Source organism: Nannobrachium achirus (assembly GCF_963921795.1).
Source record: "Nannobrachium achirus genome assembly, chromosome: 6".
Lineage (NCBI taxonomy): Eukaryota > Metazoa > Chordata > Actinopteri > Myctophiformes > Myctophidae > Nannobrachium > Nannobrachium achirus.
Genome location: NC_137815.1, coordinates 59,882,271 through 59,954,359, shown reverse-complemented (window position 1 = coordinate 59,954,359; position 72,089 = coordinate 59,882,271). Strand labels below are relative to the sequence as shown.

Genomic DNA, 72,089 nt, shown 5'->3' with positions numbered 1-72,089 from the left:
GCTGAGAGGGTTGGAGATACTCGGCTTCGCCTCGTGTCTTACCGCGCCTCTCAGCCGTTATAAAATACCAGGTAACCTCTTGTGGCTTATTGCTTCAATTACAAACTGTGTGAATGTCTAATCTATATGGAGAGCAATTACACAAAGCTGGTTTAAGCATGCAGTGGTCTTTTTTCCCCTTCGTCTTCTGGGATTGTAACCGACACTAATAGCTATTCCCGAAATTTAAGCATGGAGAATTTCCTTGTGATAATATGTTGCTTCATTGCTCAAGATTCCACAGCTGGTGGTGATTTAAAATGTTCAACAACATGAGGATCTACTATGAGGATGCATGAGGTCCACTGGAGTTCTTATATGATGGGTTTGCTGTGTTGGGTGTGTTGTCCTGCTATGCGGATTATATGGATTTCATAGATGTGGATATATGTTGTTCGACTGATGTTATTTTTTTTGTTCTTGTTTTTTGTTTGTTTGTTTTTTGGGTTGTCTTGCCTCTTTGTACTCTTGTCTGTAAACATATTCTCTTGATCTCATGTATATATTTTTTTTTACTGTTATTTTGGGTGAAAAATTGCAACCCTTATACCACTGTTGTATATTTGATGTCTGTACAAAAAGAAGCAGCTACTCTTATTGTTGTACCACTTTCTTGCCTTAAATGCTTCATTTGAAAATCAAATAAACAAAGTTTAAAAAAAAAAAAAAAAAAATGTTCAACAACAGAGAAATATATTATTATTATTATTATTACACCCTATACCTTCTCCGAAAGTGTTAATATTAAGTCCATAATAGATATATGTACTGTATATGGATATATATTAATAAAGGATAAAATGTCCATATACAGTATGGGCATTCCCAGATGATGCCCTGTTAGGGTACCCCCTTATGCCCATATATGGAGATCCCCAGGCATCAAACACAGGCCCCAACTTGCCAAGGCCCTGCTTGGCTTTATTACTAATTAACATACGTTTTATGCCCATATATGGAGATCCCTGTCCCGTCATCAATATTAAGGACATATCTGGGAATGCCCATATTTGATAATGCCCACACATCATGCAGGGGTCTCCATGGGTAACTGGTCTGATATACATCACTGGCCAGATGGCGCGACCTCGCCCTTTAGGGGAGGTCGCATGTTGCCCTGAGGCGTCTTACTAGTTAATATTAATCATATGTTTTTATTTAATATAGAGAAAATATCAGGTCCACAAGCCTGGCGATGCGACACGTGAGCTTGTACATAATCGATTTTATCTCTATTTATCATACGACAAATTATATATGTAGGGCTTAAATGTATAGGTCTACACAGTAATTTTGACAGCCTTTATTTACTAAGATTGATTGACATTTTAAAAATTGTTGACAACATGAGAACTGAGCCTTCATCAGAGATTTGCCTACAGTATGGATGAATTTTTCATGTGGCGTTCTACTATTTTCGTTGTGTCCCTTTTTGTCTTTCTTCTTTTCTCTCTACATCCCCCTTTTGATGCTCTTCACATGAGCTGGCCACCCCACCGATGCTCATGGTACAGTAGCCTCCCCCTGGGTGTCGAGGGGAATAATCGAAGTGGTATTGACCCGTCTTGCTGGATTTTGATGCTCAGTCAAAGCCTTGTCAGGAAGAGCAGTCACAGTTTATACCTAACCTTTTACCAGCATTAGTCACTTGCACTGTGACCTACCGAAGTAAGAGATGATAAACTCTTTCTCCCTACACTGAAATACCACCGCTGTCTCTGACATTATTCAGGTGAGTGACAGCTACAATTGCCCAGCCCGCGAGAAACCAGGCTGTGTCAACAGCACCTCTGAGTAGCTCCGTTATTATTGTACACTGTGACGACGATGTGTTATGTTTCAGTATCAGAGATTTTCGATTTGGCATTTTCTTTTACTCAGCACATTCATTGAGTGGTGCTCCTGGAAGGAGCTAAGCTCCAACATCTGGCTTTGTCCAGTTAAAAAAAAAACAGGCCCTAAAGTGTGGCCTACTTCTGGCCTAGATATGGCCTACATCTTGGCACAAACGGCTCAAAGTTTGTTGTACGCCTAGGCAGGCCCGGATTTATATGACATGAGGCCCCTGGGCAAGGGGAAATAAAGAGGCCCTCGTGCGTGCGCAAAAATTCCACCTCCGGTCCACCTGACCACACCGTGACCTCACCTCCGGACCGGCCCATGCATAATGTGACTGTGTGCAGAGGCGTAATTTTACCAATATCTAGGGTGTTGCAAGGAATTAAGTGTATCCACCCGCCCATAGGGCGGGTGCGAATATTTTGGGGTTTTACCCGTTTTTGGGTGCTTTTTATATCAATTTCAGGTGTTTATTCCCCATACAACAGCCTAACAAGGAGCTGCAGATAGCTGTTACTATTTATTTAGCATTCAGCGAAACACACACACACATACACACACACGGATACAGAATTGGATTTTGCGTGCATGTGTGTAGCCTATGTGTGTGGAAAGTACCGGATACATAGAGTGGGCGGGCTTTAGACTGCACTAAGTTTTCAGAGCAGCTACATGCAGTGCGGCCAGCAGAGCAGAAGCTCTCAATAATAAAACAAAATGTACTGTAACTAAACACAAATATCACTTTATTTGGATTGCAATACTTTAAAATTTCATCATTAAATTAACTCATTCAGGGTCTTTTTAAAATGGCTTCCAAGTTCCACACCGCCTCCCTCTCCATAGACTTCCATGTAATTCATAGTGCACGGATCATGCACGCCCATGCCTAGATCATGCACCACGTGTGTGCACACTGTTCACAGCTTTCAAACAAAAAAATCCGAATGCAAATCCGTTCAGGCATTCATGAGCTAGCAGCCATTATGTTTTCTTGAAATGTAAACAAACATGGCTGCCATGTTTGAAAGATGGGGTTGGTATGGGGGTTAAACATGGAATTTCGCGTTTGCGATCATGCCTACTAACTTTTTTGGGGTCCAAAACATTTTTTTTTTTTTTTTTTTTTTTTTGGAGGCCCCCCTCCCCTGAGGCCCCCGGGCGCGTGCCCACCCTAGCCCAATGGTAAGTCCGGCCCTGCGCCTAGGGTCCCATTGGCTAAGCTTTGCAGGATGCGCTGTGATTGGCTAACGGAACTCATAAACAGCACTGCTCACTTCACATTAAGTGTGATAGATACACCATGAAAATTCCTTAAATGGAAAATAATTGAATAATTGTATTTTTGGTTGAATGGGTGAATGTACTGTATTGTTGCAGACAAGACAGTCTATAGTGTAAAATAGTGAAAATATAATTTACAAGTAACTCTAAGCCTGGTACGATGCAATACCTCCAGGATATCCTGAGGCTACACTACATGCAGAACATTCAATGTGAAATGTTATTTTACATTTTGACTGACAGTTACATACAATATGCACCCGCGCGTGCATGCACACACACACACACACACACACACACACACACACACACACACACACACACACACACACACACACACGGTATCTGCTCATCCAATATGAAGTACTGGAGAGATGCACAAACCTCCATTAAAAGCTTTCAATAAAAATAAAATCAAAATCTCAGACACATCTGGAGTTCTAATTATTATTAATAATAATAGCTGGAATTTATATAGCGCTTTTCTGAGTACTCAAAGTCGCTTTACAACACTAAGTGTGTGTGTGTGTGTGTGTGTGTGTGTGTGTGTGTGTGTGTGTGTGTGTGTGTGTAAGTGGCAGGTAAAAACAACAACTTTATTAGGAAAAAAAAACTAGGATAAAAAGATACAAAAGAGATCTAAGAACAATAAAATAATAAAAACAAGAGTAGGTACAAGGTCAGCTGGGAAAGGCGATGGTAAATAGGTAGGTAGGTAGGTATTATAACCAGAAGAAGGCTCAATCTGTGTATGTCATATGTCACATACGTGGATGGATCTGGGCATGAATTTATGGATCTATTTGGTTCCAATTGTACTCTCTTCTGAATTAAATTAACTCTTATAATCCTTAAATTCGGTTCAGGTCATTTTGACCCGTTTAACATTTTCATTTGAAAAAAAAGAAAAAGAAGTTAGCATTTTTTCCACCTGAAACTCACTGGCCTTAAAGATTCTTCTGTGACGAACATTTAAAAAAAATGTTTTGCACTTCACCCATCCTTCACCACCCCATATTGTTTGATCCTCTAATGCGGTTTGAGGGTCATTTTGACCGTGGGACATTTGGTTTCAAAAACAATACTAATATAAAATGTAACTTGACAAATCATCATCATAAATTGAAAATCTATTCCAAACAATCCATATGATATATATGGTCAAAGTTAAAATGTATATTAATATTGTTTCTCCAAACAATCCATATGATATATGGTCAAAGTTAAAATGTATTTTAGTATTGTTTCTAAGGTGAATCCAGACAGAACCTAACTGCACCTTTTTTGGGCATTTCAAAAAATTTAAAAGTTGCAATAGCCGATCTACAAGCTCAAAACACATTGCATTGTGATGTGTTGTGAGTTTGTAGATCAGTATTTTTGCCACTAGAGAAAATGAAACAGAGCTCGAGTGGGTAACACTGGGATGTTACTATGTAGTAACTGTGCTTACAATTAAGCAGATCATTGATAATAGATGATTTGTTAGCATGATGTAACAGCAAAAAAAAAATCTTTCCTTTTTAATGACCTTTTTTCCTTTTAATTTTCTCCCAATTTAGTCACTGCCAATTTCCCATGTGTAGTCTTGTCACTGCCAATTCCCCCTGTGTAGAGTTGTCCCTGTCACAGCGAGGAAGGTGGCAGACAACCACATGCCTCCTCTAATACACTGGAGTCCATGGTCACTTCTTTTCTCTTGGCTCCCTCCCCTGCTGAACAGGTGTTCTGGACCGGGCACGTGCACACATAGACATCAAAGGGGGCTTGAGCCCCTGCCCTTTTACCCATCTGTAAAAAGTGCCCTTTCCAGACCATGAATGCAGTTTTTACTATATGGTGAAAGAAATGCAAATGCCCTCTTTCCATGCACTACCAGAAGGCAGCATACAAGAGAATTCTACTGAACTTGAATGCAGCATCTTATGTTGGAAGAATTGCCCTCTCTGTGTAGAAATCCATGACACATCTCCAGTATTGACTTGATTATGCTTAGTTCATTGTGGTGTCACGCACCGAAAATAGCCGACAGCACGACGCGTTGTGAGCTTGGAGGTCTGCTATTTTCGATATTTCCAATTCTCGGCACGTTCCTGTTCTGAACAGCCAGTAGGAGTAGCTAGTGCAGCGACAAGAAGCCAATCCCCTGCTGGCTTTGCACCCGATGGGGGACCCGGCCAAGCCGGAGGCATATCGCTGCTGTGAATTGAACTCTCCGGCGGTGGGCTAGTATTTTACCTCTTCGCCACCCCCGCGAGGCCTCTAGTTTGAGGGTGCACGTTGTGATACAAAGCACTGAAATTGGTTCAGCTGGTGCTGAAGGACTAAAAAGGTGGGTCTAATGAAAAGGGACAACCCACCACAAGAGCACTGACATTTATTGCATTTTATTTCACCAGTTGACTATTGTCTGCGTGCCTTATCCAAATGGCGAATGTCAGGGGGATGACAATGGGCGCACTTTAATGAATGTGAAAGAAGAGATTTCATTCATAATCTCCAGGGATGCAGTAACGCGAGTCATTGTGTTATGGGCACTTAGCAGGGCTTCCAATAGGCTGTGTGATAAGTGTTCCCACTTGCACTGTATGCCGTGAGGAAAAGTAGAAATTGTAGCATGCAGCATTTTAAAGTATCTTATACTTGGAACAATAACTTTAAAGGTATAATCTACATTACCTAAACTCTGTCAATACTACTGTATATCTGATTTCTTTGAGATGATATTCAACATTCATGACATGAAAACATAATACATGCCATTGACTGTGCGTAATCTTGAGGAATTCTGTAAAACAATGGAATAGCCTTCACTCTACATTAGACAATACAAAACATTTGAGAATGTGTGCATGCAGTTATCTTCATCTTTGTCATTCATTTCAGTAGACTTCAGGTGAAGATATTTATGTTAAAATAAATATAATAATAATAATACATACTATTTACTGTATATAACGCTTTTCTAAGTACTCAAAGCTGCTTAACAGGACAAAACTAAAAACAAATTTACCAGTAAGACGCCCTAAGGGCGAGAAGCGACCGTCAGGGCTGGCGGAAACAACAGACTTGTAAGAGGGGGCGGGGCTTCAACAATTACAGCTCATCCATATTGGCCGTCTAAGTCCAGACACCAAGTTTGGAGACGGTACCATGCTGCGAACTGGAGTTATGGATGTTTAAAGCCCAGCCAATAGGAAGACAGGGGGGCGGGGCTTCAACAATTACAGCTCGTCCCTATTGGCGGAAAAAAGGCCCAAGTCTTGTGAGCGTTTTAAAGTTGAAATCACGTTGCTAGGCAAAGGTATGGCAGAGTTACGTGTGAGAGCAAAGTGTCACACAGTGTGATGCACTTTTCATAGTAACCTATACGGTCGCAATTAGGAAAACTAGTTAAAAAGGTTTAAAAACTCTAATCCCAAACTCTAAATCCCAACAAAAAGGGGTTTTGATTTACAGTATGGAGGGAATGTGAGTCTGAATAAGTGGATTTTGAGTGTGGTTTTAAATGTGGTGAGGGTGGGGGCAGCTCTGATGTGAGTTGGGAGTGAGTTCCACACAGTAAGGCAGGCCCTGTCACCCTAGGTTCGCTTGTTTGACTTGGGGATGTCCAGGAGGTTGGCCTTGTCCGACCTGAGGGAGCGGGAGGTAGCGATGATGAGTTCACAAAGGTAGAAATCTGTTCCCACCCAGGAGGTTTTTATAAATGAGGTTAGATTGTAGTTTTAATATGTAATCATTATTATTGTCTCTGGAAAAGTCCTTAGATGAAACGGAGGGAGCGGGAGGTAGCGATGAGTTCAGAAAGGTAGAAATTCCCACCCAGGGGATTTTTATAAATGAGGTTAGATTGTAGTTTTAATATATAATCATTATTATTGTCTCTGGAAAGAGACAATAATAAGACAAAGATAAAACATGGTATTGTTTTGTACGTTTGCCTGTATGTTTGCCTCTACCCGCAAATCCTCCTTGCTTGCCTGCTTTTCTCTAAATTTTCTTTGTTTCTCTGATGTTGCACTGTAAACTATGCAGAGTCCTTGTTATTAAGGCCAATGCAAGCAGGACTCTATCCACATGCAGAAACAATCAATCTTTTTGCGATAGCTCTGCTGGAGACTTGCCTTGCTGGAAACAAAATTACACTGCGAGTAAATGGCCTCTTCGGTGCAAATGCCGACATTCAGGTCATAATGATTGGTTTTGTGCATCTATGACTACATAACAGCTTATGTAACAGCGTCTGGTTTCTACCTTCTAAAATGTGATGTTGGTAAAATTGTATAAATGGAAGATGTGTCTGATTTATTGAGTGCTCTGTACTCACTCCAATACCATGAATCCACTCCTCAAGCCGCCCATGTTTAGATGAGGGACTTGACATTTTCTTCATCAGTGAGGAGGACCCAAGCTTGTCAACATCACTTCATGCTGTACCATAATTAAACACAGTGTTGAAGGAGCATACCGGTATCCCCTCCTGCTATAGACCCACCCCCTACACACCACACAAATGTAAACGTGTTGCCTTTGGCTCACATCATACTTCAGAACTTACACAGCCTCTTCCCATTCTATCTCACTCTCTCAGGGCGGACCAAAGAACCAATTGTGTCCCAGCCGCTGAGGAAGAAGTGAGCTGACTCCACTTAATCTGTGAGTACTCAATCAGTCGGAAACATGCTTGTCTGCCGAGCATCATGATTTATTACATGCTGTAAGTGTAAATGAGTGTGACCACGACTGTTTCTTCAGGTGGAGGAGCAGTGGTAGCTTAATAATAACCATATTCTTTGAGCCTCATTTACAAGCAGTATAAAAGTAATTACTGTAGGTTCACCCAGTGGTCCTGAGACCTACTGTAAGCTGAAGATAGAACTCACAAGATATCCTGACTTTACACTTTTGAATATTAAAATGTCCAGGATTCTGATCTATTTAGGGTTACTGGAACAATAAACTTCTCTTGTTTCATTTGACTTTACCTCCGGTAAGTTTGGAACACAAAACAATTGAGGATTATCTTACCTTTTTACCTTAAACTTTTTTTTATGACTGCTGGGAATATCACGCTAAACTTGCTCTATGTGCATGATTATTATGATGCCATGGAGCCAGTCAATTATTATTATAGATTTTATGCTGTATTTCCTATAGATACAGCGAGAGAGAGAGAGACAGAAACGACAGGAGAGATGGGGGGATTACATCCAGTAAGGCACCTCATGTTGGATTCAAACTGGGGTCAGCAGGGAAAATGACTATAGCCTTATTTATGGTGTAGTATGCACTCTTACTCAGTAATCCAACTGTGCGACACTGAGCCAGTCAAACTTAAATGTATACAGGAAATACCACAATTTATCTACAATGCTGTACAAACTATTATTCAAAAGATTGTAAAAATTAAATTACTTACTCAAAATGCAGTAACTGAAATTATATTTACCTGACTGCCGGAAGTTAGCTTAACAAACTGTGGCTCTCTCACGCTTAATTTGCAAATATTGAGATTGACCTTTTTCATTACAGATCATGTGGAAACAACTTCTTCAAATAGCAATGCCACTGAATCACACTCAAATTCACCCGGTCAGACCCATGCCTCCCTTACACTTCAGGCGATTAGTATTTGTATGCCAATAATGTGATGTCTTTTTTACCCTGCCCTGTATTCTGTATCTTAACTCCAGTGCTGCCTTTGACTTGAGTAAGTCACCGAAAACCCCAAACTGCTCCAGTGGACCTGCCCAGTGGCCAACAGTATACTGCGGCTGTTCACAAACACTCTCACATGGCTGTCACTTCCTCAATGACCGAATAATGTGATCAATTTGTTTTGCTCCTGGCAAAATACAGGGTGGAGAGTGGATTACAGAAATTGAATGACTGGGCACTATGCTTATATCGGGTGCATTTGGAAATGCACATGGAGAACTCTGGTCATCCGTAAATTCTGTGCATTCGGTGCGTTGCTGTTTAAAAATCCATTCCACTGCGCCCTATAGGAGCACTGTGTGCCTAAGCTGACCGACCCTACTTAGGAGAATGGATGTCCAGTGCGTTTGACTCCAAACACTAATGAAAACAACAATGGCGCAAGAAGTAGCCTAATTGCTGAACAAAGCGAGACGAGTGCTACTGCCAGTCACTGCTGTCAGTCAGCTGTTATTATATGACACCTGGTGCATTAGGCAGGTATAGGAAGCGCTGAAGGACAATACAGATGGCAGGCACGGAGGTGTGAAGCAACAATAACAATACATTACACCCTGCACAGGCAAGGTGTGTTGTTTTTACGGACTGTTCATAAATCAGTTGAAACCAGTGCGCGCTATGACATCCCAGCCAGAGCACTCTCTGAGAACTGAGTATTCTTAGGGCATATTTCTGAATGCTCCCGTTGTAATTGGATCTACTTGTGAAACTACACAGGAAACAAGTGCCCTGGGTTAATAAACCATGTCATTCTCAGTTCAAATAACTACAGTATGCAACTTAGTTTTCATTCATTTACTCATTCCAGCTTTGATATAGTGTGTATGTGTGCATCTGATTGAGTCCCGTGCGTGCGTGCATGATCACAGCTGGGTTATATATATATATATTTTTATATATATATTTTTTTTTTAATTGGATATTTGATTACGTCTCTAGATTTTATTTCTTTTTTTTACTATAATATTATTTTTTAAACATTTTGTAAAACCACCTATGAGGGTTTACAGAAAGACACACTTAAGAAAGTGCTCCTCGTCAGAGTGCAGTCTTGTTTTGTGCCTGTTTTCTTAGACCTTTCATAGAGCTTGTTCCTCTCCTAAAATCTGGAAACACTGTTTCTAATCCTTCTCGCCCTAGGGATGTTGGAAGGTATTTAGAGTTGGGGCTTCTTTGTCAGAGGCATATGCTGAATGAAGGCATGTGAAATGATGTGCAAAGTTTGTTTTTAACATTTACCCAGAATGTGCAATGAAAATGATGCATTTGAAGGATAGAATAATCTGTATGTTGCATTATCAATGAATTGCATTAATGATAATGCAACATACACATGCTTCAGTTCAAGCTGAAGGCTTACAAGTGCTGAATTGGCAAAGATGTTTGCAATTTAATCCTACAAACATTTCAAAGTAGGCACATCAATTTAAGAAACAGGATCAGACTAGAGAAACAGAATAAAGGTGTCAGAGAGAAGTGACAAATAGGTTATTCCTAGCCTGGCGGGGCCCGACGTCATCTGCGTTCACTCACTCATTCCTTCCACAGTATAACGTCTGGCCTTCGGCCTATTGGCATCTTGAAAAGTGGGCGGGAGTACTTGCCTTGACAGACAGACTCCTCTGACCAATCAGCGTAGCAAAACATCTCTCAGCCAGTCGGAAGAACGACAAACAAACACGTTTTTTCGGCCGATGAACTCCGCTACCGCATCCCCTGTGTTACTTTTTAATTGTTGTAATTGATTCCAACTCTGAAATAACTGCACTTATTGCTTGTTTTATTGTTACACTTGTTGCATTGCGAGGGCAGCCATTGTTGTTTTGAAAATGCTGCAGCATGCATCTACGTCACCGTCTACACATGGACCAATCAGGGAAAGCTTTTCACTTGTTGTCAGGAAAGACTACATTTGTTGTGCGGAAGCAGTCACTGATTGGCCCCGATCAGAGAATAATCAGTATACTCGCTGCCAATCCCCGGAAATCCAGACGTTATACTGTGGAAGGAATGAGTGAGTGAACGCAGATGACGTCGGGCCCCGCCAGGCTAGGTTATTCCCACATCCCTGCCTTGTTCGCAACCCTCCCAGACTTTCCTGCATGACCCTTTCCTCCAAACCCTCACTCCCAAACACACTACACCTATCTCTCACATCTTGTTCATACTTGGGGGTGGGGTTTAATGAGCACTTGAGAATGGCCCATGGGGGTTTGATTTAAAGGTATGGCAGCAGCAGCCAAACGCTTCCTTGAAATCTAGAGACAACTCTGCATGTTGATGTATTGAAACTTTATTTGTTGAAACATTAGCTTGGCTTAATGCAGTCATGTTTGATCAGGGCAACCAGGGTATATTAAACAATTTACAATTCTATGACTGATTTCATTTATATACAATGAGATCATTATGAGCATCATAACAGTTGAACATTTTCTAAATTAATTTGTGCATTTTCTAAATGCACATTGAGGACATGAGCGGCACTTTCTGGAAGCAAAATACGTTTATTTTAATAGATGTTGGCCCATTGGCAAATGGGTCCATTGGCATTCAGCCTGACCTTATCACAGCAATTGTTCAGTATTATAATCTCATGTCACATACATCAATGGAAGTCTGTTATGTATCAATTATAATTTGTTTGGTGGAAAGCAAACTGTCACATATTGTAAATGCTTGTTTAACACATTCCTGATCCCTTGTGCTCATATCAGCAATACCCAATTTAAATTCTAAATTCCAAATTTATCCTGGAATACCTGTATTGCATTTCTGTGAACATTAGTCTGTTCCATTTCTCATGCGGTCTCTCCCACTGTAGTGATGCCCTTCCATTGTGCATAATATGTTGAGTTTGAATAGAAATACCGGAGGTAGATGTTGGCTTTTAACATTCTAGCCCTCTCTCCAGTGATGTGCTATGGGCTCTTACACAATGATTGACATTCTTCCAGCGTACTGTAGTTGCAACACAGCTCATGTTCTCTAGTGAGTGAATAGGTTTACAGTATGGGCAGTAATGTGAGATCTGGAGGCTTACAGGAATGTTTAGAGAGCATGCTCAAGCTTTGATATGATTACTGTTACAGTAAATTATGTACTGTAGAGCATTTACCAAAATGTTGGTTGGATTCTGTACCGCCAATGTATGATTAAAAGTGTAAAGTCTATTTAAAAGTCAGAAGCTGTGTGATGGTTTTGATGACTGGGTCGTCACAATGCCTGATGACAAAATGAACACGTTGTGGTGTTTGAAAAGCCCTGTGCGGTGCTGATTGCTCGTCTTATTTACCATGGTATAATTTTTTTTAAACATTCCCTTAATTACCTCTCACACGGCTGCTGATGTTAATTTATGTAGTCACGTGTTTAGCCAATTACTCAGGAACTAATGAAGTGGAACACGGCTCACCAGAGTTCATAGAAGCCCTCCTTCTTTTCCCTGTTTGGCTATTCCACAGTGGTAAGCTAATCATTGCCAAACTTTAAACCAGGCCAATACGTGAGTCTAGATGTATACGTTTTACCATTTCAATATCCATAGCTCATTTAATCACTTCGCTGCAGCTATCTCAATATCGCGCGCCAGTGAGAGAGAGAGAGGGGGAAGCGCATTATCTATGCCACAGTGTTATTAGGGATTATCCTTGACAGATAGTTTCCCTTGCAGGCACCATTAGCTTGGCTTCATCCCATTTGGTATTTCCAACACCTGCGACCACCACCATCCGCTGGGCACAAGAATTATTACCATTGTATTTTTTCTAGGGTATATAAATTAATCATGGGGATCACAAGCAACTACTTTAAATTTCTGGACTGTGACCAAGAAACACATCCTCCCCAAGGATGCCCGGGATCTGTGCATCATTAAAACAGAGTTGTGGTATCTGACAGAGGAGCGGTGCCAGCCCTCTCACCTATACTTAACAAGATTCGGCTCTGCGTTTTCATACCCATACAGTAGCTACTATCCATGGGCAAACGCAATCAAAACCCTTGGGTTTGACTTTGAATGTCATGGGGGAAAGGACATTTCTCTGTGCCCAATGTGAGCGGACAACAGAAAGTTGATCAGCTTGAAAGTGAACCTGGACAGCTGACTACAGCGAACATAAATTAGCATCGATCATTTGGGCAGAGCGAGGACACTAATGACATAAGGCTTCGGGGGCTTGTTAGACAACCTCTGCAGTGGACTGCAATGCTTCCCCTGTCGTCCTCACTGCTGAATATCCATGACTTTGGTTGCTCGATGTACATCCTTGCCACATGTGGTTACTCTTGAATTATTATTAAGTTGTGTCAATGTAAAATGTGTTTTACTCCTACTAACCTCAAGGACAGTGTCATCTAGCGGTTTGTGTTACACAGTGCAGCATACAGTCGCCAACAAAGTCAGCTTGATCTATGCAGTTGATATATGCAAAAGGTTATGCAACATTTTTTAATCAGATATTGTAATAAACCAACCCTCAACCAATAGGTGATTTTCACCATGAAAACAAAAAACTAAAAGATACAGATATCTCCATTTATGGGCATAAAAGAGACACTGGCAGACAGACAGACAGAGATCTCCATACATGGGCTTAACAGGGACACAGACAGAAAGACGGGAATAATGGGTACTCTGACTCCCCCCTGGCCTGCATCAACACTGCATTGCCACTGCTTAAACCTAACCCAATGCCTAACCTAACCATTAGTATAAATAAAATAAAATTATGTCAAATGTGTAAACAAAAGCTAGAAGGTTGAGTCGCAGTTGTACACACAGTCCTCATTTGGTTCATATGAAACCGTTTTGTAACTGACAATGCTTTTCATACCTTATACTACAAAGCTCCATCACATTTCCTTATTAGCCTAGTAGTAGGCAGATCATTGAATTTGTAAGTCAGTTACCACATAGGATGGTCAATATGCGGCCAAGTAAACATGTCCTTACTCCTTATATTGGCCTACACTGTATTACAGCATACTGAAGGATTTAGTGATAGCCTTGACTTTCATGAAACCATCTGCTAGATGAAACCCATAATAAGTACAGATGAGTCTAGCGCAGACTTCGTCTGAGTTCCTTTACATGTGGATTTTGCTTGGTAAGCTTGTCTGAATGTAAACCATATCAATTGATTTGGAATTACTTACAGGTGCTGGCCTGCGCCATTATTGATTGTGGGTAGGCATGTTGACCAAGTGACCAACAACGTTTAACATTGATTCAAAGTTTACTACAGTACCACCCAAATATGCGTATAGGTTTAATTGTACATGTTTTACTCCACAATATGCTTAATTGTTTCATCCAATTTAAACTGGATATTTGAGGGGACCACAGTTATTCAACAGAAAGCTTTCAAATTGTATAGCATCCAAAAGATAGCTGCTTCGCTTGTAGATAGATCTAATTTCTGCATTGGTTTTTCCCTACAAAGCATATCTCTCAAGTATGTGAGTCTCATAAGGAAAGACATCAACCACATCTCCCGATATTGACCCATCCTTCCATATTTGATTGAGTCTCATGACAAGACTGTGGGCAGAATGACAAACAAAAGGCAGAAGGTTAAAAAATGGAAACCAAATCAATACTGATGATTGAAAAGATGAAGTGTGGAAGGTCATGATTCTCAGTCCCTCCGACTAGATAATCGAGAATAGAATAAATCTACTTCACTCTCTTTCATCCAGGGGAATAATCTCCTTATCCTCTCCTCACAAACAGTGATTCACAATGTATTCTTTCTAACATCAGTATCTCTTGTCAAGAATGGAATTGTGGAAGCGAGCCAACAAAGAATCCAGAGCAATCATAGGGCATAAGTGAATACATATATAGGCCTTGTATAAATAGGTTTTATCTTTTCATTATTATTATTGTCTCCACCAGCCGAAGGCTGAGGGAGAGTATGTTTTCCCCTCCGTCCGTCCGTCCGTCCGTCCGTGCGTCCGTGCGTCCGTGCGTGCGTCCGTGCGTCCTCGCAGTTTGTGAACAGCTAATCTCAGTCACCGTTGGCCCGATCGCTGCCAAACTGAGCACACACACTCCCTGGATGCCAATCTAGAACCTCTGCCCCACATTTTTCAAATCAGCCTCATGGTGGCGCTATAACAGGCCGATTTGTGTGGCCTGGTTGTTACCAGCTAATCTCCGGCGCCGTTGGCCCGATCGCTGCCAAACTGAGCACACACACTCCCTGGATGCTAATTCAGAACCTCTGCCCCACATTTTTTAAATCAGCCTCATGGTGGCGCTATAACAGGCCGATTTGTGTGGCCTGGTGGAGACCTGTGCTCGGAAGAGCACTGCTTCTAGTTATTTCTATTTTCAGCTGTAACTTTGGATATTGGATAAAGTTTAATTATTGTAAATCTGCACTCTGTGATCACAGTTGTTTCTATAATTAGAGAGAGTCTGGTTACTTTGAACAATTTACAAGAGCCCCTGATCTTGTTATTGTTACAGCTTTTCTTCCTTCTATCGAGAGACTCACCATGGGATATCGCGTCCTAGCGCGCAATATCCCATGGTGAGAGTCTCTCTCACAGAAGTATACAAAAAACATGGTTACGTACGTAACCTCCAGTTACAGTTACAAAACACAACACAACACACATGGCCTTATTCACACAGTGACAATGTTGCTCATATATCATAGGGTGTAGGCGTAGGTGTAGGTGTAGGGAATATAACATAACATAAGACCATGGTGGCTGACATCATGTGCATTTATTCAATTTGTAGCATTAATAATGGAAGTATGTGTCAGTAAGAGTTTCATTACGCCTGTGTACATCAATAGGTACACACCTTCTGTTCCTTTTTAATAAAAGTTGTATCTGTTGCTGCCGTAAGAATCAAACCTGTTTTTCCCCCTCCTCTCGTCCCTTGATATGCTCCTGGGGGATACTGTAGTGTACTGTAGCAGTATGTATTCTATACAACAAATATCAGCTCATGTGGATCAGCTCTAGCTAGCCCTTAGGCATGGGATCTTGGCAATGCTTATTTAGATGAATGAATTATTAATGGCTCACTGATTCTCCTCGAGTTCCAGCCCACAGCTCCAGCAGGCTCATTGTACAGTGAGCATTTCCATGTACAGTAGCTCATCTGCCCTCTCTTTCTTCCACAGCCAAAGAACTACACTCTTTGGCAACTGGATGGGAAGAAACGGAATCTTTGACCTTGGGAAATGAAGATGTTGTTACCATGGGAACTGCTAATCCTTCTGTCACTCAACGGATGCCTGGCTGGTAAGAAGTCCCCCAAGTGGCCTTTGATGACACACCTGATCTGCATACGTATATCTCTCACAGGGAGAGTTTGACACCTTCCTCTGCGTGTCTGAGTTATCATTTCATTATCTTCTCCTCAAGAAGGGATCATGCCGGAATCATATTTTTGTGGTATGGAGTCATAGAATTATACAGTCACAGGAGATCATAAGAAAAACATTCCCCCAACTTCTGTGGGCAAAGTTCTTTTAACAGCAGATGCCTGTCAGCTCTGCAGCTTTACACATTCCCTTTAAAGACTTTTCTCAGTATCTACAGTATGTCATCACAGTGCCACATTTGCGAACCATCAATTTTGACGTGTTACTTTCCTATTTCTTTTTGCAATTATAGAAAATAAACCTAGAAACTAGTATAAAATGTCATACTTGTAAAATGTAAAGCAACACTTCCATTTGTTATTTAATGAAGAGATCACCACTTGGAACGATATACACATCATCTTCACCTAGCCACCCACACCTGCTGCAAATAACAAGTACTATATGTGAGATAATGTATTCATTATTTAAATTTGGGTGAGATATTATTCTTATTACAACACTAGAAAGACCAACAGCAAAACAAATTGCACGGTAAACATCACATAATGTGTAAAATGAATATTTATATGTAACTAGCCCTTACCCGTTCAAAGATATGAGCTCCGAAATGATGTGCAGTGTGTGGGTTATGGGATGTGCACTGTGCACACAGTATATGAGGGATGGAAAGTAACTTTAACTGGTGCTTAAATGATAATATGTAGGAGCATCAATGTAAGAAATACCCGTTTCGTTTAATGGCTACAGAGATACTGTGTTCCCGCCCGCCCGCCTGCACACACACACACACACACACACACACACACACACACACACACACACACACACACACACACACACACACACACACAGAGAGAGAGAGAGCTGGTTAAACATGTTGCGTCATGCTAGATGCAGAATAGATATGCCTCATGCTAGATGCAGAATAGATAGTAGATACACCATAAAAATGCTAAAATACAGCATATGATTTTTTGGGTTGGGTTGGTTTTGGGTTGAGATTGCCACATTTCCTGGGGCAATCTGCCCAGATCATGCATGTCACACATGTCTTCTTCTTTTTTATTTTTTTACTCTCAAAAAGCACCTGCAATGTAGTGCATTTGAAACTACATTGCAGTGCACATCATGGGGTGATCACTGCTTGCCTCCTGTGAATTGTTTTATTTTTATTTTTGTTTATTTTATTTTTATTTCGTTGCTGAGTGAGGTCAGCAGACAAAGTGACATGAGTGAGATGAAAAAAAAACCTGAGTGAAATGTGCCAATGTCAACCAGAAACATCGGTATGTATACGCCTGTCATGTTATCTCCTCAAAACAGAAGAAAACACTAAGCATCAGGTTATTTGATGAGGACATTTGACATGTTAAAATGGATCTGTAATAGGAAATTATTTTCTGTTATTTCACATGTGATATCAGTGCAAGGATTTCAAGTTTCAGTGGGAGTTTTGATAGTGCTTAGGAATGGAGAGAGAATTTGACAAGTGGTTTAGTACTGCCCTATGCCGATTAGATCTCGAGTGGCTTTTGTGTTCAAGCAGATCTATATGCAAGGATCTGCTTTGGCTTTTTTACAATTTTAAAAGAGGTGGTGCCATATTTTTGTACCTTTTCTGTTTTGTATGTGTCTATGAAGTTAACGTTACTCTAATAGACCCCCAGGTGTGGTTATAATATGCAAATATGTCTTCCCTGTGTATTTTTGGTTACTTCCTGAAAGCTGAAAGCCTCTGAGTCAAAATGCCCCACTGAAATACACTGATATAATGACATGTATGTAGGCATCCTTAATGAATAGGTGTGGCCATAAAAACATAACTTTAAAGTGATCCCTGACTATTACGACAAATATGTCTTAAAACATTATAATTGTCCTCTATAACTACAATGTAAAATTAAAAACACCTTAAATATTTTATTTCTTCTAGAAATAGCTAATCTTTCACTCAGTAGGGGAAATGCCTGTCGCAAGTTGATGATGTCATAAATGTCATGTGTCATTTTTATGGCATGCATGTGCAAAAAAACAAAACACAAACACATTTGAAATATTGATTTGATGCTCATATTAACTCATCTAGTGCCATTCGCGAGATGTCTCGCGAAATGTACTCGAGTATCTGTAGTGCCATTCACGGGATATCTCGGGAAAAGTAATAGATTACTGTAACGGCGAGTACATTACCGAGAAGAATGGCTGGCGGTCCGGAGACGAAATCCGTCGCTGATTTCGCATCATCACGGCTCCACGAGCACAAAATAGTCCCATCCATAACATTGAGGTGGACGGGGGATCTCATCTTTAATGTCCATTATCTCAAAACTACACTTTAGAAGCTAGGATGGAGGCAGATGCTCGCTTATGTTACACAGTTATAAAAGCTCCCGGTCGGCCATTACACAACTCCACGTGGACACGGATCGGTTCCGGCGCACGATCCGATGACGTCAGACCGGAAGTGATTGCGCGGTGGACTTCTGGCCTTCAAAATAAGACAACGCAAGTGAATGGGACCTGAAGGAGGCACTTTGGACATTATAATCCGTTAATGTCTGGGGCTCAGAATGAGTTAACCATAGGAAGTATTAAGTTTGTTTTTATTTTCACATGCATGCCATTAATTCCATAGGGATAGATCACACTTGACATTTATGACATCATCAACTTGCGATGGGCATTTCCCCTATTGAGTGAAAGATTAGCTATTTCTAGAAGAAATAAAATAATTGAGGTGTTTTTAATTTTACATTGTAGTTATAGAGGACGATTATAATGTATTAAGGCATATTTGTCGTATTAGTCAGGGATCACTTTAACACTTTCTGTACACTTTTTCACAGCACAATGTCTTTAACAACAGCAGAAATATACTCTCATCATTGCTAACATTGTCACAGTACTATGCTGTAACAAGCTGCTCCCTCTCAGCGCTGTCTTAACAGAAAAACACCATATACAAAGTTGCGATTGAGTAATCATTTTTTGGTAGTCACAAAGCCTGAAAATAATACTGATTAAAGATTCAAGACATAAGATCATTCATTACATGCTCATTCAAGTGCAGTATGTGTAGTGAAATAGTGTGGCATAGACTGCTAATGTCCAACATAAGAAAAACAATGTAGAACACATACAGTACTGAAGGTGTGCAACAAACAGCAGCAATTTACACTGGAATTGATGTAGAGACTGGCCATACTGTAAGGTATATCATATTATACAGTATACAATCTTCCCTGGGTTACTGAGGTAGGATACAGTATATACTGTAGCTACATAAACTATTTTGCAGCCAAACATAAAAAATACAGAATATAGACTAGGCATTTACAGAATATAAATGGGTGAATTAGTTAGCAACCGGGATATACAGAATATGGGGCAACCAAGAGGTTATGGCCGAGTTGCAAGTCCTGGTTTGATTACCGGCTGGCCAGACATTTGCGATGTTTTATTCCCTTACTCTCTACACATATGTCCCGTTTCCCTCCACTATCACTGTCAAACAAAGGCTTAAAAAAGAAAAGTAAAAATATATACATTCATCATGCAGCAGAGGGATGACCAAACTGTAGTACAGTTCAAATAGCAATATATGGTGATTGGTGAACTCTATAAATACTGAGACAGATACAGTCCAAAACGGATGTAAGATTTGTGCAAAAGATGTGCGAAAAGATGTGTCCAAAAAATAAATAAATACAGTATCTGCTCTGTTGGTGTATGAGTATTTATAGGTTAAAACCAGCTGACCTGGCAGTTGGGTCATTGTTCAGGTCCGGGCCCTGAACAATGACCTGAGGAAAAAAGCTCTTTCTGTGTCTCTTTTAGTGGCTTTGTGTCAGTGCAGGGTTAAAGGCATTTGAAGGGTTCATTGAGACAGAATACCACCACCCAATATGTGCATGTGCTGGCTGTCCATGATGTTGGACTTTTCAGCCCCCCCAAAATAATCATATTTGAACTGCGACCCATCACCCCTAACCACCCAGCACTTGAATTGTAGGAGTTGAGGCTTTACATGTTTGATTCGGTTCCATAGATAGAAAAAAAGATCTACTCATAGCGCCTCACATTGCAAGTTGTTATGAGCAAGCAGATCAGATATTGACACAATTCTTAAATGCCTTTCTTGGCTAATATTTGACTATTTGGCCAATATTTGACAATTCTTTTATATTGCAGTCTGTTGATCACTTTTGACGGAGCAAAGTTATTTTCTTTTTCTCTTTTTCTTTTTACATGTATTCCTTAAATCCATAAATTGTCACTTTAGAAATGTGTCGATACCTGTAGGCTATACACTTATACTGTATGTTGGTTTGTTTACTGTTGAGTGAGAGTGTGTGTGTTGCACATTAAAGGACCTACACCATAAATTTTCACTTTTTCTATTTTAAAACCTTTTTTTGGGGTCCCACTGGCACCTTCTATCCTCACAAAGTCCTATTTCTGACCGTTGTGTCTTTCTCTGGTTTTGGGCAGACAGAGATGAAAAGCTTTCCACGGGTTCTCAGAACAGTGCTGTTCTGAGAGTTGACGAGAGTGACGTCACTCTCGGATTCCCGTTTTTTTTTCAGAGTCAAAAAAAAAAATTTTTCAAAAAAAATGCAATGCAGAGTAAAAAAAAATGTTTTCAAAAAATTTTTTTTTTCAAAATTCTTTTTTTTTCAAAAAACTTTTTTTTTTCAAAAACTTTTTTTTTTCAAAAAACTTTTTTTTTCAAAAAACTTTTTCTTTTTCAAAAAACTTCATTTTTTTCTGGAAAAACCCCACTAGATGCGCCCCTGAGCAAACAGAGGCCGTTTTGGTATTGCAGCTGGAGAGCCTCATTATAGTAGAGCTAGAACAAACAAAAAGAATGGTCAGAGTGTTTTTTGAGGGTTAAAACCTGTCTAAGACTAAATTTTGAGCATATATTTATACAAAAAATATAGTTTTAAAAGCATGGTGTAGGCCCTTTAAGCAAGTCATCTGCCCCCTCTCTCCAAAAAAAAAGAAATAGAAAATGAATAATAATAATTAGGGGACCCCCTGGGGTCCTGCTAGATTTGTTGAAATAACTTTAAAGAGGTGGTGCTTTTTCTGTTTTTCATGTGTCCAGGAGGTTGAAAGTAAATCATTGGACCCCGTGGTGTGGTTTTTATGAGCAATTATGTATTCTCTTGGTATTTGTTTGTTTTCTCTTGGAGGCTGCCACCTTGTGGTCAAAAGTGTCTGTTAAAAAACACAGATACTTTTACATCACAGAATCAACTCCTCCCCTAATTACCATTCACCCAACACTGTGGGGTGTGGCTAACTTCAGCTGGGTCACCACCCACCATGACATCCATGCATACTTAATGAACTGGGGGTGTGGCCACATAAAAACCCAATTTTAACTCTTTCTGTATACTTTTTTGGAAAAAATCTCCCTCCTAGTATAATCCTAATACCTGATAATCATGTTTTAGAGGGGGGGGGGGGAAATCATGGCACCACCTCTTTAAGGTCTTCTGACCCCCTCACATACCCACGCTTGCCGCTACTGGGCTGGAAAAATATTTGCCAGCCTAAAATGATAGCCTACTGCAATTTGGCTGAATGGTTAAAACGATTTGCAAATGTCTGTGAAAGCAGACAAGAGTAATAACCAATGTAATTACTAGGTATATTTAACTCTTTAACTGCCAGATTTAAAACATAGTCTATAGCAAGTGTCTTCAACAGGGGGTCCGGGACCCCTAGGGGGTTCTCAAAGTTACTACAGGGGGTCCTCCAAATCTTTGTGTAATAGAAACTTTTTTTCTCCTTAACCATTTGAACCCTAGCGTCCATATTCTGAGAACTTTAGCCAAAAATAGCAGATCTACAAGCTTGTGAGCTTGTAGATCGGCTATTTTTGGCAAATGGGTTTTTTTCAAAAAAAAAATTTGAATCAAAACTTAAAAAATTTTTTTTTTTCAATTTTCAAAATTCTTTTTTTTTCAAAAAACTTTTTTTTTTCAAAAACTTTTTTTTTTCAAAAAACTTTTTTTTTCAAAAAACGTTTTCTTTTTCAAAAAACTTCATTTTTTTCTGGAAAAACCCCACTAGATGCGCCCCTGAGCAAACAGAGGCCGTTTTGGTATTGCAGCTGGAGAGCCTCATTATAGTAGAGCTAGAACAAACAAAAAGAATGGTCAGAGTGTTTTTTGAGGGTTAAAACCTGTCTAAGACTCAATTTTGAGCATATATTTATACAAAAAATATAGTTTTAAAAGCATGGTGTAGGCCCTTTAAGCAAGTCATCTGCCCCCTCTCTCCAAAAAAAAAGAAATAGAAAATGAATAATAATAATTAGGGGACCCCCTGGGGTCCTGCTAGATTTGTTGAAATAACTTTAAAGAGGTGGTGCTTTTTCTGTTTTTCATGTGTCCAGGAGGTTGAAAGTAAATCATTGGACCCCGTGGTGTGGTTTTTATGAGCAATTATGTATTCTCTTGGTATTTGTTTGTTTTCTCTTGGAGGCTGCCACCTTGTGGTCAAAAGTGTCTGTTAAAAAACACAGATACTTTTACATCACAGAATCAACTCCTCCCCTAATTACCATTCACCCAACACTGTGGGGTGTGGCTAACTTCAGCTGGGTCACCACCCACCATGACATCCATGCATACTTAATGAACTGGGGGTGTGGCCACATAAAAACCCAATTTTAACTCTTTCTGTATACTTTTTTGGAAAAAATCTCCCTCCTAGTATAATCATAATACCTGATAATCATGTTTTAGAGGGGGGGGAAATCATGGCACCACCTCTTTAAGGTCTTCTGACCCCCTCACATACCCACGCTTGCCGCTACTGGGCTGGAAAAATATTTGCCAGCCTAAAATGATAGCCTACTGCAATTTGGCTGAATGGTTAAAACGATTTGCAAATGTCTGTGAAAGCAGACAAGAGTAATAACCAATGTAATTACTAGGTATATTTAACTCTTTAACTGCCAGATTTAAAACATAGTCTATAGCAAGTGTCTTCAACAGGGGGTCCGGGACCCCTAGGGGGTTCTCAAAGTTACTACAGGGGGTCCTCCAAATCTTTGTGTAATAGAAACTTTTTTTCTCCTTAACCATTTGAACCCTAGCGTCCATATTCTGAGAACTTTAGCCAAAAATAGCAGATCTACAAGCTTGTGAGCTTGTAGATCGGCTATTTTTGGCAAATAGGTTTGGTGTAGAGGGGAAAAAGAGCAGACTAAATACAGAGTGAAAGGTCAAGTTTATTAGTATTGACCGTTCAAGTGGTTAAATATCTGAGAACAAAGAATTACATGAATCCAAAATACACTGATGATTGTGCTGGTCAAACAATGAAACTATATGGAATCGATGAAAATGTTGTGGGGGTCCCTGCTTCATCTCTCTCTCAACTAAGGGGTCCTTGGCTTGAAAACGTTGAAGACCCCTGGTCTATAGCTTCCCTTGCAATTCCAAGTGTTTTCACGTACGTTTGAAAAATCATAGAATATTATGTGTTGTGCCAATCCGCTTGCAAATGACGCACACGGGTCATTTGATACCAATGCGTTAATACTGCCAGTTGAGTTGACTGTGGCTTGATTTTGACAAAAAGCAGCACAAAGCAGAGATTTGTTTTTAAATGAGAGTAATCCATCTTGTTTTTGTTGCGATCACATGATTTTTGGCTGTACTCTTCCTCGGTGACGCTAGAATCATTCACAGACTGCGGACAAGCGCCCTCTATCATAAACCACCCAAATAACGTGGCAACAAAACTGAAACGGCCAACCGCTAGTAGCAAAGTTTGTCACGTTTTGGCTGCTGCAATTTATTACAGCAGTGAAGTTGGATGGGGAGGTATAAGTGCTACCTGACCGAGAAGAGAGAGAGTTGTTCTTTATTGTACTCTATGTTGTCAGGGGTGTCGCACCAAATTCTGGGCCCTGGGTACAAGGATTCACTGCGGGCCCCCCATGAATGGGAACGCATTATTATGCATTCTTTTTTGCTTTAACTATTAAAAAATATCAGATATACGAGCGCTGCGAGCTTGTAGATATGATATATATTTTTTTAAATAACATTACATTTGTGCAAGTCTTTGAATATTTTTGACCCGATTCTATAAATGTCTTCTAAATCCTTCAAATGTTTTTAGAAAAACCTATGTTTCTATGTCAGTGGTGCTCAAACTTTTTCATGTCAAGGACCTAGACCTAGGCAGATCTACAAGCTCACTGCGCAGCACTCGGTGCCGCGCTGTGAGCTTGTATATCTGCTATTTTTCAATAGCTAAAGTATAAAATAACGAAGGCCCCTCCACCTTGGGCCCTAGACACTCAGTCCTACTTCCCCCCCCCTTGTGACGCCCCTGTATGTTGTCCTGTTGTTTATCATGGTGGTGGTGTGTGACACAATGCAGCTTTAAGCTCTGGCTCGCTTTATATGTGTGTATTGTAACCTGTGTAGCTTTAAGAGTACGGAGAGAGATTTCAAGTTGACAGGCCCCATTGACAGATATAAATTGAAGCTAAGCCAACTGTTTACAAGTCATCAGACAAATGTATTTAAATTTATACAGTATGTGGAGTGTTAGGGGGGCGGGTGGTATTGTATTGTTATTTATGCCTCCATTTCCATTGATTTAGCATTTCATCTTAAGTCAGCAGTTTTACAGAGGTAAGCAGCCAGTAACAGTAAACACAGGAGTGGAGTGGCATAGCGTTGCTGTCGGGAACAAACCTCTTATCTCCATATTTTTCCTTTTTATGTCTTTTTTTTAAGTGTCATGCATCGTTGCATCGTGATACATTTTGAGCTTGTACATGTACTATGTTTGATATATATATATATATATATATACTGGTATATATATATATATATATATATATATATATATATATATATATATTAATCCTTAAAAGTAACAGTTTTGGATATACAGGGCCCTATCGTGCGTCCCGCGATATTCCTTATCACTATACAATATCCGTTAATTACACTAGCCCTATGATATTGTGTGGCTGCGTTTGCCGTTAAACATAATGCCGACTCCATTATTTGCGCTTGGAGGTGTGTTACTGATGGGCGTGTAGTTGCAATCCATGAAATTACTATCGTGCCTACACAAGTATGGGAAAGCGCATTGCGGCCCGCAGACAACCCACTAGGCCAAATCCGTATTTACATGAGAGCAGCTGCAATGGAAATATCGGGACTCTGGCCGGGTGCACAATGGGCTTGCATGCAAGAATGTATAGCTGAAAGACTTATCAAAGACTTCTTTCATTAATCCTCTGAAATAAAATACAGTATCAAGTTTACCGCTATCTTCTTGCCTAGAAGCGTGGTCATGGAGTTTCTTTTTTCTTTTTGTCCTCTCTCTCTCTCTATGAGGCACATCCACTCCCCCCACTCCTGCTGTCCAAAAATATGTGATCTACAAGCTCACAACATATTGCAGCGCAACATGTACATTTTGTTTATATAAGACTTTAGTCTATTCAAAGACAATGATTTGTTCTGCATAGTGGCATTCATTCCAAACCACACACTTGAGATGCATTAATCCATTCTTGCACAAGAAATAAAGAACGGGTTGTAATAATATGATTTTATTCAAAGACTAGAGCTTATGATCCAAATGTCAGGACTTTAGTGCGTGTCCGACATTACATAGTGTAGGTGCCTCAATGTGTATGCAGAGTTGAACCAGCACTTCTGAATAAAGTGATAGTGAATGTCATTACAAGTACTATAATCCAAAAAAGTGCGACTGTTAATTCCTTGTGTGAATAAGTTTTTTTATCATCAGTTGCCAGTTAAGTTTATCAAAGACAAATAAAATCTTTGAAAAAAAATGAGGAGACAAATAAAATGTTGTTTTATCTGCGTTTACTATAACCACACCAGACCATTCAGTTTCATTAATCCAGAACACAAGTGATTGTTGTAATTTTAAGTTCTCTATAAGTAATAACCAGCATTGTGTGAGTCATAATTCTGTATATAGAATATGTTTTTATTCCAAGGCAATCAATGTTGTACGATAGCACTGGGGATAACGCATTGCGCAGCCTGCTCTAAAGTCAATGGCACCTGGCACGCTGATTGGTTTTATTAATGTAACGCCCAAACCACACCTGTGCATAATGTAAGGGGTAGCACAGGTGTTTTAGGGACACGGCTGGTGGCCCAAGATGGCGACACGGCCGTGGAAACGCCCCTTGCGCAATGCAAAATCCCCAAATAGTTAGTAGCGTGGCCTGGGGGCAAGATAGGACCCACAGTATATGAGGGTTCCAACTGACAAGCAGCAACGATATGTCAAAGGCTGTGGCAGTGGCTGTGAATGTACATACTGTAGCCATTATTTAACCTCCATTGACATGCGGCTTAATTAAATGTTGTATGTGCAAGTTCTAAGTCTGTGGATGATTCTGTGCTTGTGTGGCATGTTTTTGTATGCATGTGTGATAACATTTGCATTCGTGTGCCGTGCTTTTCATGGACTCTTGCAATTGGTATGCCTACTTTTACAGTGCAGGCTGCTTCACACACACACACAAGCGTGCGTGCCCACACACACACACGGGCGCACACACTCGCACGCATGCGCACACTCACAAACTATCCAGGCATCTCCCAAGTGAAATAGCCCAGCTATAAAAGGTTCATTAATTTGTTTAATTTAAAGGACATAGCGAGCAGGGTAAAAATGAAGCACCTCCCTTGGAGGCTGGGGAGAGAAGGCTCTCACCTGAGGCAAAGATCTCTCCCACTCTCATTAGGATGATGATGATGACGATGATGCGGGAGGGAACACTTCTCTTTGTCCTCGTCAAGGTTAGAGACTTGTAAAAAAGCATCTCATCCGCAAAATGGGGAGGGGGGGATACACTCAATTTTCATAGGGCATAAGACTGTCTAGCTGTAGAGAGATACTAGTGTGTACTATAAAATCCTGAGTGTCAACTCTCAGAGCTAAAATAACACCAGGATAGTGTGTGTGTGTGTGTGTGTGTGTGTGTGTGTGTGTGTGTGTGTGTGTGTGTGTGTGTGTGTGTGTGTGTGTGTGTGTGTGTGTGTGTGTGTGTGTGTGTGTGTGTGTGTGTGTGTGCGTGCGTGCGTGCGTGCGTGCGTGCGTGCGTGCGTGCGTGCGTGCGTGCGTGCGTGCGTGCGTGCGTGCGTGTGCGTGCGCGTGCGCGTGCGCACGCTCGTGTTTGTGTGTGCGTGAGAGAGCGATTTTGCTTGGCATGTATTGAAAAAATTAAATTTCACAGGAGTAATTAGTGCAACACCATTTAATTACTCTAGTGTATTGATATTTTGGCTGGAGCTTACCAAAACAATGGGCTTGACTGAGCAGTCATGCGTTCCAAAACAACCTGGATGTTGGTGGGAGTGTAAATGACCAGAAGGGAAATAAAAGCCATGCTTATGACCAGTGAGTTTATTGTAAATAGCCTATGGCTCAGAAATGTGTGAAAAAACCACGGGGTCATGATCAGTTAATTGCTCTCTCATGTAAGTATATTATCTGTTTCACAGAAATAGCACGCTGCATTTTGAAGCAGATAATTGCAGCAAATATGCTCATATTTACTGTAACCTTTGAGCAGTTTATGAACAGACATACATTTGTTCATGTGTTGTGTTGATTTGTTTTGTCTTGGCTTGCCCTGACATTAGGGCATTCACGAATAGTGATTTTTAGTATTCGAATTATTCGACCTCAAAGTATTCAAGTCGAATATTCGACAGGACTGGCCAAAACTGTCAAATATTAAGTAAGTAAGAGGCGAACATTGTGAAAATAGCCGTAGATCTGCTATTTTCACAATATTTAGCTGTGGAACCGAGTCACATTAATACCTACAATTCCAAGTGCTTGTCAGGGTGGGGGTCCCCAGTTCAAATATGTTTATTTTGGGGGTCACAGCCTAAAAAGGTCTGAGAACCCCTGGTATAGAGCATTAACAAATTCATCCACCAGGGGCATTGACAACTCATTCTTATGACTTCCTATCTAGCCAAGTAATACAGTATCTGGCTTAAAGTCCTGTTCGCAATTTGGTGTTAGGGGAGTTTCTCACCTGAACTGAGTCAGTGGGTCCCTAGACATGAAAAATCACCGAGGTGCTCGTCCGCCATGGTGGCACGAATGGCGCAATGGCCATATCAAATATGGCTGCCATCGGCTATGATAAAAATCCAACTTTTCTGTTTCTGGGTGTATATGCACATGTAACACCTCTATTTGGACTAATTGTGGGGTGGGGAATTCATTTCTGATATTGTTTTGACCATTTTGGGTGATTTGGACCTCAAAAGGTCATGGTCAAGGTCATTTTGCTATTCCGAAGACCGTGGGCCATAACTTGGCCATTGTTAGGAGTAAAAACAGGTGCAGTAGGTCTAAATCAACTAATGCTGACATGTAAAATTCATTTCTGACATTGTTTTGACCATTAAGGATCATCTTGTCTTTGAAATATCAATGTCAATGCCATTTTTCAAAAACGATTTTGTTCATTACTTGCACTTTTATAGTATTTTTTGTAAGTTTGTTACTAATTTATAGTAAGTTTGTTTTGTTTATAACAAAAGACATACTAGTGAGAAATACAACAAGTGAACATCCACATTTAACTTTAAAGGGGGGTTTAAAATGGGTGTTTAAATGAGCAAATAAGACTATTTACGAATAAAAGTGACAAATAAAAATCACACACAAAAGCACACACAAAATTAAATAACAATTTCCCTCAAAGTGCACCATATTGTGATTGTGTGCATCCAAGTTAGTATGATGTGTTTTTACAGGATGTGTTTGCCATTGTTCCATGGCAAAATATGATGCACCGATATTGGGGCGGCATAGCTCAGGGGTAGAGAAACCGTTATTAGAGCACGAATGGTTCCCGAAGGGTTCCCAGTTCGCATCCGGGCTCCCCCTGAGTTAATGTCGAAGGGTCCTTGGGCAAGACTCTGAACCCCACATTGCTCCCGGTGAGCTGGTTGGTGCCTTGCATGGTTTCCTCCGCCACCGGTGTATGAATGTGTGGGTGAATGTAATGCACAATTTCTGTAAAGCGCTTTGGATAAAAGCGCTATATAAATGCACCATTTACCATTTACCATTTATCCATCAGCAAGGCAGCCATATCCTCGAGAGTCGAAGTGTTCCTTGCATCCATCCATGTTCCATTGGTTCTAGTCTTTCCTCAGGTTCCTTGGCTGTTGCAAGCAGGTAGCAAGACATGCACTAGAAAGGTGCCTTGTTGGTCTCAGCAGTTGTACTTCTCTGCTACCAATGCTGTGTCTTGTTCTGTCAAGGTCTTTGCCTCTCCAAAGTTTGTTAGATATTGTATTCGGTCAGAAGCCATAGCTGCATGCTTAGTCCCCACCTGGCCCATGCAGTCATCTCCAGTTTCCAAGGCATATGTCCCCTGATCACTGTCTTGGCTAGTGGTGCTCCAAGATGAGAGACTGCTTGATGCTGTAGAAGCATGTGCCGCTGCACACCTAGTGCCATACTGCTACCAGATCTACTTAATCCCCAGTGCTTGGAAGTATCACTACGACAACTCTCCACTCATAATCCTGGCGACCCATTATTCCCTTCATTAGGTTAGGGTTATGGGTAGGTTTAGTTATAATAGGGCCAGTTGACTCCACATGTACCAGCAGCTTGGTGACAGCCTCCTCAATCTAGTTCAATCTTTGGGATCTCTTCACCTCCAGCCCCTTTTGCAGGGAGCCACTCATCATCAGAGATAACAGAGTCGACAGACCCATCCCTCATCAACTTTACAAATTCTGGGTGTCTGAGGAGAACAAACAGCTCTCCAGCTGTGTGTTCTGAATATGGTGTCCATTCAAGCTTGTGGCGATGTAGGTAGAACGGCTGCCTCCTGCTTATTTGTCGAAGTGTCCTTAAAGCTATACTGTGTAAGTTGCTCAACTGGTGGTCTGTAGCAGTATAGCAAACCGCGGTCGGCCGGTCGGGTCTGCTTTTTTCGTCCGTTTTTCGCCGCGGACCGGGCCGTTAGACCACCGCGTCCGCATCGCCTCGCCGAGACGCTTTCAATGAGGTCTCCCGTGTCCTTCTACGAGCAGCGGTTGGGGAGTTACATGCTAGACTCCTCCAGTGTAAACACTGCAGTGTACTTCCTGAAGGCGTGTTTCCTAAACCCACCAGAGAGCCCGGCAGTGCGCTGTGATTGGCCGGTAGTGTATCATGTGTGTATGATCTGCAATGTGATTGGCGGATGATGCAGATGACGTCATTTTGCCGGGAAATCCCGCCCCTGTCAAGGCTAAGTAGAAAACATATAAAGAAAAGGCTTTTGGGGCTGAAATGAACGGAGTGGGGGTTCTAAAACTTTAGCGATTTAATAGTTAGGACAATTTTATAAAAAAAGTTACATAGTATAACTTTAAGCAAGACACTGAACCCCTAACTGCTCCCGATGAGCACCTTGCATGGTTTCATGGTGTGAATGTATGTGTGAATGTGTGTGTTAATGGGCGAATGTGAAATACATTGTACAGCGCTTTGGAGAAGAGTGCTATATACTGTAAATGCAGTCCATTTACCATTATCAGCTCTGTTGTCTCTGTTGATGATGTCGCTAGTGGAGAAGAGATCCCAGACATCTTGAATAGGATTGAGGAGGCTGACACCTGGTGCATGTACAGCCTCCATTATAACTAAGCCTATCCCTAACCTTCACTAACCTAATGGTCAGAATAATGGGATGTCGGAACTATGAGCGGACCCCAGTCTCCTTCACATTACTGCTATACTACACCCCATATTTCCAAGCACTGGGGATGAAGGAGATCTGGCAGCAGTATGGCACTGGTGAGACTCACTTCCACTGCATCAAGCAGTCTCATCTTGGAGCACCACTAGCCAAGACAGTGATCAAGGTACATACTGTATGCCTTGGAGACAGGAGATGACTGCATGGGCCAGGTGAGGATTAAACATGTAGTTATGGCTTCTGACCGAGTACAATATCTAACAAACTTTGGAGAGGCAAAGACCTTGACAGAACAAGACACAGTATTGGTAGCAGAGAAGAACAACTGCTGAGACCAACAAGGCACCTTTCTAGCGCATTTCTTGCCACCTGCTTGCAACAGCCAAGGAACCTGAGGAAAGACTAGAACCAATGGAACATGGAACGGGACATGCCATAAAGGCTTGTCCTGTTGTCTGGGACAAGTGCCCATACTATGGAGTGGAGGGAGCAAGGGGGGTCATTAGCCGTCCTTTTGATATTATTTCAATGTATGACATTTTTATCCGGACAAGTGACTTTTGTCCCCAGACAAGTGAATGGGAAATATACTTGTCCAAAGGACAACTGCCTCAAAAAGTCAATGTCACTCCTGCCATGTCTGAAGCAAGACACTCGACACTGATGGAGTTCTGTGCATCATATTTTGCCATGGAACAATGACAAATCCATCCTGTAAAAACACCTCATACTATACTTGCATGCACACAATCACAATATGGTGCACTTTGAGGGAAATTGTTATTTAATTTTGTGAGTGATTTTGTTGTGTAATTGTATTTGTTACTTTTATTCGTAAATAGTCTTATTTGCTCATTTAAACACCCATTTAAAACCCCCTTTAAAGTTAAATGTTGATGTTTACTTGTTGTATTTCTCACTAGTATGTCTTTTGTTATAAACAAAACAAACTTATTATAAAATAGTAACAAACTTACAAAAAATACTATAAAAGTGCAAGTAATGAACAAAATCGTTTTTTGTAAAATGGCATTGACATTGATATTTCAAAGACAAGATGATCCTTAATGGTCAAAACAATGTCAGAAATGAATTATACATGTCAGCATTAGTTGATTTAGACCTACTGCACCTGTTTTTACTCCTAACAATGGCCAAGTTATGGCCCACGGTCTTCGGAATAGCAAAATGACCTTGACCATGACCTTTTGAGGTCCAAATCACCCAAAATGGTCAAAACAATATCAGAAATGAATTCCCCACACCACAATTAGTCCAAATAGAGGTATTACATGTGCATATACACCCAGAAACAGAAAAGTTGGATTTTCATCATAGCCGATGGCAGCCATATTTGATATGGCCATTGCGCCATTCGTGCCACTATGGCGGACGAGCACCTCAGTGATTTTTCATGTCTAGGGACCCACTGACTCAGTTCAGGTGAGAAACTCCCCTAACACCAAATTGCGAGCAGGACTTTAAGCCAGGTACTGGAGTAAAGCTTTATAAACTATATATTTTGTAAAGAGAAAATAATAAAAAAATTAAAATAGGCAAATATTCGACTTCGATGAACAACTTTGAATAGTGACTTTTTATATTTGAATATTCGAATATTCAAATATTTGGTGAATGCCCTACCTGACATCCAATGTGGTCTCTCACACAGACAGGAAGACACGACATGGCCCTGTCTTCACCCAAGAGCCCAGCGACAGCGTATTTCCATTTTCCTCCGATGATAACCAGGTGTTCATCAATTGCAAAGCAAAGGGAAACCCACCACCGCATTATAAGTAAGTGGTTGACTATCGGTACACATTTTAGTTGACAGTGTTAATTTCATGTGTGCATTACGCTATTTCGATCCACAGTACATGATGATTTTTGTAGAAATAGAGACTTGTTTTATGTCCTGTAAGGCGTTATTACTGTGACAGTATGCCATTAAGTGATGTATTCTTTATGAAGTCATTTGTCAGAAATAAAATTACAGCTCCCATTCTTCAACTGTTCCCATTCTATATGTGGAGGTGATATGCAAGTAGTAATGGGGCATGTCTCTGGCCATCTCAAATCTTTATAGTCACAGGAAATAATTGGCATAAATCAAGGATAGGATGATATTTCCAATATGACAGCTGAATAGACAGGCTTAAGAAGATGTGATGACTTGTGATGTGTAACGTGACTAGTCACCATTAACAGTGGCTGGTGTGAAGAAGCAGGCTTACAACTTATACAGATATGTACTTAAAGTGGTCTAAAAATAAGTGATAAACATGTTCTTCCATCAGACAAAGCTCTTCAGAATGTTCAATGTTCCAAAACCCCTCTATTTCAGCGGATTTGCATTAACAACGTTATCCCCTCCAAACCACCTCTAGAAATGCAGAAAGTGCCAACTGACTTTCTCTATCCTATGTGCAGGTGGAAAATTAATGGAAGAGATATTAATATTGAGTTGGATCCTCACTACAGCCTTGTAGAGGGGAACCTGTTGATCAATAACCCTCATGCTATCAACCATGGAGGAGTGTATCAGTGTATATCCACTAACACATTTGGGACCGTTGTCAGCAGGGAGGCTAAAGTCCAGTTTGCATGTGAGTAGATTCTTACCTTTATTTTGAAATGGTATTCCCATATACTGTAATACATGGTCTTTGTTGCATCATCCCATTTACTGTACCACAGCCTAGTGTGCTTTGAGTGGAAAAATCTTTGTGTCGCATTATCGCATACACATTTTCTTGGCTAATATCAATGAATGTGACACAGCAGTCAGCTTTCATTAGTGTCATGTGTAGCCATCATACATTCAAGACCAAAGGCCGGCCATAGCCGAATTAGAAGGTCCCAGGTTTGATTTCGAGTCCATAAGCAAGGCACTTAAACCTAAACCCTACCTGTACCCTTTCCTACCCTGCACTCCCTGCGGAAAACAACGTTTTCCTGGTGGGATGTAATACATCCAATTATTGTTATTATTGTGATGAATAATACTGTATGTATATACCGGTATATGTGTGGAAAAAAAAAAGAAAAAGAAAAAAATATATATATAGAAGTGTATTGAAGGACCACAACAGCTTCACATGGTTTTGCAACTCAGAGTTTCATGCCATAGGACAATCATCAGGCAAAAAGCCTGCAACAACAAGAAAGGACATACATGAGATAATATGACATTTGTAAAAATACAGGCATATCCGCAAATCACAAAAATCAATACATGAGTGTACATCAGGTTGATAGCAGGTATATATATATATATATATATATATATATATATATATATATATATATATATATATATATATATATATATATACAAATAATAATTCATGAACTGATGACTTTTTGGAGAGGACTTTTAATCAAGTTGTGATTTTATCACTGCTGATATTTTCCTTACTTCTCTTGGGATCTGGTTGGTATTTCCAAGTATTCCAGGTTGTATTTCTCACTGTTTATTTTCCCTGACAATCCAGCGGCGTAGCATTTAATGAAAAATGAAGGTAATCTCTTCTTCCCTCTTTGAGAGGGTCATTTCCCGGTCACCTGCTCCCAGATCTCTCATTTACTCTGTGATATTAATAAGGGACTCAAGGGCTCGACTTCCCCTTAATGTGAACAAATGGGCAGAAAGTTTCAGCAGAAAGAAATGCCCTCACCTGAGTATTATCTTCAAGTAAAAGTGGGTTAGCTGAAAGTTAACCGAAAGCCCCTGTTGTCCTTTATATCCACACAGTTCTGCAGAACTTCAGTAGGAAGCCACGGAACACAGTGTCAGTGAGAGAAGGTCAAGCTGTGGTTCTGCTGTGTGGACCTCCACCACATAATGGAGGTACAGTATGCCACTCTGTCCCAACTCTCAACACTTAAGGTCTTTACACACCGGGGGCGAATTAGCGAATAGCGAATTCGCGAATAATTCACCTTTTCTTTAAAACCTCTTTAAGTCAATGCAAGCTTCCACACCGACAGCGAATTTCGAAAAGGCGAAAAAGGCGGCTGTTATTTATTCAATCTTGTTTCGAATTTAGCGAACGTTCGCAGGCAAACTCCTTTCTCTCTCTGTATCAAAGCAAGCTCACTCTATCCTATTTAAAGAGAGAGAGAGACCATGGTTGAGGGACCATGACAATCCCTTTGCATTGAGCCCGAGGGGTACCATGTTTCTTTTCTCCTTCTCCGTCTCGTCTTTTCTGTGTGGCTGCTTGCTATGCCGTCAGTGGTGGAAAAGGTACTTGAATTTCTTACTGGTATGGCTTATGTATGTTTTATTATAGGCTCATTTATATCTGCAAAAGGGTAAATAAATAGTTGAGTATTAAATACAATAGTAGAAGGAAAGTACCGAAAATTGGACTCATGTACAAATACCTACAAGTAGAATACTCAAGTAAATGTACTTTTAGAGTTACTTTACACCGCTGCTGCTGCGAGCAGCCTGTCTGCAGGGGAATAGTGTGCCCATGGAGTATTCCAGCGTGGTGTCCCCTACTCCTCTCTGCTGTGATGTGATGGGTTGTGTGAGCCAGACCAAAAAATACGCACGGCAGATCTCTTTATTCAATTTGGCGAATTATTCTTTGGTGTGTATGGGAAAAGGCGTAAGGCGAATTCTTCGCATTTTCAGGTCACTTTTTCGCGATGCTTCGCTAATTCGCCAGTGTGAGAAGACCTTTACTGTCCTCCGCTGATCCAGATTCCCTCTTGCCTGAGCATACTTTAGTGTGCCTCACTGTGCCACATTCAATTCCATCTCCCTAAAACATGTGTGTACAACGTCTTCCATTTTCCTCCTCTTATCCGTGAGACAAAGAACTTTATGATTGTTTGTGTCATCAGCCCCTGTTCTTGCCCCTGAAACCTATCCAAACCCAGACCGTACTTTCCTATCTATAGTTTGTTGCTTCACACTCCTTAACCTTGAGCCCATTTTTTTTTTCCTCCAATCCACATGATCTGTGACCATGCTGTCATCCATAAAGCCTTGAGTGCTCTACTACCCAAACTGTCATTCCTCTCAGTGTGGGCAGGTTATCAGTGGGTAATAAAGGCTGCTGGTGGCCCAGGCAGCATTTATCCCATGGCGCAGCTGGGAGTCGGCTGTGTGTCTGTATGCCGCTGATTAGCAGACTCTCAAAGTGGCCTGCACTCCTCCAGACATACTGTGGCCACCGGCACAATTTCACGCCGGCACACCAGCCTTTTCTCGGCTCTCTGTTTCGAACGAATCGTATATGGCCACAAGGGATTTCTGATGGCACACTTTGCAGTTTGCCCTGCAATGCACCCCAGAAAAGCCTCCATCTATTTATTCTACAATCCAAATGTTTTTTTTTTCTTTTTTTTTCTTTTTTTTTTTTGTACGGAGTGGCCCCGAAGATGCAAGCCGTAAATTTAGCCCAAATGGAGTTCCACACGGTTCCAGACTGGCCACCAAGTACTGCCGTTCCACAGAAGCAATGCCATTATTATGAGAATGTCTTGTATTGTTCTTAAATTGACATTTGTTGACAGTTCTCACGTATTTTATGCGATTTTCAAGGGGTAGAAAATATTATTATATTTAATAAGAGCAGTTAGTGTTTGTTTAAACAATGTCAGATGTCTTGGATGTTATATGTAGCAATACCGTGCATCAAAAGGGGATTCTTCTAAAGCTTCTGTGAGCAATCAATACATAAGTGGTCAAAAAAATGAGCCACATCGAGAGTTAAACACTGTCAGAGGATGTACGATTATGTGCCTGCAAGTCCTCTGCTGCTTTGAGACTGCAGCTTTTAAGCGGAACCAGTCTATGATACTCCCTAATCATGAAAGGTCTGTCATTTTGTGCCCTGACTTTTCTCTGTAACGATTTTAATTCCCTGTTTTCCCTCAAGGAAGCAAGTAGGATTTTGAAGTAGCTGCCCATTTAAAAGGGATGTCATCTGCTCATCTGTTACTGAAGTGTGTGTGCGTACGTACGTGCGTGTGCGTGTTATCAGGTCAAATAAAACTAGAAAGGTACAGGTCTCCGCCAGGCCAGGTTGCCTACCCAGGGACCGCAATCTTTGGAAGGCAGTCATAGCCACTTGGAATGGGATACATCTACAGCAGGGGTAGGCAACCTTAGGCATGGGTGCCAACATTGGCACAGGGGAGGGAGATCACTGGCACACTGGCAGAAGCGTGAGAGAGACAATTTTTGTTTTTAAAATCAAATATTTTTTAAACATGGTCAATTAAATTAAGTCACCTAATTTACAGCAAATCCTGCACATAATTCTACCTTGATTAAAACTCTGAACTCTGACTGGGGATCGAGGGAGTCGGGGAGATTGGTTGAATTTTGCTCTAAGTATAATGATGGTTATAACAATGTCCTGCCAATCAAAACATGTCAGAATTTTTGATGGCGTGTCATTAAAATTCATGTTGACATGGCACTGACTATATCTATAAAATAAAAACATGGCACGTCATTTCAAAAAGGTTGCTGACCCCTGATCTACAGTATATGGAGGGGGAGAATCCAAGGAATCCAGGGGAAAAATATTGTTATTGTGCCAGCTATTGTTCAAGAGTTATCGTCCAAAATGTTAAGTGGGCTGTTGGAGCACCACCATGAGGGGTGGAAGTTCCTCCTTGGCCTACTATGCGTGTGTGTGCAAGGTTGCACAGCAATCGGGAGCTTTATTCATGATTTGTGGCATTTTGTGCAAAAAGAGCCCCTCCTGCAATGTCTGGAAGGCAGTCATAGTCAATTGGAAATACGTCTGTCAGTTACTTGATCACATGACTACAAAGATATGTTGTACCAAATTGAGTGATATTTTGGACAAAATCTATAGAAGTAATATAAAAAATAATAATCGTGGTGGATGTGAAATATTTAGGGCAGTGGTTCTGCTGTGGCCTCCAGGGAGTGTGCTTGCAAAGTTTTACTCCTGATCGAGACAGACAGACAGACAGACAGACAGACAGACAGACAGACAGACAGACAGATTTTAATATCTATTCCTCATCTCCACATGCTGGCATATATGGGAACGTCACTGGAGAGAGTATGTTTTTTTTAAGGCCATAATACTCATAATTCTTTGTGGTCAGTCTCTCTGCTCTTCTGTTGTTTTGTTTTTTTCCAACAGAGATCAAATACTCATGGATTTTCAATGGACAGCGCAGTTTCCTGCTACAGGACACCAGGCGCTTTGTGTCCCAGAGGACGGGCAACTTGTATATTGCTAAAGTGGAGTCTTCAGATGTGGGGAACTACACGTGTGTGGTGAGAAATATGATGACCAACGCCAGCGTGTTCAGCTCTCCAACCCCTGTGGTCCTACGGAGAGACGGTGAGCCTCTCCTCCTTTGCAGTGGTGGACAAAAATACTGAAGAATTCAAAAGTACAAATCATGAAGTGAATTTTATCTTAAATATCAATGTATTGAAAGTTTGAACATATAAAAAAAAGGAAAATAGCAAGTAGAAACTTGTCGCACCGCTTCTTGATCTCTGTGTTTGTAAAAGGGCTTAAGTGGCTAATTCATAATATTTTTTTGTGCATTTGGGTCCCAAGACTCCCTTTGAATTCCTAGAAATGTGCTGTCAAAAGTACAATATTTGTATTTGAATCGTAGTGGACTAAGCGGGGTGAAAATCATGAGCTTCAAGATAAAGAAATAAATGAAAGAAAAGATGTACTTTAGAACGTACACTACTCAAGTAAATGTACATGTTACTGCCCACCACTGCTCCTTTGGCCCCCTGCCGGGTCCTGTCTAGCCTGCCACCTCCTGCTTATCTTGTCTTGTGCGCTGAACTGACTTTTACTTTGGCAAAGAGGCCAAGTTAAAGAGATACAGTCTTTGAGCGTAACGCTGTTTGTTTTTTCTTCTGCTTTACAATGAAGACTTTTTCAGTGTTAACAATCTCTGCACTATACAGTTATCTGTGCAAGAAAAAACAAACAAGAAAACACTGTCTGCATGAAAGCACACCTACTTTACAGCCAGAATTGCATTTCTTCAACAAACACTGATGCACGATCGCACAAACAAACAGCACTATGCTTGCCTCACATAAACCCCATCATGACTAGTTACAGTACATGTACCACTTAAGACTCGAGTCAAGACAGACGTGTAATCCAAACCCATCCATGCACTACGCCAAATGCTGTTGTAAACGGCGTCGACAGACATGTTCACGCTCTGCACAGCTCTGTCGCACCACAGCGTTTTGCTCCTAATATGAAATGTACAGGAAATGTGATGTATGACATATGTGTATCGTGCTTTGAGTGACGTGGTTTTCATCTATTCCTCATATAGCGGTGATGGGCGAATATGAGCCAAAGATTGAAGTTCAGTTTCCTGAAACCCTTAATGTCTCTAAAGGATCGTCAGTGAGACTGGAATGCTTTGCCTTAGGAAAGTAAGTGTCTGTCAACATCAGCACGGATAAGCTGTTCGCCTTAGTAAACTGCCCAGACATCTTCTCTTACTCTATCCATAATATTGTATGTATATGTTGAACAACAATATTTGATACGTAATACTTTATCAAATATCATTGGCAAACCATTTAAAACAACTTTCACTCTACTGTCCATATTCTGGGGTACGAAAAATTGATTGATGATGAAAATGATTTGGCATTTGGTGAGAATTTCCGATCTGCAAGCTCACAACACAGTGCTGTGAGCTTGTAGTTCGGATATTTTCAGCGAAGATATTTAGTGTAGTGTGGGCGAAGTGCGCTTAGGTTTAAGTTGTTAACAAGCATGTGGCTGACATATTTCTTCCCTGACCTCGGCAGCCCGGTGCCTTCCATCTCGTGGAGGAGAGCTGATGGAAATCCACTCCCTGGCAAGATCAAAATCAACCACTCCAACGGAGTTCTCGAAATACCATATTTCCGCCCAGAGGATGCAGGGCTGTATGAGTGTGTAGCTGAGAACTCCAGGGGAAGAAATGTTGCCAGAGGACAACTCATGTTCCAGAGTAAGATTCCCTTTATTCATTTATTATTGTATTCCATTCCTGAGTTGATGGCTGGTAATCTATTTCATGTGCCAGTGTATAGAATAGAATGCAATGCAATACAATACAATTAAAATAAAGCAGGAGTACTACTACTATTACTGTAGTAGTAGCATAGTAGTAGTAGTTGGTGGATGCACTACCAGTCAACTACAATATTTGATTACAACATTAACGATTAAAGTTAAAAAGAAGCAAGCTAAACGATTGTTTTGGCAGCAATCATTGGAAAGGTTTGCGCATCGGCTCATGGGAGAAGTATTTACTTCATTATTAAAATACACAGTCTTTCACCTTTGTCATTTTTGTGTTTTCCAAGAATCTTTATGAACAGAAAAAAATGTTATATGTCCATTATTCACCAGGAGCCTGGCTGGCTTGATTCCAGGCTTAAAACTCTTAATATATAAGGATTTTCTGAAATATCTATGGAGAAATGTATGGGATTTCTTTTGCAGCATACAGTATGTCTCGGAAAACACCTATAGCGTTTTTACCTATGCTGCAATAAAGGTTTCTTAGTTTTACGTCTCTCTCTCCTCCTGATGATTTGTCGGTTACCGAGATTTCCTTTTTGTTTCTTCAATAAATATTATTAAAGATTACCACTCAGTTGCCATTGACTGAGGTCGGATACCGAGGGTAACAACACGTGCCATTAGATAATATCTTTACTACTGTACATAACCATAGCTTATTTATTAACAAAACAACGAAGAGAAAATTCACTTTAATAAATATATTCATTTTGTGCCAGTGAGGAACTGCCCTGGCAAACAAAACCACTGTGATTTCCCTACAGTCTGTGAAGGGAGTTGAGTGAAAACACGACAGTTGTTGAAGACACATGGCCTCAGGGTTTTGCAGACATTCTGCAAACCATCGAATGTCACTGTGTTATCTGTTGTGTTTTAGTTCCTTTGCACTTCGTTAAATTCCAGCGTTTCCTCAGCTACCGTGTAGTTCTAGCAAGTTTTCCATTGGGTGGCAAAGGGCTGTCAGGATGCTTTGGCAGGGTAGCATGGCGTGGGGATAAGTGGGGGGTCTGGGAATATGAGTTTCACAGAATTAATTTCCTGCATAAATCACAAAAAAGATTGACTTTCCTGCATAAATCACAAAAGGCCTGAGGCTATTTGTTTCTGGGTAAAAGCTATTATTTAAACCCTTCTATACTTAGCAAAACAGACCAGAGTTGGCTCTGTACTTGGTTTCTTTAGCCAGAAATAGCTGACCTACTGTATAAGCTCACAACTCGTTGCAACGTGACGTGTTGTGAACTTGTCGATTTCTGAACAATCTTCCCCAGAAGAGCAGGCACTCACAGTAGGTTTAAGTGGTGAAATAGTTTTGCAAATACATTTATTTTTGCATATTTATTAACAGTGAAATTGACTTCATGATACACATCCATAGACTGTAAGAATGGACGACGCGAAGCCATTGGTTTCTATGCGGCGAATATGACGCTTTTTTGTCCCTTGTATGGGTGTCGCCATCATTGTTTGAATGGTACCCCAGGAATCATAAGGAATGCTATTGGCTGCCAACGGTCACGTGCAACCGCAGGGATACATGGGAGAATGTGGTCAGAGCCTCCCGAAATACAGCACACGAAGAAGAACGCAGCCGGCTGGTATCAGTTTAGTTGGCCACACCCCCGGAACTTTATCATCAATTTTAACATAAATGGGACCATATTTGCACAAAACGCATATCATGGTAATTGAAAGGCAGTTTTTCACTAGCGACATGAACCATAAAGTATTTATGACGATGTTTATTAAGGTTAGATAATCAAAGAGGAAAATGAATGGGGTCAAGTGGAGAAAAAATCGTTTTGGTACCTCGCGGGGGGAAAACAGTGCAACTAGCGGCCAATCATGGGATCTTTCTCTTCCGGGAAAGCTTCATGAATAATCCAGCCAACAACACCCCTGTACACATCCAATGAAAGCTACCCAAAGAGCTACCCAAAGACCCAAGCTACCCAAGACAACTTGATTTAATTATGGAAATAAATCCAAGAGTAAGTACATTCAATAAAAAAAGTGGAATTACTATGGCATATTATTCAATCCAATGGGTTTATCAACAAATGCTTGTAGAGTATTTACATCCAACCACCCAGCGTTTCCCCTTTCATGTCAACATGCGCAAACAACACACACACACGCCGGTCCTGACCTCCCTGGAGCTCCAAACTAAATTGTGCTAAGCAGGCCGTCCTACCTGACCTGTGAGCCATGTAAACCATTAACCATTGCTATTGCCACACAGTCAGGGGCGTCACAAGGGGGGGGGGGGGGGGGGGGTAGTGGGACTGAGTTACTAGGGCCCAAGGTGGAGGGGCCTTCATTATTTTATACTTTAGCTATTGAAAAATAGCAGATCTACCAGCTCACAGCGCGGCACTGATCTGCTATTTTTGAAAATGTGTGCAAATCTTTGAATATATGTATCTTTTAAGCAAACATTTGTAACTCAAAGTTTGCTTCTGGGGGGTCCCTGGAACTAAATATTTTGAGATGGGGGTCCGTGGCCAAATACATATAATTTTGGGGGTCCTTCACATGAAAAGGTTTGAGCACCACTGACATAGAAACATAGGTTTTTCAAAAAACCTTACAAGGATTTGAAATATTCAAAGACTTGCACAAATTTTCACGATTTTTCAAAAATAGCAGATCTACAAGCTTGTATATCTGCAATTTTTCAATAGTTAAAGCACAAAACAATGCGTCATAATGCGTTCCCAGTCTAAATGGGTTAAACAGTGAATCCTTGTACCCAGGGCCCAGAATTTGGTGCGACACCCCTGCACACAGTCACACCTGGCTGAGTCTGTGCTTGTACTCAATGATGATCCAGCATCTCCTCTACTGACAAACTTAAGCAAAGCACCAATACATTATAGATAATATTATTATTATTATTTTATCAGCTGCATCAGGCCCATTGAAACCCCCCAGATTTCATGTTATATAAATTACATTTTAAAATATAAAATACTATTTATTCTACACTTGAATGTTATTACTGAGAGCTGTGCATACATAATGCCCAGCTAATCATGATTTTAAATTCAATATTTAATCAATAGTCATTTAAAATCCAAATTGCTTTCCACCTTGAGTTGTAACAAAACCTTGACTGAGAGACTCATTGCCTCCTTTCGAAAAGATGTGTGCCTATGAGGAGTTCCATCCTTCTTATTATTGTCTGGACTGGTCCCCCGTCCCCACAGAGGTTGCTGCTGGAAAGTGTTAGTTTCATTTCATGCAAGCGCATTATGGATACAGCCAGCCTGGAAGTGGCTGGCAAGCAAGCAAGTCACTGATAGACCAACAGACACTGCCCAGCTCTGTTAGTAAGACCAGACAGACTAGCGATGGAATAATGTGCTGCAAGCTGGCACATCAACATAATGTTACTGTTAATTGCTGACATTAAACAACACAAGTTTACCCGATTGCTGTTCCCACAATACAGTGTACTCTCTCATGGTGTTTTTCTATTATTTTCTTTCCATTACCAGATGATAGTTCCACTTCGCCGTCTCATCAAAGATGTAAACAATGTCACCTGCTTTGAGGGGGAAGGCGTAATTTGCATACTGCGTTCTGTGTAGGACTGCCTGGCTCTAAATTGGAGCCATTTACAGAACCTTGTCTTTAGTTTATAATAATACATCTGAAATTGGGGCTGCAACTAGTGAAATTATCTTACAAACATATATATTCCAAATTCCAAATATACCATATGCATACATTTAGGCAAGGGTAGGTTGGTATGGTAACAAATCTGTTCGCCACACTCGGCCGTTCGCCCCGATTTTTTTCCGCCAGTCTCATGCTCACCGCGCTGACCGCTCGGTGGGGCTGTACTGTACTTCACTGTACTTATAAGTACAATTTTGAGTTTTTTTTTTTTTTTACTTGAGTATTTCCAATTTGCAATACTTTTACTTCTACTCCACTAAATCTCGGATCCAAATATTGTATTTTTACTCCACTACAATTATTTAAAAACGTAGGTTTTAATGTTACATTTTAACATTATGCCGGATAGATGCCCAGGACGAACGGCCGGGAGGGCGAACAGACCTGTATTCGTTGGTGTAAAGCTTTTTGAAACAAATAACAATTTTTCTGTGCCTTGGTATGAAAACCATTGGGGCAAAAAGCATGTTTAAAGGTGATATGTACAGTAGTTCTATGTCCAAGGTCTACTCGGTAAGTAATTCTACATGATAAGCAGTCCTTAAGGTGGTTGATAACCTTCTCTTGTCAAACAGCCCTCAAATCTACTGTGTTTGCCTTTTGTTTTATTTATCTCATACATTCTACAGATAAACACCTCAACGAATGCCCGGGTGATAATCTATACTTATTACCTGAATAATGTTTTATCTGTTCCATTCTACAGATGTTGAACATCTGCACTGGGTCCAGACACTGAAAGATGCACATATGGCTATTGAGGCTAATCTGCATTGGGAATGTAGAGCCCGTGGTAAGCCTAAGCCTACATACAGATGGCTAAAGAATGGCCAGCCACTCGCAACAGAGGCAAGTGAACTAACTGATATTGAGAATATCCTGTCAAGTCTAGAGTTTCTTATCCTATATAAATAGCCACTGTACCTGTCTGAAGCCATTTTCATCTCAAATCAAAAACACTACACGAAATGTGACCTGCTCCATAGAAATCAATCAAGGCTGTGCTTAAGCTTGTATGCCTTTTTTCTTTTTCCTATTATATCTAATATTAAAGGAGTAGTTCACCCCCAATATGCCTTTTTTTCTATTGATTACTCACGCGATAGAGACTTGAGTTCAATAATATTTTGGGGTTTTTGTCACATCCCTAAGACAATAATTTGATTACAATAAATGTACTTTAACCCCATTGAACCCCCATTGAATCAATGGGGGTTAATTTACTATATTGATACCCTCTATTCTTTGTAAAACACACCTGAGTTACAAGGGAATTAGACTTTTTTTCTGTACACCAAATAATCTCTCTCTACAAGCTCACAACGCATTGTGTTCCAACCAGGGGTGAGATGATGTGGAACTGTGTGGATTGCCGTTCCATTACTTTTCAAGCAGCACGCACGCACGCACGCCGCACATGCACATCCGTCAAGATGTGTTGACCAGTGGTGCTTTGGGATTTTCTTTTCTGGGCGGACGGTCATTTATTGACGTCACGTGCACGCGCCTCTAGAGGTTATTTAGATAGAGAGGATGTCAGCAGATCTAATGGTGGGAAAACAATAGTTTTCTAGTCTTAATTACATTTGCATTGTTACTTAAGATTTTATGTTCTAGGCCTACTTTCTTTTAATTCATTTAGAAAATACAGCGCTGCAGTAGGCTAGAGAAACAAAGTTTGCCTTGAACGAATCTCAAACACTATATACCACAGTAATTGAGCCATGTATGAGGACACACACACATCGACACATGCACATGCAGTCACAGCTGGAAACCTAGGTGTTAAAGTAGGCTATATCCATATGAATATGGGGGCGGGCTTGAGGACGCTCACACATTCACCTCTAGAAACCTGTTATGCGGATTCGCGGGGTGGGGGGTTGTCGCGGCTCTCGCGGGGGGGTATGCACGCGTTTACACGGTCGTGCACCGTTCGGTGCCGTCCGTGCGTCTGTGTGGGAATTTTTCGACCACACGGCGTCCGGTCGCGTCCGGCCTCCAAAGCGCTACTGGTGTTGACGGTGTTATATCAGTGACGACGGTGTGGTCAACGTTCAATCCCCCTACCTGGCTGCTTTGCATAACAGTACCCGGGCATGCCTCACCTACGTCCTCACAGTTGCACTGTATAGACGGCCAGCAGGGTGTTTGCCTAGTACTACAGTGTTTCTTTTCAGGCCTTAACCCCCAAAAGAATCACATTTTAACTGGGGACCCCCCCACCCTGACGAGCAATAAGAGTTGAGGCATTACATTTTGTATAACATGGTTCTATTGTGAAAATAGCTGATCTACATGCTCACAACATGTAGGTCAGCTATTTTCACAATTTATGTCTCAGTTTGGCCAATTTGTAATTTTAGAGATATTAAAAAGTCCTTAAATTGTCACTTTAGAAATGTGCAGATACCCTCTATACACTTAAACTTTATGTTGGCTTGGTTACAGTTGAGTGAGAAAACAATGTTGCACATTAAGTTAATCATCTGGGGACCCCCCAAAATTATTTGGGGACCCCCCCTGGGGGGAACCACTGGCCTAGTAGACCTAGGCTATTCTCTGCAGTGTTTACTGTCTGCCTGGTATCTATCTACAATGCCGACCACCGTACCACGGCCACCGAAGAAGTCCAATTAGCCAAGCGTCCAAAGCATAGGGATCCAGTTGTGTGATTATTTTAAGTTTGCTACTTATGTGTGTGGGTGAGTCTATGTGAAGGTATTTTATATAAAACTAAAAAGAAATGTAAGTTATTGAAACTAAAATAAAATCAACAAATTAACAATGAAACTAAATAATAAGAAATATAATTACATAAAAAGAAATGTTTTCCATCAGGTGTGTTGAATACAGTATTTCAACTAGCACCGAGCAGCAGGCCGCGCACACACATGGAAAATAGAGTTCCACTAGTTAAAGAATCCACATCACACCACTGGTTCCAACACGTGAGCTTGTGGATCTGATTTTTTTGTGTGGCTAATGATGACCCAGCAGTAGCAATAAACAAACATTTTCACATTTTCCCATGGCCTTCCTCAATGTGACTGCCATTATAGCATAATATTAAGGCCTATAATGCAGATTATTATAGTATAAATGTTGTTGTGACATAGAACAGTAGCAGACAATAGATTAGATCTGTGAAGATAGTAATCTTCACAGTTGACTTTGATATGTTATGGCACATTTGTTACTGGCTACTACTACAGCCTATAATATATATATAATATAATATATATAGATTGTGATATTAAAGATGGCGTACCATGATTTACACATCTGATTTATTTGCTTAAGAAGCTTTATTTAGGCTATTATCAAAACAAACTGACACATACTTTGGTAAACAATAAATAAAATAATTTGATGTACAAAATAAATGTTAATGTAAAATTATTGACATTGAATGCTAGCAAATACATTACATAATTCAAAGGCCTCATCAAACATGAATCAAAATGTTAATATTTTCAGGGAAGGGTGCATGTGGAAGATGGAAGATTGGCCATATCCAGCATCGGCCTGTCAGATTCCAGCATGTATCAATGCCTAGCAGAGAATGAACATGGATCCATCTATGCCAGCGCAGAGCTCAAGGTTGTGGGTAAGCAGTTTGTTTTCTTTGCATGGTTTACAAAGAAATGAACCACTAGACAAGGCCATCATTCTGTACACACCCATCATGCTGCCATTGAAATTAAAACCCTCGACAAAACTGTTATAATCAACACAGAATAGGTTAGAAGTCTCATCAAGCCATGGTCACAGTTTTCATTTACTTAAGGTGATGTGCTGATGATTTTCTTCTTATTTATTTATTTTTCCTAATTGCCAGTGAGTGGCATGTTGGCTTGATGCACCGTTGCCCCTCCACAACGCAAAGCATTAATGCCCTTAAAGGAGAACTTTGTTTTTTTTACAACAAGGGTTCATATTTTAGATTGTAATTAGAGAAAAGAAAAGATGAGTGTTAAAATGTTTTCATTTACTGCTTTCTATTGTTTTAGCGATTTTAGTAGTTTGATTTCAGTGGCTAAATATGTCTTTTTAGACAGAATAAGCCGGCAATTTCTTTGTTACTATTTACACCAGCCCCCATAAGTCACATCTGCCCATGAAAGATTGCGGTGCATCTTGGGAATGGGCTTATTGTGTCTAAAAATACATATTTAGAGTTTAGACCCTTGCATGCATGCCCCCAGCCTGAGGGCATGCATGCAAATCAAAAACAATAGAAAGAAGTAAATGAAAACATTTTAACATGCATCTTTTCTTTTCTCTAATGACTAAAATATGAACCCTTGTTTAAAAAAATAAATAATTGTCCTTTAAGATTATTGTATGTTTCTCAGCCTCCCAGCCGGACTTCAGCAGAAGCCCCCTGAAGAAGTCCACTCTGATCCAGCGGGGGGGTGAGGTGGTCATGGAATGCCGTCCCCACGCGTCCCCCAGGGCCACCATCTCCTGGCGGAGAGGAGGCGAACTCCTGAAGGACAGCAAGAGGTAGGGTACGCTATTGTATGCATCGCTGCTCATGCCTTTGTTAGCCTTTTGTTAAAGAGGCTTCCTTTTGTATTTATGCTTATCTCTGGAGCTCTTTGTTATTTATGGATCTCCTCAAGGGTATTTTGGATGTCATTGTTGTATAAAGTGCCCCTGTTGGCCTAAGTTTAGGTGGATTTCTAAGAAAAGCACAATGTTACATGGCTGCAGAAGATTTAATCTTGTACATTCACAGCTGGATATAACATTAACACTACATTCACATCGAACTACAAGGTGGTCTACCTGTCGTACTGTATATGGAGGATTAACTCAATATGATGAGGAAGGAAACGTTGTAGCACTGTATGTCATCTTGTAGCTCCCAGGCCAGTCAAAGAGCTGGATGCAGAACAGAGATCCAGCAGAGACATTCTGTCTGCCGAAACCTCAGCTCTCCGAGGCAGGATCTGACAGTATCCCTGAGTCAACATCGCAAGGCTACGATATATGACAGACCACTCATTAGGATTTAAGGCCTAATCTCAGGCAGCAGCTGTGCGCTTGTCTGTGAGTTTTCGTATGCTGTGTGTGGGATGTCTGCCCATGCGAGAAGTAATAGTTCAAGTTCACTACAAAAACAAGTCACTTCGTGTGTGTGTGTGTGTGTGTGTATAGTGAAAGAGGAGGGGGAGTAATTGAAGCCACGCTTCACCCTGTTCATGGTAACATTGTGTGGGTTCAGGTAGCTGCCTGGGGAGTGAAAAACAGTATAGGCAATGCTTGGCTGTGTCACTGCAGGCATCCATATCCAGGTTATCCAGGTGCCAGCTCCAAGCTGTGAGCGCAAAATGTCTGCAGACAAAAATCAACTGCAAACCTCAGACTTATCAGTTTCAAGACAACAAGGCAAAAAAAACAGAACATTTTGCCCACAATTAGAAAGGGATCGCACCTTGCAGCTCGAGGCCAGTTCTGCCCTGTTGAATGTCCCTGTACACTATGCTCCAAGACTCCTCAGGTTCCCTCCATTTAAAGAGCTAGAAGTAGGTCACTGGAAATTAGGGAGCGCAGCACCTGTGATTTTACTCCCATGTGTGGAGAAGATCAAGTGGGGTAACACCTGCTATCAATCACCCTCCCCAGTGGACTATGCTGAGAGAATAGCTATTGTCCCTGATGCTGGCATTGTGCAGTTTCCCTTATCCCAGTGGGGTAATGTTGGGGAATTGGGGTGCGTGTGTGTGTGTGTGTGTGTGTGTGCATCCATGTGTGTGTATGAAATATTGCAAATGAAAAGCAAATAAAGGTCTTAAAGTCATACTGCAACCCTGCAAACTTTTCAATTAAACAAAACAATGTAGTTTCGAGTATTATTATTTTTTACCACTTTCAACCTGGTTTATGTAATTATACTGTAGGCAATATATTTTCAAACATTGCAAATATGTAAAAAATAAAGATAATAATGCTATCTTTGCATATCAAGCAGCTAGAACATTTCTATTTACCTGGTTTGGGTTGTGTAGTTAAAAACTGATAATCCAAAATAGTCTCACCCAGTCTCCTCCTCAAGTGGAAAATTACAAAACCGGGTTCAGCATTGGTTGGAAATAAAAATGTCAACCGTGTGTTGATTTTGCAATTTTAATTAGTTAGAAGATTTGGAAGGTACTGTGTGCTATATAGCCGAATCACATTGTCTGTTGTGCGCACAAGAAATAGCTGGCATCTTTATCAAGGCAAAAAAGAAATGAAAACGATTTAATACATTGGCAAAATCCACTTTGCTTATATTCCAACTTTGAGACTTGTTTCACCATGCAATATAGGTCTAACCCATAAAGTAATTCACTAGTAAGAGTCGAGACCTCTACTTAAGTTTAATAATGTTAAAGCATAATGTGGAACGGGATGAGGAACCCAGATAGGGTGAGACACAGGGTGGGGGTGCAGTCTCAGGAGCTTACGGCCATCATTGCTCTACTCGGGGAGCGGTCGGTCGTCTCTGCTCCGTCACTGTCCAACTGGATTCCTAGAGAAATGGAGACACTGGAGCAACTATTAACCAAAGTTAAATTGTGCCAAGATGTCCTTCAAGGGAATGATGCTCTCCAACAGACCTACTGTTGCTTGTGTTTTTCTTGGTCCTTTTTAACCATTTACTGTACCATTTTGTTTGGGTGTTCTTTGATAAGAACAATTAATATGTATGTGAATAATAAATCACAAAATATTATCAATAATGTTCACTGGTAATGTTTGCGTTAGCCATAATAACTTGTCTGTGCGGCCACCTCATGTAACACAGGGAGGGTGCCCTACTGTACTTACTGTACTGTATGGCTGTCCCTTGAAGAGGATTCTGTGCATCCTCACTTGACTTGGAACTTGTCATTACAGACTTGAGACTTAACTTGTGCCGAAAGACTTCAAAGCAGCTCTGGTAAATAGAAATATTTAGTAGTCCTTTTTTCCCCAACATCCATCCATCATAGTCAAAAGAGCAGATGTTATTTTTCTCTGAGTACACCAGTGTTTCCACTGTGTGTTCAACTGCAACGCTAACCAAGTATTTCAAAGACAGCAATATTTCTTCATACCACGTTACAAATAGAGCTCAGTCAGATGCATTATGATTAGCCATTATGATTGGGCATTAGCTATAACGTTATAGGATAATAAACAATAACCTCAACGCTGAAAAGGATTGGCGTGCATAGCACTTATCGACACTGTGCAAATTGTGTGCATGCAGAAATCATTAAAGTGTCATGCACTTTAATTTTCCTTGAGCAGTGAATGTATTCAGTATTCAAGGAGCACATGACCATGTTTCCAGGCTGTTTCAAATATATGCAGTTAAATCCCCTGCCTCAGATAAGACGAATTCCAAAATCATATTGGATGAAGAATCCCATATTGCATTGAAATCCAACTTTCAGCCTTAAGCTGATTGCCTTTAAACGTAATTTTCTATATGTGTATATTTGACAAAATTGTCATACTATCTAATTGCAGAATATTTGGATGGAACATCCAAATACCCATAGCCCATATGTTCTTTTATAAATAGCATGCCAAATCATCATTGAGGTGATTCTCATAATCTAGCCTGCATGTTCACTTAAAGTGATCTTATCCCATTTTCAGCTGGAATCCCTAAAGGACCACCTCCCCTTAAAAGATCGAGTTGCAGTATATTGTTGTTGTTGGCACAAGAAAATATGAAACCATTATTCTGACAATTTAGGTGATGCTGAAATAAAGCTTCACATGGAAAACAGCAACAGGTCACTAGATACACATCAGTATGGCTTGAACTTCATACTGTGAAAATGACAATAATTATGGCAAATTGACACTGCACCCTAGCACATCACAGTTAACGTACATTGCACCCACTGTTAAGCACTGGAGGAAAACAAACTAATTTCAGACTCACAAGTTGCTGAAATGCTTCCACAGCTACAGTAAAGGGCTTTGAATAAATGGAGATCCCTTTTATTCCCATATATGGAGATACCTGCTCTGAGTATCTGACATCACTGTGATGTCACAGTGATGTGTCAGCCTTTTATGTCCATATATGGAGATCCCTGCTCTGAGGATCTGACATCACTGTGATGTCACATGTGACGTATCAGGGGAACCACAGTGTCAGGCGTTAGAGACAGACTAGTCTCGCGAGGCCGGACTGTTGCCTCCGCGATTTGGGAAATGCTCCCGGCATACAGTCTGGCAAACGGAAATAGAAACGATGAGTGCGAGATAAAGCGGATGTGACGCAACCGCTCCCTTGGTGCAGTAGCAATAACATGTCCTACTGGAAGCGTTATGTCTCCTTTCAACATTTCTGGGGGCGTTATTTCGTCTTTCTCTGGTGTTATTGGTGTTACCTCCATGATGTTTTCAAACGTTTTCTTAAACTATACACCCATAACAAGATTGGGCCGCTCGAATGACTTTGTCTGAGCTATTGTGTTTCTGTTATGTTTCCAATGGCAGCAGTGACTACTTCCGATACTCGCCGTTCGGGAGCTGCCGTTCCAGACAACATTCGGAGATTGCATTCGGAGATTGCATTCGGAGATTGTTGTCTGGCTACGCGAGACTAGAGACAAACAGACAGAGACAGGTCAAGATGTGACCGTTAACATACTAAACTGATTTATAGGCCAAAAAAGTTAATAGAAGTGTGTCACTCATAGTTCAATATCCTCATACAGTATACTGTATTTAACACCCTTGGAAAATGGGACGAACATTTTTTGAGTTAACAGCCAGCGTAGTGCTATGACGTGTCATTCTCCCCAGTCTCCCCACTCTTTTGGACTGTCTCAAATCAATATGTGCTGCCACGTCTCCATAGGCTTTCCGTAACTCACTGGACCTGCCTCAACATGTGAGCGGTGGGATTGATTAGTTATCATATTTTCCAAGGGTTGGTCATGGGGAAAAGGAGAAAGAAGTGATTACACAGGCAGTGCGTCTGGACGAGAATAGAAATGCTCGTTGTGGAACGGGATTTGTCCGCCAAGCAGATAGTTCTTTACGTTTCTATTTGTTTTGCAGCTCATTGCCCCTCAGGTCATGTTCTCAGTGTGCCTCCATCACTCAGCGTTTGATATTTTTGTCAATAAATCAGTGCAAAGCACCCAGTGTCAGACATGCTCTCTGGGTCTCTGCTCAGGCCGAGTGAATACATATTTATTCTGAGGAGCAGCTAAAAGGGAAATTGTTTGATTTCTAAGCTGGCTGCTCGTAGCTTTGCAGCATTGGTGTTTGATTTGCCGCAACAAAAGGTCACAAGTGAACGCATTATCTGCATCATTTATGCATGTGTTTACATGGTTTCTCGCTACTCACTTTCTGTCTTTGTGAAAATGACATGAAAGTCTCCATGTACTTTCTGCTGCTTCTGGAATATAGATTACAGCGCTATCCAGTGAAATGCCTGCTGGTTCTGCCTTGTTTTTCACACTTGAACAAAGCGCTATCTCATTTAGTCTCTTTACTACATTTCCACTGGATGAACCCCTTCATAACAGGAAACAGGAGTGAAGAAACGGATGCGTTGTACATTATAACAATGAGGTCAATGTGCGTTACTGTTTTTGAGTGCAGCTTTACAGTCATGCACTGTTCCATTAGATTCAACATCTCAATCCCCCAAAAGCTCCCTTCCTGGGACCAGAGAGTGTTTTCAGTGAGATGGTTCTCTCTGACTATCTCAGTTTATTACCTTTCAGGGAGGTCCTCTCTTTTACTGTGTTGATAGTGACTGTACTGTAGAATGATGAAGCCACTGGTGCATATTCCATTCACATGCTCTGTGTACACGGCACATGTAGTTCTGTCCTGCAGCCATTGTCTACCGCTGTGTATCCAATTAATAGAAGCATTCAAGCTTTAGTGCTGTCAATTCCATGCAAATATGTTGTGATCAGACAATGATAATTATGTTTTGTGTGCAAATGTGCTCCTATTGAAGATGGTGTCTCATGAAGCGGCCATTCAAATAAAACAGAGGGGAAAAAAGTTAAAACCCAATTAATAGCATCCTACCTGGTTTCCTCAATTAAAGAACAAAGCCTACAGTCAAATGTACAAATGTAACCCAATAGACCAGGGGTCTTCAACGTTTTCAGGCCAGGGACCCCCAAACTGATGGTGAGATGGAGCAGGGACCCCCTACCTTGTAGGGTGGGGGTGGGGCTACAAAATATATTGAATATGTATGTGTAAAATTGTGTTTCATGTGTATAAACATACCATGTTATTGTGAATCCAATACTATGCTATTAAAATGATAGATAAATATATTCATGCTTTTATTTTAAACATGCATGTACAAGTGGCCGTAACACTGCCATTTACAAACATACCTTATTAACTGAGAACCAATGTCAATGAATACTATCAATCTATCACTAATCTGTCAATTGCACAATAATCATGCATACTAGCTATTCAAAAGAGACAGAATCGTGTTTTTTCTTTCTTTAAAATAAAAATACAAAATATATAAAACGTTTTTAGTTTTTTCAACAATTCCGGGGACCACTTGCAGTATCCCCGCAGACCCCCTAGGGGTCGCGGACCCCCTGTTTAAGACCCCTGCAATAGACCAATAAGGGTCCATTTTGGTCAATTCATACAGTGTTAAAGGATTTTACTGTGTATCTGATTTCTAACGGCTGCGATATGCAATAATGTGACGTGGCTTCTGTTTTCTCAATGTCTCCAGACAGACTATCATGGACGACGGCACCCTGCGTATCACCAACATCAGTCAGACGGATGCGGGGAGGTACACCTGCGTGGCCAGAAACCAGTTCGGAACGTCCAGTAGCACGGGCTCGCTGGTGGTGAAAGGTACTTTTCTGCCCGCAGGTTTTACTACCATTTAAGCAGATGGTTTAAACCTTTGTTAAGGGGGGAGAAAAAAAAATACTAACCCAAGCATGAAATTGATAATAAAATATATAGTCATTTTATGTTCCTGCTGGTTTGACAGAAATATAAGTCATCCATGGTTTTGTCAGCTGTGAGTTATGGTCCAGACTGCAGAGTGGGGCCCGACCGTTGGCATCTATATTACTGAGAGAAGATCTTTCTTTCTGTCTTTTCTTTCTCTTTTTTTTTTTGGGCCACCAACATTTTAATTTGAAAAGAGCTACTTTTGCAGTTTTGGAATTGAATGTTTAAATAATGGGTGATTATACACCATGAGAGAGAGCGGTGTTTTTTTTTGTCCCGGTGAGAGTTGACATTGTGATAGCTGTGTTTAATTATTCATTGTTGGATTTTAGGCAAAACCTTCTCTTCCAGATGGAAGTTAAGTGGAGGTCATTTTATTGCGCCTTCTCCCACCTTCCATTACCAGAGTAGACAAATTAAGATTTATTATGTTCTCTACTTATCTACTTTTTACACTGACACAGGGCCACATGCAGCAATAAATAATATGTTGTAACTAACAATGGTAAGATAAAAACAGTTTATCTCCAAGGGGAATTTCAGGAACATTTGACTTAAACCCCATGTCTACTGTATAATGCTTTAATAGTTATAACTATGCACATTTATATACATTATATATGCATTATAAACTGCTTACAACACTGTATAATTATAGTTACGTATAAGCATGTTTGTAGCAAGTACTCATAATGCCTTAGATTACAATAATCATAATACATTATAAAGCATTTCATAATGATTTATAAGATCAAGTATCATAGGACTTCATAATTCCTAGTCACTTTTTTCTTTAACATTGCTTCCCGGTTGCCTCTCCTCTTCAGTTCTCCTCAGGGTCTGTCACCCCTAGCGTGCCCAAGGCTTTTGGGCCTCACTTGTAACTTGAATGGCCATAACAGGCCTGTAACTCTGAGAGTGTACTATTAAAATAGAACCACTAGTACTAGTTGGACTCATAATATGCCTAATGCCTCATTCACACTGCAGATATATAGTTGAACGTTTTGCTTGCTTGGTCAATGTTATCTCAATGGAAACCAGCTTTAAAGCTTTCAAAGCTTTGTTCTGTGTGTGTCCTGTATCTTTAAAGCTGGTTTCCATTGAGATAACATTGACCAAGCAAGCAAAACGTTCAACTATATATCTGTAGTGTGAATGCAGCATTAGGGTCGTAGTAAATAAGTGTTTTACATATTATGAAGAAAACCTGGAGACTTGACATTCATTAATTAATTGGTAATTGGTTCTTATGATCAAAATAAGAACATTATAATGGTGTGTAAAAAATACAATCAAAATGTTCCCACGGACACATTTGACCTTGTACGGACATGTTGATGATCTCTGTGTGTGTGTGTGTGTGTGTGTGTGTGTGTGTGTGTGTGTGTGTGTGTGTGTGTGTGTGTGTGTGTGTGTGTGTGTGTGTGTGTGTGTGTGTGTGTGTGTGTGTGTGTGTGTGTGTGTGCGTGCCCCAATTATGTAACAGAGCCAACCAAGATCATAGTCCCTCCTCTGAGTTTGGATGCCACAGTGGGACAAAGCATCGTGTTGCCATGTGAGGTATTCACTGATTCCACCCTGGATCCTGTCTTCAAATGGTTCTTCAATGGCAAGCCCATTGATTTCAGCAGGCAGGATCATTTTGAGATGATTGGAGGGGTACGTACCGTTTCTAATATGAGGTGACAATTCCCTGATGTGGCCTGTTGTTACCTCACATGCACAAAATTTCTGTCAAATCCTAAACTATGCTAAACAATATTTAACAATTCAGTGACACTTAGTGGTGCATGAGGCATTATACAGCCTCATGATGATATTACAAGAACATTACAAGTTATACACACACACACACACACACACACACACACACACACACACACACACACACACACACACACACACACACACACACACACACACACACACACACTACAGTATATGGCCTTTTTCCCTAACATCAATCACTGATTATAGCCTTCCCTAGTGGAAGAGTACTGTAAATAATAAGACGTTGTGACAAACCACGTGAAAGCCCTTAACTGGGACATTCTATTTGAAGTTGGATTTCTATCTTTAAGCTTATGTGCTATAAAGCATCTGCACTTCCTGCAGTCATGACAGGAGACTAGGGCTTAGGTAGAACCTGCAGAGAGAGATGAAATCTCCCCAGTGTAGAGGTGATCTTGTGAGTAAATCATCTGACAGCTCTCCCAACAAAGGAGCACAACCCTGCTTGATTACAGGATTTATGCTTCTCTGGGAGCAGACAAGACACGCTAAAAAGCCTGTATCATACTGAGCATCATCACTTTCACCTTTAAACTTCAGTGAGCCATTCTTTTTACACAAAAGGCTCATAGAAATTGAGCATAATGTGCTATTTGACTTACAAAGGCCAAAAGCCTCTTATATAAGACCCACTGCAATGCACCAGCGACTTAAAGTAGCAAGTCACCGGTGATGAAATATGTCTTCTCATTAGGGATCTGCTGGCGACCTGATGGTGAGGAACATTCAACTGAAGCATTCTGGGAAGTATGTGTGTATGGTGCACACTGCCGTTGACACCGTCTCAGCAGCAGCAGACCTGATTGTCAGAGGTACACTATGCTCTTTTGAAGGAAGTAGGGACTTTGCACATTTCCTGTTTCTACGTATTGTTCTTGGTGTGTTTATTGGAAACTCCCTTCAGATGAGAACTGTCTCTGTAGACAGCTGTAGAGTAGGTTTTTAGCCGCAGGGCTCTACGGATGTCAAAGTCAGTCCATACACCACTTTGGTCGCAAATAAGATATTTTGAAGACTACTGCACTGACTGGATTGCCATGGAATTTCAATGCATTTTATTTCAACACTATTTTCACTTGCCCTATCCAGTCAACATATGGTTCTCCAAATAAGGGATAAGAGGGATGTAAGACTTTTTGGCCACCTACAAATGGCTGTCAATAATCAAACTTGCACATTGACAGCAGAAAACTGCTGACACACCGACATCAGGGAGGCCATGGACACAGCAACAGTTTTGGGTCCCAATACGCTGACTGGAGATTCCGTTAGTGCCTGCATGGAGTTGGGACAAAACACTGCGCTAAGTAGCTGTTGGCCAAGTGCACCAGTTAACCACCCTCAAACTAGAGGGGTTGAGAAGGCTTGGCCATCGGCCTGTGACCTCCTGCCTATGACCGAATCACAGTCGTGCCTCTTGTGCGAAGTGTAATATTGCTTAGTTAATTTGACACCTCTTCTCCCCCGTATTTTCACCAGTGATCAGTTGATGCATATGTAGCTGGAGTTATGAAGCGCTAAATGCCTTTTCTTTGGGGCCTGCCATGCGTGAAACTAAGCCTTGATTGATTGCATTTTGCTGTTTCGGCTGCTGTGGTAACACAAATCTGATGAGTGTTGTTGTCTCTGGGGGCTGTTGGGTGTGGCAGGGCCTCCCGGTGCCCCAGAGAGTCTGCTTGTGAGTGGAATCACTGACACCACAGTCCGGCTGTCCTGGGTGTCTGGACATGACAACCACAGCCCTATCACCATGTACATGCTGCAGGCCAGGACGCCCTTCTCCATAGGGTGGCAAAACGTCCGAACAGGTACAGTAGCATACCATGTCACCTTCAATTAGGAATGGTATCGTTCACCTTTGAATCGATACTATACCTTTTTCGATACCTGGGGATCAATACGATACCTTTTTCGATACCGTTTTAGATACTTTTTATTTATAATAATAATTATTATTATTATTTACCTTTTTCTATAGGATATTTTACACACCACAATAGGTTATAAAGGCCGTCATGTCAAGAAGTAGGCGTTCAAAAGTATCGAAACGATATCGTTATCGTTCGTTTTTACGTGAACCGATACTCGATAGTATCGACGTCATGCGTTCGATACCATTAAAAGCATCAATTTCGATACCCAACCCTACCTTCAATACTGGGCCGCCGATCAGCGATACGATTTTGGATTCGATTATTTTTTATAAATGAAATCAAATTAAATTCTCTGGTTTCTCGGGCGCAGCGGGCGCAGCTGGTTTCTCGGGTTGGGGCAGTAAATTTGTTTTTAATAATGAATAATAAGAAAACACACGTTTTATTATTATTCACAAGAAAACATGTGTATTTTGGATTCAAGATGGATTCAAACCTACTTGAATACGAGTTGATGACTCTGTTTTGCTAAAAAGTAGTTAATTAAGGTATTTTTTATTTATTTATATTTGAATGTCACCGTATTCAGTGTTTGTACTATATTGGTTAGGTGTGATATCATTCTGAATTCTAAATTCTTTAATCCTAGTTCCAGATTCTGTACGTGGAGAGATGTTGCATGCAACTGTGAAAGATTTGAGCCCATGGGTGGACTATGAATTCAGGGTCGTAGCAATCAACAATGTGGGTGTAGGAGAAGCCAGCATGCCGTCGACACAGATCAGAACCAAAGCAGCAGGTAAGCCCTCAATTCATTGTTTCGCTTCTTGCCAAACCTATACTAATCACATTGAGCAAATGGGATTTTACAGTCCGCTTTGTTTTCCTTTTTTTCACCAATATTCTTTCTGATAGCTCTTCACTATGTTTCACACCAGTCCACTGGATAATGGGGATTTGTCATTTTTAACCAACACAATGAAAACCAAATACAGTTACCCTCATAGCCTGATTGACACAGTGTTAATGATTTAGCAAACAGGGTAGACATGACTAGCGCTACTGTAATGTATATTAATACATCTGTTTGGATGACAGGTTCCTAAAACCATATTTTCACATGCTAGCAAGCTGTCACATGAAAGTCACAGCACAAGAGGCATTATATTTTTAAGCACTTATGCTGTTTACATCAGCACTGCAAATTCTGCCATAATGAATTAATGTCTGCATCAAGATGAAGCATGTAAAATACACTATGCACGCCATAAAGCAATGACATGAGATTGGAACGGGTGAGGCGAGTGATTCCATCCTGCTGGTTCAATCAAGAATGGAGCAGGTCCCCTGTTGTGTCTCACACATGGAGACAACATACTGCGACTATCAGCAGCAGCATACACATGGGTGGCCATGCCACTGTCAGATCATGTGTGTGATTCCTCTGCTAAGTGATTAACCTGGAAACTAGTGTCATATGGAAATAAGATGCTGTCAATACCATAACCTTGTGAATAGCTGTCTACTTAAAGGACAACTTTGTTTTTTTTTACAACAAGGGTTCATATTTTAGATTGTAATTAGAGAAAAGAAAAGATGAGTGTTAAAATGTTTTCATTTACTCCTTTTTATCGTTTTAGAGATTTTAATGACTTGATTTCAGTGGTTGGGGGCATGCGTGCAAGTGGCTAAGATGCACCACAATCTTTCATGGGCAGATGTGACTTATGGGAGCTAGTAGTGTTACTGTAAAGAAATCGACGGCTATTGTGTCTAAAAATACATATTTAGCCATGCCCCCACCCACTGAAATCAAGGTCATTAAAATCGCTGAAACTATACAAAGAAGTAAATTGAAACATTTTAACACTCATCTTTTCTTTTCTCTAATTACAATCTAAAATACGAACCCTTGTTGTTCTTTAAAATTCTTAAAAATCTCTTTAGACAGTATGGAGTTACAACCAAAATGACAAGAATTACTTAATTTTTTCTTTTCTTTCTTTTTTAATTCATTGTTTATGTAGTTCCAGAAGTTGCACCCGCAAATGTGAGTGGCGGTGGAGGAAGTAAAGGAGAACTTGTCATCGTATGGGAGGTGAGAGGATCGCTAGCATGAAATGGCCTTCATTGTGACAGACTGTGTTTCACATCTTTTTGACGTGAATGGGATTTTGTTAGAATTATTTGCAGCAGTGTGTGGCTTCAATTAAGCAGATTCTTTAATTAAAAGCTGAGCTGAAGTGATTTGCAGATTTGCTGATTCCTGTGTGGCGTAAATCATAGAAGATACTGAGCCAATTAATGCCAATTGCATGTACATAAATCAAGAATTATGCATTTGAAGGACATTTATAGTATGTAGTTCATTTGAATATTTTATACGAACTTTGCTCACTACAAAACAGAGCCCAATTTGCACGTTTTAATGCCATGTTTTATAATATAAATTTTAGGAAGTGAACATGTCAGCTGTATTTCCCATGTGTGAAAATCCTCTGTGTTCATTTAAGAGAGTGTAAAAAATGACTCATAAGGTCCAGCTAGGTACATTTTTTATGGCCATATTTAACAGAGACAGGCCGGCTTATCATGTCTCTCACTTCTCTAGCCAGGCACACATGGCCCCATGTGCACACATAGACATCAAAGAGGGCTTGAGCCCCTGCCCTTTTATCCGTCTGTAAAAAAAAGTGCCCTCTCCAGACCCTGAATGCAGTTTTTACTATGGTGAAAGAAATGCAAATGCCCTCTTTCCATGCCATACCTGAAGGCAGCATTCAAGAGAATTGCCTTGTCCAAACTCTCCTGAACTTGAATGCTGCATCTTATGTTGAAAGAATTGCCCTCTCTGTGTAGAAATCCATGCCGTATGCCACATCTCCAGTATTACCTTTTTTATGCTTAGTTTAGTGTGGTATCAAGTACTGAAAATAGCCAAATCACCAAAAGGCCCTTTTAGACATTTCAGACCCTGCTTCTAACATTCTCTGCACGTCCCTGTCTCTAGCCAATTCCAGAGGAACAGCAAAATGGAGAGGACTTTGGATATGTTGTGGCGTTCCGCCCGCTTGGCGCCAGCATCTGGATCCAGACAGTGCTAGCGTCGGCCGATGCATCCAGATATGCTTACAGGAACGACAGCATCGCACCACTGTCCCAGTTCCAAGTGAAAGTCGGAGTCTTCAACAGCATCGGCGAAGGACCTTTTAGCTCTGTGGTCATCGTGTACTCTGCAGAGGAAGGTATTCCCGCTTACCTGCTACGTGGTTCTCATATGCGACTGTACACTTAATCTAAGTTAGGGGTCTTCAACCGGGGGTACGGGACCCCTAAGGGGGTCCTCAGAGTTACTACAGGGGGGCCCCAAAATCGTTGTGTGATAGGATAATTCTTTTAAATGGACAACTTGAACCCTTGCATCCCTATTCTGAGGAGATCTTTAGCCAAAAATAGCAGATATACAAGCTCAGAGCTTGTAGACCTGATCTAAGTACACCTACTCTATTTAGGTTGTCTGAAATTCATAACACGCTGTCTGCCCTGTGTGTGTTCAGAGCCACTGGAGGCTCCGTCGAGGATGTGGATGCGTTCGGTGTCAGCCTCTGAGATTGAGGTGTACTGGGAGCCCGTCCCTCCCGGCTCCAGCAGTGGGAGGATCATTGGATATGAGGTATGAACCCCTAAAGCAAGGGTCTGCAACAGGGGGTCCAGGACCTTAGAGTTACTACAGGGGGTTCTCCAAATCTTTGTGTGATAAAAACCTTTTTCTCCTTTTTTTGCCAGACCCATGAAATGGGTAGGCCTACATAAGCAAATGTCGGTCTGTCTGTCTGTCCTGGTTTTCTATATAAAGGGTATATATGATGATGACATGATGATGACATGCCTACAAAAGGCATGATGTCATAAATGATGATGACAGACAGGGGGTCTGGCACAACCAGGTTGACCTGGTCTAGTTTATATTAACCAGTTAAACCCTTGTTTCCATATTCTGAGAACTTTAGCCAAAAATAGCAGATCTACAAGCTCACAACGCCTAGCAGCGCGAGGCTTTGTGAGCTTGTAGATCGGCTATTTTTGGCAAAGAGGTTTGGTGTAGAGGGGAAAGAGAGCAGACTAAGGTTTGGTGTAGAGGGGAAAAAGAGCAGACTAAGTACAGAGGGAAAGGTCAAGGTATTAAGTATTGACGGTTCAAGTGGTTAAATATCTGAAAACACACATTGACATGAATCCAAAATACACTGATGATTGTGCTGAAACTATATGGAATCTATGAAAAGGTTGTGGGGGTCCCTGCTTCATCTCTCTCAACTAAGGGATCGTTGGCCTGAAAACTTTGAAGACCCCTGGAATAAAGAACCACCTAAAATAATAAAAGAATCCTACTGAAAGAAAGAAAAATCAGACAATACTCTCAAAATGATTGGCACTACAATAAGCTGTCATTCATTACAACGTGACTGTGGGTGGTGTTTGTGAAGGTTTCAACACTGACGAAAGGCTTGTGTTTGAACACCAGATTTTTCACATTACAATCTGGGGAAACGAAGAGGTCTGTTCACAGCTGCTCCAGTTTCCTTCAGAGCCCAGTGCACCAAGTTGCCTGAGCGCCGTTCACAGAGACAAAAGGTGTGAACATCATGCACCAGTATTCTCCTGGATAAACAAACGCCTTCCCTAGCTATGGATGTTGAAACGCCCAAAGAGATAATAGCATTGGTCCTATAGTTCAGTCATTCTCAACCTGTGGGTCGGGACCCCCAGGGGGGTCCCCAGATGATTAACGTGCAACATTGTTTTCTCCCTCAACATTAAACAAACCAACATAAAGTTTAAGCGTATAGAGGCAAAGTGTCAATTTAAGGACTTTTTAATGGGCTCTCTCTAAAATGACAAATTAAACATTGGCCAAATTGCCAAATATTAGAGGCATAAATTGTGAAAATAGCAGATCTACATGCTCACAACGCCTCGCAACAGATAGATCTGCTATTTTAACAAGAGCCGTGTTATACACAGTGAAATGCCTCAACTCTTAGTGCTCGTCAGGGTGGGGGGGTCCCCAGTTAAAATATGATTATTTTGGGGGTCACAGCCTGAAAAGGTTGAGAATCACTGCTATAGTCAATACATTGCGTTTGCTCAAAAGATCCAGAGGAAGGCCAAATCATCTTGAGGAAGGCCTCAAAATGATTAGAGGTTGATCCAAGAGAAAAAGCAGTATTGGTGCATTCAAATTTGAGATTGTGTAAATTATGTAGACATACTGTATGTTACATACTGTACATACATATATTGTAGTTGGAAAGAAGGACAACATTATGTGGTAAAAAAAAAAAAAAGAAATACATCCTGAAAACACATCCGGTTAGCTAGAAGCAATGATTAAATGTCACTGATTGGTGTATTTGTTGCACAGAATGAAGGTTTCAGGTTTGAAGTATAACATTTCAGGAAGTAATATGTGTTAGTGAGGAAGCCATTGTTATAAAAGAAAAGAAAGCCTTCATAGACAACATGATGGATTTTCAACCTCTAACGGTTGAAATGGTTGCAAAATAATCAATATTAACTTTGATCATTTTACTAAGTAGTAGGTCAGTCAGTGGCAGAATAGTGAAAGTAGAGCTCCCTCTGTGGTTTCACACAGAACATTTGCTTTGCATATCAGTTATAGGAGAAATACATTTCCTATGTCTCTGTAACTCAGAAGCAAGATTTCTTCAGAAAATGAGGCCTCCTCTCTCTCTATACATACTGTATACAATGACAAGAATGTTCTTTTGTGCGTATCTTTTGCTTTTTCATATCCTCTTTGTTGTGCTTGTTCCATCTTCTGTATACTTTTGCTGCCAAACACTCATTGTCTGAACTGAAATACATTACAAATCTGTGCCTTTCAGATTAGAGTATCCAGGTAGAGAGTACACTATCTGGATCCAGACATGAAGCAAACATGTCACTGTGTTTCAGAACCACGGACAGCACTTTCACTTTATCCAGACAAAGGCAGAAACGGCTACATTAAAATAATGCTGTTATGATATGTACGACTTAATACAAGAATAAAATGATGCACACTTTCAACATAATTGACGAGGGGAAGCACAGACGGACATTAAACAATCATTATTACATCATTATTACACCAAATCAGCATTATTCATTAATAGTCAGCTGCTGAGCTTAATTAATTAAAACATAGCTACTCACCTAGGCTAGAAACTCTTCTTTCTTGCTTTTCGAGCTAAGACGTCTGCAATAACATCACTGTCTGAAATCTAAAGACTTGCTATTCAGAATAATGTTTCATGGTCGACCTCATTTTGTTTTTGATGAATGAGAGTTTAGCTAACACTCCCCAGACATGTTGGTCACCAGCAAAGTTAGACAGATTTGTAAGGCAATTCATGTGATGTTCCTTTTCCTTATGCGCTGTAATTGTTCACTTGCCAGATTGTTTACGCAATGTTTTTATACATTTTTTGAAAAGGACCATTCCCTTGGCAAAGTCGTTTTGCAAGTCTTTCGAGTGCTTAATTTGTTGGCTGAAGAATGAATTTCATATTCTGGGAGGGATTGGCTATTGTTAAGGAATTACTGGTCAATTTCCTGATATGCTTGATATCTTCTGCAATACGTTTGTCGACAATTACAGTCAACACATTCACAGAAAACCATGCTTTTCCTGATATATTTTGTTGACTATCAGGCCCCAGAGGACTGTTCATTAGCCTGCCTTGTGCCCGACGCTCGCTCTGTTTGTCACATCCCCTGCGCCCACACACCCGCACACATAATGTACATGCACGCATGTCCGCACGCACGCGCATGCAGTCACAAGATGGAAAATAAAATAAGAGCCTGCCAGGCCCCCAGGGCTGCAGCCCTATAAGTGTGTGCTTTATTCTAGGCCTGCCTCAGTGTTCAATTAACTCTACATATGTAACCACATTTGTACACTCTCAGAGTTAAATGAACAAATCATTATTATCAAACCAGAACAAAAGAAATACAGCCTCTTGAAGCATTATGATTGAATGCCTCAAATTCCAATTTACACTTGCCATTAGCATGGGCTTTCAGATTGTGTCTGGATAAAGCTAGCTAGCCGTATAACACTTCCAGTCGTAAACATATCCAGGATGCATGGAATACAGATAGTAACCTGATCACTCAAGGCACATTAAGAGGTGGTCAAGGATTTGCCCACATTGCTAAGTGCAAATGCTATAATATTTCCATGCACATGCATTTACGTCTCTCATGTCCTGATTGCGATCAGATACTTTTTAATCAGATTACTTTTAGCTCTCTTGGAAGAACAGATAAGATGATTATTTACTATGAAAAATAAATATTCATAATGCTCAGTGCTCTCCCTTTCTAAAAGTGTCACGTCCTTTTAGACAGTTGGAAAATGTAATTACCGTATATGCAGTCTTCACCTTAGACAACAGGGATCACCTTAGACAACAGCCATAACAAGCAGCCAGCTTATTGCAATATTACAATTTTTAGATAAACCAGTCCATTATTTATAGCAGACATCTGTGGTGTTGGTTGTTCCCTAATCCTTCCATATACCGTTAAGTGCCTTGTCCATTTATGGGAGCACTTCTTACTTTAATCCTCACGCTGAATGTAAGTATTTATTGCTATAATTTCTTTATTTGTTCTTTATTGCTGTCCCATCTAGTGCCACCATCTGTCCGATTTTTGAAAAACACAATTTTGGACACTGCTCCTACAGATTTTGCCCTAAAATCACGCAAAGCGGTACACAGTATCTCTACAGTCATGTCATCAACATGGATCAGTCCCATTTCCCATATTACTTCCCGATTGGCTACCATTGCCTTCCAAAGTTTGCGTATCTATATCTCTCCCTAAATCTCCCGATTTAGGGAGTCTTACTGGTACTATTTCTACTGCTAAATGCTTCCAAGGAGCTGTGTGTACACACACTCAAAAATGTACCCACTAGCTTTGGCGGGGATGTCAATTCCAACTCTGTCACTCTGGAGGCACAGAATGGGATGTTACCAACTAGTATACCAGTAAGACGCCTAAGGGCGAAAATCATCCGAGGTCGCGCAGGACGGAATTCATTATTAATATATATCGGACCAGATACGGACCTACGGTCGCAATTAACATCCTGTGGAAAAAGTTTTTTTAAGTGCGTTTGAATGAGTGACTTTCCACTACTCATTCTAGTCTAGACACAATACAAACAAAAGGTTTTTCATGGGAAAGTATGTTTCACTTCATTCACAAAGTAAACAGTCTGCGTGATGTCTAAAATGGGCAAAGTATCGCTTTAATTCTGTTAGCGTGATAGTAATTGGGTCATTGAATTTTGTCTTGCTTTAGTTGGTCTCACTTCAGTTGTCTTCTAGAAATATCCCTGTTTGTTTGTTTGTTTGTTTGTTTTGGAAAAGGTTCTCTGCTTGGAAGAGGGGACTCCAGAGAGTGAAGCAGAAAGAGTCAGGGTCAAGGACACCGCAGCCCTGCTCTCTGGCCTGAAGGGAAGCACAGCGTATCTCATCTCCGTCAGGGCCCTGAACAGTGCTGGACTGGGACCCTCCACCCCTGTGTTCAATATCACCACCAAGAAACCACGTGAGTCCACAGCTGGTACACAAAAAGCAATCAGAATACTTTCATCTTCACCAATTTGACTTGGTCAATGCAGTGGTTCTCAACCTGTGGGTCGGGACCCCCAGAGGAGTCCCCAGATTATTAAGCTAAATGGTAACATTGTTTTCTCACTGAACAGTAAAAAGACCAACATAAAGTTTAAGTGAATAGAGGGTATCTGCATATTTCTAAAGTGACAATTTAAGGACTTCAAAGACCTTTTTAGTACCTCTGGTCAAACATTGGTAAAATTGTCAAATATTAGAGGCTGAAATTGTGAAAATAACCGATCTACATGCTCACAACGCCTCGCAACGCTAGGCGTTGTGAGCATGTAGATCGTCTATTTTCACAATGGAATAGATCGAGTCAAACTAAATGTAATGCCAACTCCTACAATTACAAGTGCTTGTGCAGGATGTGTGTGTGTGGGGGGGGGGGGGGGGGTCCCCAATAACAATATGATCATTTTGGAGGTCGTGGCCTGAAAAGGTTTAGAACCACTGGGTTAATGCACTGGGGTAACCAACGGGTAAACGAGACAACAGGTACAGTAGTGGGTATTCCATAAACGCATGAGGATATGCATTCTTCACTTGCATCGTTCCCAACGTATGGTACCTGAGTGACCACCGGTCTAGTAAACTGACAAGCACCAAGAAAGTTAAATATAGATAACACACCAATTATAAAAGATTATATACAGTTAGCAATAAAAGACCAAAGAAACTAGATGGCTATGACAGGGTGTACATACTGATGTGCCATTTCAAAACTTCACATGTCCTGCACATTGAGCTTGTAGATCAGCTATTTTTGCAAATGTTTATGACCTTCTCTGACTTTGATCTTTAAATCTACCTATGAAGGTGGATTCTGCTTTTCAATGGGAATGGAGTGGTTTCTTGACATTTGAGAGATTTTGCAAAAATACACTCCATTCTCCACAAAAATTTGAAAGGCAAAACAGGGAAAGAAACCTGTGGAAAAATGCATTTGCAGGACATTTTCAGGAAAAGAGCAGTAACTAATGAAGAGTTGAAATGGCACATCTGTATGAATGTGTTAATTTACATGTACATGTGTAGTATTACTATAAATGCTACCTGAGAGAAAACAGACATTTGTACTACTATGTACTACTTCTTTTGAGATGTTGTGAAGATGATGACCTTCTAATGTTCCAGGATTTTTACATGACATGTTCTTGCCTGGCTTTTTGATGTATTCAAAGCATGCAAGGAAATTAAATGCTAATGTTATTGAAATACAGGGTGATTAAATCAAGACTGATTACCGAAACACCGTAAACAAAATGAGATGATGATGATGGAATGAATTCTCTGTATTTGTGATTAACACATCTTGTAGCTCCAAGTCAACCCCCGGGGAATATCGAGTGGAACCTGACCAACTCCAAGATCTTTCTAAACTGGGAACACGTCAAGGCAATGGAAAATGAGTCTGAGGTGACAGGATACAAGGTGAGAGTTTGTCAGAGTAATAGCTGGAATCTGGAACTGGGGAAACAAATACAGCCTCAGCAGCTGTCACCTCAATAAATGGCTTTCTCATTGCAGTGGAAAGATAGTCTTCAGCACTCCAGTGTCACATTATGGATTGGCCCTGTCTGGCCTTTCAAAATTAAAAGATCTGTTCCAGGTGATAAACTGAATAGCGTCGTGCCATAGAGGGAATTCAGCTTCATCCAACCAGCACAACAATGAATCTTATTCACTTTGCATACTTATGTAAAAGAGAGCCTTGTCTTTGATAATGCGATTTACCTTTTGTTTTGTTTTTACTGTATGTTTGCAAATTGCCCAGAGATACATAACCTTTCTCATTTCTGTCGACACGTTTGATAGAGAATCCTACGGAAAGCCCTCTGTTGTAAGGTCTACAGTGTGTGCGGAGCAGAACAGTTTAATAATTCAGCAAAGGTGCTTCAGTGAATTAAAAATATATATTGTTTCCTCTATTCTAAGACTTAATTTTCTGCAGTGCACTTTGGCTACCTTACGGACCTGTTATGAAAGTGAACCCATGATTACATCTAGTATTTTGCACTAAGCCAAAATACTGTATTATGAAACATTCTGTACACAAAGGTAATACACAAAGGTACTGATTGTATAGGAAGTTGTTGATTGCACACATTGCTCTACCAAACCTAGGTATCAACCAGGAGCTTGTTTCCTTTTTCACTGTAACATTTTACTTTGTTTGTTTGCTTGCTTCTTAATATTAGATCTTTTGGATTTTAGAATGATGGCTCTGGGACACTCGCTCTTTCTCTGTTCCATGCCCAGGTTGTTTATCGTCAGAACTGGTATGGCAGAACTAACGTGCTGGAGACCAATAAGACCAGCGTGGAGCTGCAGATTCCCTCTGGAGAGGACTACCTCATCGAGATCAAAGCGCTCACGGATGGAGGGGATGGCAGCAGCAGTGGTCCCATCCGGATACCAAAGATGTCAAGTAAGAGACAGAGCATCTCTTAACAGGGGTTTTCAAAGTGAAAAGAGGGGAAAAGATTGTTGTGCTATTTAAAAAATAATACATTTTTAAGCCATTTCTCAATGCGGCCCACAGCCAGGGTCTTAGAAACGTTTGGGAATCATGATATATTCTAGAAGCAACTTCACATCTGCATGCATACTAGATCAGGGGTCTTCAACGTTTTCAGGCCAAGGACCCCTTACTTGAGAGAGAGAGATGAAGCAGGGACCTCCACAACCTTATTAGAGATTCCATAATAGTTTCATTGTTTGACAGCACAATCATCAGTGTATTTTGGATTCATGTCAATTTGTTTTCTCAGATATTTAACCACTTGAACTGTCAATACTTAAAAAAAGCTGCTTCACTCTGTACTTAGTGTGCTCTTTTTTCCCTTCTACACCAAAGCTCTTTGCCGAAAATAGACGATCTACAAGCTCACGAGCTTGTAGATCTGCTATTTTTGGCTAAAGTTCTCAGAATATGGACACTAGGGTTCAAGTGGTTAATATAAAAAAACTTTCTATCACTCAAAGATTTGGAGGACCCCCTGTAGTAACTCTGATGACCCCCTAGGAGTCCCAGACCTCCTGTTGAAGACCCATGTACTAGATTATAATTTTGCTCATTCAATGCTAAAACTTTGCATGACTAGGTTCTAGTACAGTGTGCCTTAAAGCTGATATTAAGCTGCTTTTCTTCTTTTACAGGTCTCAACTCAAGAGGACACGCACATTCAGATCCAAGCAAGATATGTTTTTTTATGTTTTCTATATGTTCAATGTTGATTTTATAGATTACAATGCCTACATATTTAGCTCTGGCTATTAGAGCAATATATCCTTATATTTTAAAAGTTGCTTCTACATTTCAAAATAGTGTAATGAAACATGATTTAGCAATGGGCTGTAACCACAAAATGTACTGTGGAACCATTTGCACCAGCCATATACCCATAACACTAAAAATACCTTTTAGCCTTTTATTTCAGCACCAGTATGATGCTCAAGTGTTAATGATATGTTTTGAAAGGAATAAGAAAGTTATTAGCTTTGGTTCAAGGCAAGTCCACTTACATTTGATTATTATGAATGCAGAAGACACTGGAGATTTTTTTTTAGTTGACCATCACCATGTTTTTGCCTGATGTCAACTCTATACTCAAGTCCAGAACATTGTTTCTTGACTTGCTATCACTCCGCACAACGGTATAAGAACAACCAACTGGTGGATGCTACCAGAACTCCAATGATTTAGTTCTGTGCTTATCATTTTATTCACATGTATTTTACACATAAAGAAACACTAACAGTTAATGTCTTGCAACTTGAGAAATGAGTTTGCAGCTTCATAGACAAGGGTCCAAAAGGAAAACCTGATGATGAAAACTGCTCTAGACTAGAGGGTTTGACAAAGGTGCCTTGCCTTAAAGTACAGTATATAGGCTACTTTTCTTTGTCACCCAGTCTGAAAAGCATTATTGATTGTAGATTTAATTTGCAAAAGGGTTTGATAAATGTACAATGTTATTTAGACATGTATTTCCTTAATTAAAAAATATAGTTTATTTACATTTGAATATAAGTGTAACAAGGGGGTCCTTTGCCACCACACAGTACAGATAGAGTAGGTGAAGGCAGAAAGTGCATTAGATAAGTGCGAGTGGAAGGTTAGGGGAGGGGACGGGGGGACTAGTCAATTACGTCTGTTGATTTTGTCATGCTACGACCATAGACATAATAGTACATTATAGCACAGATACAGATAGGTCCACAGTGCCCTACTTCCATGTTCACTGCCACCTACTCTACTGGGAACCTGATGACATGTCCCGCTATACCATTCAATCCTATACGTCGGCATCAAACAAATGGGTCACACCCTCATTAACTCATTGAATGCCCTTTTCAAGATGGCCGCCAAGTACCAGGATGCCACGTTCCTAGATTTCTAGTGCACGGATCAATTTTTAGTGCACGGATTGTGCACGCCCATGCACCATATATGCACCATATGTGTAGTACTTTTTAACAGCTTTCAAACAAAAAAATCCGCTTGGAAATCCGTTCAGGCATTCATGAGAGCCTTCAAAGTCAGACAAAACAGCCATTTTTGCCATTTTGAAAGATGTGTTTGTTATTTCGCGATTGCAATCATGCCTAATACATTTTAGGCATTTTTAGAAATTCTTTTATAAAAATTTTTTTTGAAGAAAACATTTTTTTTTTCAAAATGGCTTCCAACTCGGGAAACTCGGGCTGTGGCAGCCTGTTACTACTGTAATAACTCGGGAAACTCGGGCCTTGGCAGTCAATGAGTTAATTGATTGCTTTATTGCCTCTTCCCTGTTTGATGCGGAAGTACAGTGATGCTACTGTATAGATAATATTCATTCTATATTGTTTCAATTTCTATGGGTATGCCTAAATATTGGTTTACATTTCAATGAGCATAGGTTTGGGGGGGAAAATTGAAACTGTTGAAACACAAGATCCTTCTCACACCTTACATTTAAACCCACTCTTAATATGCTATTTGATGA

General features: G+C 40.6%; 1 protein-coding gene across 1 annotated transcript; it reads left to right on the top strand.

Annotated features, from left to right (window-relative positions):
• Positions 1 to 16,085: 16,085 nt before the first annotated feature.
• cntn6 (contactin 6) lies at positions 16,086 to 69,549 on the top strand (the record flags this gene model as incomplete). Its single annotated transcript, XM_080728336.1, has 21 exons — positions 16,086 to 16,146; positions 32,666 to 32,792; positions 33,427 to 33,602; positions 34,751 to 34,846; positions 38,142 to 38,345; positions 39,325 to 39,427; positions 39,812 to 39,996; positions 44,464 to 44,606; positions 47,238 to 47,367; positions 48,116 to 48,266; positions 54,496 to 54,623; positions 56,218 to 56,390; positions 57,217 to 57,334; positions 58,172 to 58,330; positions 59,046 to 59,195; positions 60,424 to 60,494; positions 61,407 to 61,641; positions 61,954 to 62,069; positions 66,847 to 67,027; positions 68,417 to 68,529; positions 69,358 to 69,549. 21 exons carry the CDS (start codon positions 16,086 to 16,088, stop codon positions 69,547 to 69,549), a joined length of 3,012 nt encoding a protein of 1,003 aa, XP_080584462.1.
• Positions 69,550 to 72,089: the final 2,540 nt, after the last annotated feature.